The sequence below is a fragment of the Aegilops tauschii genome, chromosome 5 (assembly GCF_002575655.3).
Source record: "Aegilops tauschii subsp. strangulata cultivar AL8/78 chromosome 5, Aet v6.0, whole genome shotgun sequence".
Taxonomy (NCBI): domain Eukaryota; kingdom Viridiplantae; phylum Streptophyta; class Magnoliopsida; order Poales; family Poaceae; genus Aegilops; species Aegilops tauschii.
Window position 1 is genome coordinate 422938822 of NC_053039.3, and position 72089 is coordinate 423010910.

Sequence of the window (72089 nt, forward strand, 5' to 3'; positions counted from 1 at the left end):
TCGAGAAAATTCCTTAATCCACTAGGTGCTAAGGATAAGTTCGACCGCTGTCATGAGATCCTTTCCCGGATCACCATTGTACCCTCTTGACCAACTCATGGCAAGGCACACTACATGTGCGGTACACAGCATAGCATACTATAGAGCCTATGTCTAAAGCATAGGGGACGACCTTCGTCCTTTCTCTATCTTCTGCTGTGGTCAGGTCTTGAGTCTCACTCAATACTCACACCTTGTAACATAGCCAAGAACTCCTTCTTTGCTGATCTATTTTGAACTCTTTCAAAATCATGTCAAGGTGTGCTGTCTTTTGAAAGTATCATCAGGCGTCTTGATCTATCTCTATGGATCTTGATGCCCAATATGTAAGTAGCTTTATCCAGGTCTTCCTTTGAAAAACTCCTTTCAAACAACCCTTTATGCTTTCTAGAAATTTTACATCATTTCGGATCATCAATATGTCACTCACATATACTTATCAGAAATGTTGTAGCGCTCCCACTCACTTTATTGTAAATACAAGTTTCTAACAAACTTTGTATAAACCCAAAAACTTTGATCACCCCATCAAAGCGTATATTCTGTCTCCGAGATGCTTGCTCTGATCCATGGAAGGATCGCTGGAGCTAGCATACCTTTTAGCATCCTTAGGATCGACAAAACCTTTCTGATTGTATCACATACAACCTTTCCTTACGAAAACTGGTAAGGAAACTTGTTTTGACATCCATCTGCCAGATTTCATAAATGTAGCTAATGCTAACATGATTCCGACGGACCTAAGAATCGCTACGGATGAGAAAAACTCATCGTAGTCAACTCCTTGAACTTGTGAAAATACTCTTTGCCACAAGTCGAGCTTCATAGACGGTAACATTACCGTCCATGTCCGTCTTCTTCTTAAAGATCCATTTATCTCAATGGCTTGCCGATCATCGGGCAAGTTCACCAAAGTCCATGCTTTGTTCTGATACATGAATTCTATCTCAGATTTCATGGCCTCGAGCCATTCATCGGAATATGGGCCTACCATCGCTTCTCCATAGCTCGTAGGTTCATTGTTGTCTAGCAACATGACTTCCAAGACAGGATCACGCATTACTCTGAAGTAGTGCGCATCCTTGTCGTCCTACGAGGTTTGGTAGTGACTTGATCCGAAGTTTCATGATCACTATCATAAGCTTCCACTTCAATTGGTGTAGGTGCCACAGGAACAACTTCCTGTGCCCTGCTACACACTAGTTGAAGCGACGGTTCAATAACCTTATCAAGTCTCCACCATCCTCCCACTCAATTCTTTCGAGAGAAACTTTTCCTTGAGAAAGGACTCGTTTCTAGAAGCAATTACTTTTGCTTCCAGATAGGAGGTATACCCAATTGTTTTTGGGTATTCTATGAAGATGCATTTATCCGCTTTGAGTTCGAGCTTATCAGCCTGAAACTTTTTCACATAAGCATCGCAGCCCCAAACGACAACTTAGGTTTCTATAAACGGTGTCATCTCAACGGAATTACGTGGTGCCCCTTTTAAAGTGAATGCGGTTGTCTCTAATGCCTAACCCATAAATGATAGTGGTAATTTGATAAGAAACATCATGGCATGCACCATATCCAATAGGGTGCAGTTATGATGTTCGGACACACCATCACACTATGGTGTTCCAGGCGGTATTAATTGTGAAACACTTTCCACAATGTCTCAATTGTGTGCCAAACTCGTATCTCAGATACTCATCTCTATGATCATATCACAGACATTTTATCCTTTTGTCACGACGATCTTCAACTTCACTCTGAAATTGCTTGAACTTTTCAATAATTCAGACTTGTGTTTCATCAAGTAAATACACTCAGCATCTACTCAGATCATCTGTGAAGTAAGAACACAACGATATCCAATGCATGTCTCAGCACTCATTGGACTGCATACATCAAAATGTATTACTTCCAATAAGTTGCTCTCTTGTTCCATCTTACTGAAAACGAGGCCTTTCAGTCATCTTGCCCATGTGGTATGATTTGCATGTCTCAAGTGATTCAAAATCGAGTGAGTCCAAACGATCCATTTGCATGGAGTTTCTTCATGCATATATACCAATAGACATGGTTCGCATGTCTCAATCTTTTCAAAAATGAGTGAGTCCAAAGATCCATCTACATGGAGCTTCTTCATGCGTTCTATACCAATATGACTCAAGTTGCAGTGCCACAAGTATGTGGTACTATCATTACTATCTTATATCTTTTGGCACGAACATGTGTATCATGGCGATCGAGATTCATTTCAGGTGCAAGACCATTGAAGGTATTATTCAAATAAACAGAGTAACCATTATTCTCCTTAAATGAATAACCGTATTGCGATAAACATAATCCAATCATGTTTATGCTCAACACCAAATAACAATTATTTAGGTTTAACACCAATCTCGATGGTAGAGGGAGCATGCGATGCTTGATCACATCAACCTTGGAAACACTTCCAACACATATCGTCATCTCACCTTTAGCTAGTCTCCGTTTATTCCGCAGCATTTATTTCGAGTTACTAACACTTAGCAACCGAACCAGTATCTAATACCCTGGTGCTGCTGGGAGTACTAGTAAAGTACACATTCATATAACGTATATCCAATATACTTCTGTCGACCTTGCCTGCCTTCTCATCTACCAAGTATCTAGGGTAGTACTGCTTCAGTGACCGTTCCTCTCATTACAGAAGCACTTAGTCTCGGGTTTGGGTTCAACCTTGGGATTCTTCACTAGAGCAGCAAACGACTTGTTGTTTCATGAAGTATCCCTTTTTCCCTTGCCCTTCTTAAACTAGTGGTTGTACTAACCATCAACAATTGATGTTCCTTCTTGATTTCTACTCTCGCGGTGTCAAACATCGCGAATAGCTCAAGGATCATCATAACTATCCTTGATATGTTATAGTTCATCACGAAGCTCTACTAGCTTGGTGGCAGTGACTATGGAGAACTATCACTATCTCATCTGGGAGATTAACTCCCACTCGATTCAAGCGATTGTGGCACTCGGACAATCTGAGCACACGCTCAACGATTGAGCTTTTCTCCCTTAGTTTGCAGGCTTAAGAAACTTGTCAGAGGTCTCATACCTCTTGACGTGGGCACTAGTCTGAAATCCCAATTTCAGTCTTCGGAACATCTCACATGTTCTGCGACGTTTCAAGAACGTCTTTGGTGCCACAATTCTAAACCACACCGAACTATCACGTAGTCATCAAAACGTGTATGTCAGATGTTTCGTAACATCTACAGACGACGCTGAGGTTCAGCACACCGAGCGGTGCATTAAGGACATAAGCCTTCTGTGCAGCAATGAGGACAATCCTCAGTTTACGGACCCAGTCCGCATAATTGCTACTACCAACTTTCAACTAAATTTTCTCTAGGAACATATCTTAACCAGTAGAACTAAAGCGCAAGCTATGACATAATTTGCAAATACCTATTTGACTATGTTCATGATAATCAAGTTCATCTGATTATGAACTCCCACTCAGATAGACATCCCTCTAGTCATCTAAGTGAAACATGATCCGAGTTTAACTAGGCTGTGTCCGATCATCACGTGAGACGGACTAGTCAAGATCGGTGAACATCTCCATGTTGATCGTATCTTCTATACGACTCATGCTCGACCTTTCAGTCCTCCGTGTTCCGAGGCCATGTCTGTACATGCTAGGCTCGTCAAGTCAACCTAAGTGTATTGCATGTGTTCCGAGGCCATGTCTGTACATGCTAGGCTCGTCAACACCCGTTGTATTCGAACGTAAGAATCTATCACACCCGATCATCACGTGGAGCTTCGAAACGACGAACCTTCGCAACGGTGCACAGTTAGGGTGAACACTTTCTTGAAATTATTATAAGGGATCATCCTACTTGCTACCGTCGTTCTAAGCAAATAAGATGCTAAAACATGATAAACATCACATGCAATCAAATAGTGACATGATATGGCCAATATCATCATGCTCCTTTAATCTCCATCTTCGGGGCACCATGATCATCTTTGTCACCGGCATGACACCATGATCTCCATCATCATGATCTCCATCATTGTGTCTTCATGAAGTTTTCACGCCAACGATTACTTCTACTTCTATGGCCAACTCGTTTAGCAACAAAGTAAAGTAATTTACATGGCGTTATTCAATGACTCGCAGGTCATGCAAAATAATAAAGACAACTCCTATGGCTCCTGCCGGTTGTCATACTCATCGACATGCAAGTCGTGATTCCTATTACAAGTATATGATCAATCTCATACATCACATATATCATTCATCACATCTTCTGGCCATATCACATCACATAGCACTTGCTGCAAAAACAAGTTAGACGTCCTCTAATTGTTGTTGCAAGTTTTTACGTGGTTTGTAGGTTTCTAGCAAGAACGTTTCTTACCTACGTATGACCACAACGTGATTTGCCAATTTCTATTTACCCTTCATAAGGACCCTTTTCATCGAATCCGTTCCGACTAAAGTAGGAGAGACAGACACCCGCTAGCCACCTTATGCATCTAGTGCATGTCAGTCGGTGGAACCTGTCTCACGTAAGAGTACGTGTAAGGTCGGTTCGGGCCGCTTCATCCTACAATGCCGCCGAAACAAGAAAAGACTAGTAGCGGCAAGAAGAATTGGCAAACTCAACGCCCACAACTACTTTGTGTTCTACTCGTGCATAGTAACTACGCATAGACCTGGCTCATGATGCCACTGTTGGGAATCGTAGCATAATTTAAAATTTTCCTACGCTCACCAAGATGCATCTATGGAGTCTACTAGCAACGAGGGGAAAGGAGTGGATCTACATACCCTTGTAGATCGCGAGCGGAAGCGTTCCAATGAACGTGGATGACGGAGTCGTACTCGCCGTGATCCAAATCACCGATGACCGAGTGCCGAACGTATGGCACCTCCGCGTTCAACACACGTACGGTGCAGCGACGTCTCCTCCTTCTTGATCCAGCAAGGGGGGAGGAGAGGTTGATGGATATCCAACAACACGACGGCGTGGTGATGGATGTAGCGGGTCTCCGGCAGGGCTTCGCCGAGCTTCTGCAAGAGAGAGAGAGAGAGGTGTTGCAGGGGAGGAGGGAGGCGCCCAAGGCTTAGATGTTGCTGCCCTCCCTTCCCCCCACTATATATAGGGCCAAGGGAGAGGGGGGGCGCAGCCTTGCCCCTTCCTCCAAGGAAGGGTGCGGCCAGGGGGGAGTCCTTCCCCCCCAAGGCACCTCGGAGGTGCCTTCCCCCTTTAGGACTCTCCCTTTTTTTTCTTATCTCTTGCGCATGGGCCTCTTGGGGCTGGTGCCCTTGGCCCATATAGGCCAAGGCGCACCCCTTACAGCCCATGTGGCCCCCCGGGGCTGGTGGACCCCCGGACCCCTTTCGGCACTCCCGGTACAATACCGATAAAGCGCGAAACTTTTCCGGTGACCAAAATAAGACTTCCCATATATAAATCTTTACCTCCGGACCATTTCGGAACCTCTCGTGACGTCCGGGATCTCATCCGGGACTCCAAACAACTTTCGGGTTTCCGCATACATATATCTCTACAACCCTAGCGTCACCGGACCTTAAGTGTGTAGACCCTACGGGTTCGGGAGACATGCAGACATGACCGAGACGCCTCTCCGGTCAATAACCAACAGCGGGATCTGGATACCCATGTTGGCTCCCACATGTTCCACGTTGATATCATCGGATGAACCACGGTGTCGAGGATTCAATCAATCCGTATGCAATTCCCTTTGTCAATCGGTATGTTACTTGCCCGAGATTCGATCGTCGGTATCCCAATACCTTGTTCAATCTCGTTACCGGCAAGTCTCTTTACTCGTACCGCAATGCATGATCCCGTGACTAACGCCTTAGTCACATTGAGCTCATTATGATGATGCATTACCGAGTGGGCCCAGAGATACCTCTCCGTCACACGGAGTGACAAATCCCAGTCTCGATCCGTGCCAACCCAACAGACACTTTCGGAGATACCCGTAATGCACCTTTATAGTCACCCAGTTACGTTGTGACGTTTGGCACACCCAAAGCACTCCTACGGTATCCGGGAGTTGCACGATCTCATGTTCTAAGGAAAAGGTACTTGACATTGGAAAAGCTCTAGCAAACGAAACTACACGATCTTTTATGCTATGCTTAAGTTGGGTCTTGTCCATCACATCATTCTCCTAATGATGTGATCCCGTTATCAATGACATCCAATGTCCACAGTCAGGAAACCATGACTATCTGTTGATCAACGAGCTAGTCAACTAGAGGCTTACTAGGGACAGGTTGTGGTCTATGTATTCACACATGTATTACGATTTCCGGACAATACAATTATAGCATGAATAATAGACAATTACCATGAACAAAGAAATATAATAATAACCATTTATTATTGCCTCTAGGGCATATTTCCAACACGTCTCTCATCCACGGCGCTGGACCAGGATCCTTTCATCGCCTCCTCTCGCTTCATCGGCGCCGTCGTCCACCTTTCGTTGCCGCTCCTACGACCGCCTCGTCCACGGCAACAGGATTTATCCCCCGACCCGGTCGTCTGTCGTCTAAAGTCTTCTTCCCCGCCGCCGACAGCCATCGCACCCACAGCACCCTCAACATACCAGCATAGGCCTACACGGCGTCGCAAGAGAGGTGGTACTCTTCCATATGTGCTTAAGTTATTGATCTCACCCGGAAAATAGATCGTAATTTGTTTACTGTACTTTTCTTGTCCCTACCAAATCGTAGTGGCTAGTTGAAAGCAAACATTGGTTGCGAAGTAGCTTTGTCCGGTTTGCACCTTCAGATCCGCCATGGCACGGGCACTATACTCGTAAAGCTTATGGTTTCCCCCCTTTATATTCATTACCATCATCGTAGTTGCTTCGTGTCGTGCTAGCACTGCTCCTCAAGACCTCAACCCAAAGCTTACGTGTTGAAATACGAATCTGATATGATGCTCATATCACTAAAACAAAGAACGTTTAATTGGTCACCTAATGTTCCTATATTCGTTTCAAAAAGCATGTGCGCCACCCACTGGTCCAGCTAGTTCCACTTTCCTGTTTTTTCTCTTGATGCTTAGGGTTTTCCCCTTTTTTCTACTCTACTATGATCTGCGTAGGTGCTTTCTGTCGTACTAGCATTACTCCACCCTTCAAGCTAAACAACACAACACTCAGAATTCGAAAGCTTAGTTGTTCAAATATGATTGTGATATGATACTGATATTAGTTAACCGACACATTTAATTGGTTAGCTAAAGGTCCCACTTGAGTTTCCAAATGCATGTCGCGACATATAGAGAGATAGCATAATTGCATTTCTTTGTCACTTGTTGACCGTACTTTCTTGTCCATACCAAATCTTAGTTGTTATTTCAAAGCAAACATCGGTTGCTAACTACCCTTTGCGCGGTTTGCAGCTTCAGATCTGCCATCCCACTGCCACGGTCAACACTGTACTCATCATGCTTATGGTTTCCCCATTTTATGATGACCACAATCAGCCTATGTGGTTCGTGTCGTAATAGCACTGCTCCACCCATCGAGCTAAACAAGCTTAGTTGTACAAATTCATATCTGATATTATTGCTGATATAAGTAAAACTGAGAGATGTTTAATTGGTTAGCTAAATGTTCCTACTTTAGTTTCGAAATGCATGTGAGCCACATATGGAGAGACCAGAAAGAATAGTATTTCTCTGTGCGCTCTGGTTCATCATGGGTGGCCAACCGACATTGTATTGAAAGACTTGTAATATATTCAATCTGCTTGCTCTTCTGCTCTTCTTTAAGATGATCCTCTTCTCTTGCGGTCGACTGGTCAGGTCGAGTTGTTCTCCCTTAGTATATTTTGAACCTGTCAGGTCAGGTCGACTTGTTCTTCTTTACTATATGTTGAAGCTGTCATCTACGAAGTGCCATCACTTCTAGAGCTCTCATATTTTGAGTAGTAGGCCACATTATATTAATGCACACACCAAATTACAGCATGCATGGCATCTCTTAAAAGAATTGCAGAGATAGCACAAAGGGGTTTACAGGGAGGCAGTATTGGATTAGAATCACTTCCGCATTACAAAGAAAATCTCACTTGTTTTTATGTTTTCATGCATGTCAAATATTGAACATTATCAAAATGAATATGAGAATGGGCGCACGAGAGGAATATGGTGGAACAATCCACTGGCTAACAAACTTGGCATGGTGGAGGATGGCCTATCTTATTCACCCATCAAGGTGCTTGCTCTAACTTTGCAAAGTTGTATTGGTCGCACATATTTTGCATCTGACCTCTTGCATTACTTCTACTTTGTTACACCATCTGCTTAGTTTAAGCATCATATATGAGTATATGCCATACCTATCCATTTTCGGTACCTATTCCATGTGTCGTCACACTATGTTTTTTCAGTCAAATGTTGTTCTTTCGTAATAGATGTCCAAAAGGAAGAGGGTGAGTGTAGATCCTCAAGGAGTACAAACTAGGTATTTGGAAAAGGTAGTGATACCTGTTAAATCAGATAGATCAGCAGCCACAGAAAACACAGGCCCAACTGTACCACACTTTACCCCTACTCCAGTGGCCAAACCCCTATTAGAACTGCTGAGAGCCCAGCGTCAGGTACTGTCTATGATATCAATTCAAAATTTGAACTCCTAAATTTCTGCATGTGCCTTACCTTCACTCTTGTATGAAAACTAATTTTCAGATGAATCTCCTTTCTCAAAGGATCATACGATCTCACAACAATACTGGGCTCTGCATTGCTCTTGTCAGTACCTCTCTCCCTTTTGCCTTGTAACGCTGTACTTAATCAATTGCTATTTGATTATGTATCATCAGTCTGCACCTGAGCTTCATTATCCTCTGTTTCTTCCAACATTATTTGATCTATATTTACTCTTTGCAAAATGTAGAATAATGGTAACGCTTATAAAGAATTTTCTTTGGGGAATTTATTGAATTATCCTTCCATCAACATGGAGAAGGGCTTTGTCCAGCCCGTGTTAACATGTAATGTAAGTTCATCCTTATCAAGCCTTCAAACTTTGTTCTAGTATAGATTTGGATAGGCATCATTTCCACCACTGTTGTTTGCTTTGCTGTTTACATCTGATTGGATGTTTGCAACAACTACCAGTTTCAAATTGTAGTTGTAAAAACATGTTCCTTATGCAGAACATATCCATTTATTTGCTTATATAATTGTGAAACCTGTTACGTGTCTCCTTGTTTCTCTTTCAGAGTCGTATCTCTTACGCCAGGCAGAACTTTAGGGAAGATAGTGAGCCAAACCATCTTGAGGACAGCGAGATGACCCCAAGGTCCTATCTTGATGAAGACAGTGAGTTGAAGCTACTCACCAGCAGGTGTGAGACAACCTATGTGCAGTCGCTGCCTCAATCAGTTCGACTTCTTCAGTCTCAACTTAAAGCGGAAAGGCTTGCTTCAGCTCAGCTCCGACTTGAAGTCAAAGATGCAATGAAGATGTCAGAGGACTGCCGTGCGCACCATCATGCCATACATCTACTGTTGATGCATATATCATTGACACAACTGAGGTCTACTCAGCTTCTTCGGCTATTTGGGGGGCCCGACCTGGCCAGGCCTGGTGCCTTCTGAAGTGCTCTCAGTTTTGTATATTCTTTTGTCGGCGCGTTTATTTGCACTAGTGGCGAACTTTGATGCCTAGTGGATGTAATATGTGTGATAGCCGTGATAGCCTAGCGTAAGTTGCTTGCTTATTTATTTTCTTCTTGTCTTGTTTATTTGTTTGCTTGTAGTCATTGCAGTTCTTTTTCCGCGGTTTGCTAGTGGCTGCAATAACCTATTTTTTAAAACTAGGCCACAATAACCATGGGCTAATATTTACTGTAGTCACACTGGGCCTCCTACGGGCCGTAGAAACAGTGGGCCTTCTATGGGCCGTAGAAACAATGGGCCTTCTACGGGCCGTAGAAACAATGGGCCTTCTACGGGTCGTATCATCAATGGGTCTTATACGGGCCGTATGATCGATTGGCCAAACATGGGCCAATAACAGACCACATTATGGCCATAAACGGGCTAGAGTTGGAATCGCCCGTTCATGGGCCGACCATAATAGGCCATCGTTAATAGGTCGTATTTGATGACGCTATGAAAACTGCCCAACGTATTATCGGACCACAAACGGGCCGACTGTAACCACGGGCTGAATTTGGCCCACAAGCACACTACAAGAAATATGTCAACTAGTGACCTTCTGTCAGTGACCCTGGAAGAATTGGTCATAGATCTATGACCATTTCAGACCAATTGGTCAAAAACTGTTCGGGGGGCTCCAAACCCTAAACTATAACGACCATTTTGGTCAGAAAGGTCGTAATTTCCTTACACGAAATGGTCATAAAGCAGATAGCACTGGTCCGCTGCCTTATTTCTAGCTGATCATGACCAATATAGATGGTCATAACCTTGTAAATTGTGGTGGGTTGCTATGACTAGGCGCCACCTCATCAGTTTTGCCTATGTGTCATGTCCATGTGGCAGTTTTTGCCCTAGGTTGTGAAGCAACCTATATTTCTGTCATTCCCAAAATTCCCAAAAAAATCTCATAAATTCTTTGGGTCATATCTTCGTCAAATATGTAAAAAACCTTCCTTGCCTAGTTCAAAAATATTCATTTTCCTATTCTGTTCAGAAAAACTTTTTGTGAAGGAAGTACCACTTTGGCATGTCCAAATGGTATCCATTTTCTATAGTGCTTTCCTATGCCCAAATAACCATCCTCCACCAAATGCCAGCTCAATCCATTCATTATTTTGAGCCCAGCTTCAACATTCGTATTTATGTCCAGTGTGGTACTTTGCAAAGCAAGTACCACCTAGGCTCCTCCTTTTGAGCTAAAAATTTGTGAAGATGGTCTTCTTAGTAACTGATCATCCTCAGCAAAAACGACGGCCATTAGCCATGTGCATTTCCCGTACCACTAATCAAACACTTGGCTGCTTATTCATGTTTGAGCATCGATCGGTCTCCTCGTGAGAATCTTATGTTGTGATTTTCTTCCTAGCACCTACCTGGGGAGTGCCCAACCCACTAGACATGCCTAGGCCGCCCAGAACACATGGCAACGCCACGGTCACGCGGTGACCACGCGGCGGGCATGCGAGTTTACACGCTCTAGAGTGGGGGCCCTCGGCCACTATCCAAACCTCGACGTATCGCCACCAAACCATGTATTTATGATTAAATAGGTACTTATGTAACTAGAAATGATTTTTGGAAAAAATAAATAGCAAACTATGAGGCAGCTGCAGTTCAAATTTGACCCGCTTCCTACTGAATCAGCGGGAATTTGTCTTTTTCACCAGAGGTGGATCAAAACTTTTGACACCCAACCATTTTTCCAATTGTGTGTTAAATATGGCCTAGTATTTTAGAAAATTGATTTGGTCCAATTTTGCAACAAATATATGGTAGGTCCTTCACAAAAAAAAACTCATTTCAAACACTCGGAAAATGGAAAATGATTTTTCCGTGCAAAGAAAATGAAAACTCCCTTAGGCAACATTGTTTGGAATTCCAAGATGCACCCTTGTGCACAATATGAGATCATTTGAACAAACTATGCCATGAATGTGGCCATAAGATTGATCATTTGGCTTGAAAGTCGTGAATCTTCACGCATGATAGCTCATTTCTAAGAACACTTTTTTAAAATAATTGCCGTATTACAAGTTTATTATTTTTCCTGGAAACTTGGTCACATATAATGACACAATGCGAAGGTTTTCCAATTTTTTGATTTTTTTAATTTTTTATGCCCGTTTCAAAATGCGGTCAAAACGGCGGGCTTGACCGTTCCTAGCTAGTGGTTGAATCTTGAAATTTTTTTGGTGTTTCTCTGATAAAATAGATACTTATGTACCTAGAAATGATTTTTGGAAAAAATAAAGAGCAAACTACGAGGTAGCTACAGTTAAAATTTGACCCGCTTCCAACTAAATCGGCGGAAATTTGTCTTTTCACGAGAGGTGGATCAAAACTTTTTACACCCAACCATTTGGTCAATTGTGCATTAAATATGTCCTAGTATTTTATAAAATTGACTTGGTACAACTTTGCAACAAATATATGGTAGGTCCTTCACAAAAAAAATCATTTCAGGCACTCGGAAAATGGAAAATGATTTTTCCGTGCAAGGAAAATGAAAAATCCCTTAGGCAACATTTGGAATTCCAAGATGCACCCTTGTGCACAATATGAGATCATTTGAACAAAATATGCCATGAATGTGGCCATAAGATTGATCATTTGGCTTGAAAGTCATGAATCTTCACGCATGATAGCTCATTTCTGAGAACACTTTTTTAAAATAATTGCCGTATTACAAGTTTATTATTTTTCACTTGGTCACATATAATGACACAATGCGAAGGTTTTCCAATTTTTTGATTTTCTTTTAAAAATTTTATGCCCGTTTCAAAATGCGGTCAAACCGGCGGGCTTGACCGTTCCTAGCTAGTGGTTGAATTTTTTAAAAAAATTGGTGTTTCTCTGATAAAATAGATACTTATGTACCTAGAAATGATTTTTGAAAAAAATAAAGAGCAAACTACGAGGTAGCTACAGTTCAAATTTGACCCGCTTCCAACTAAATCGGTGGAAATTTGTCTTTTTCATGAGAGGTGGATCAAAACTTTTTACACCCAACCATTTGGTCAATTGTGCATTAAATATGTCCTAGTATTTTAGAAAATTGACTTGGTACAATTTTGCAACAAATATATGGTAGGTCCTTCACAAAAAAACTCATTTTGGGCACTCAAAAAATGGAAAATGAATTTTTCGTCCAAAGAAAATGAAAACTTCCGTAAGCAACATTGTTTTTCATTCCAATATGCACCCTTGTGCACAATATGAGATCATTTGAACAAACTATGCCATGAATGTGGCCATAAGATTGATCATTTGCCTTGAAATCCATGAATCTTCACACGTGATAGCTCATTTCTGAGAACACTTTTTAAAAATAATTACCGTATTACAAGTTTATTATTTTTCTGGCAACTTGGTCACATGTAATGACACAATGCGGAGGTTTTCCAATTTTTAGATTTTTTTTAATTTTTCATGCCCGTTTCAAAATGTGGTCAAAACCACGGGCATGACCGTTCCTAGCTACTAGTTGAATCTTGGAATTTTTTTTGTGTTTCTCTGATTAAATAGATACTTATGTACCTAGAAATAATTTTTGGAAAAAATAAAGAGTAAACTATGAGGCAGCTGCAGTTCAAATTTGACCCGCTTCCTACTAAATCGGTGGAAACTTATCTTTTTCATGATAGGTGGATAAAATCTTTTGACACCCAACCATTTGGTCAATTGTACATTAAATATGGCCTAATATTTTAGAAAATTAATTTGGTTCAATTTTGCAACAAATATACAATAGGTCCTTCACAAAAAAACTAATTTTGGGCACTCGAAAAATGGAAAATTGATTTTTCGTCCAAAGAAAATGAAAACTCCCCATATCAACATTGTTTGTCATCACAAGATACACACATGTGCACAATATTCATTCATTTTAACAAACTATACATGGTTAATATGTTGAATGTTTGCCCTAAATAAGAGGATAAAAACTATAAGAGAAACATAAGCTGAATTCTGATTGGTGGAATCCGTTGTGGCATGGATCGATGACGTGGCAAACATCCGTCCATCCGTCCATCCATACATCCATCCATCCGTCCATCCAACCCGCTGCAGCCGCTCTCTCTCACACGCGCGTGAACCCTAGCCGATCCAGATCCCTCCCCGCCCCCACTCCTCTCCCCCGATCCAGATCCCTCCGCCGCCGCCCCGTCCTCCCCTTCCTTCTGCCGCCCACCTCTCCCCTCGCCTCCGCCACCCACCTCTCCCCTCGCCGCCGGTCTGCAGCTGTCTGCACCCTCCCCTCCCCACCACTCATCACAAGACAAGAGAGAAGAAAGGAAGGGAGCTCTATCGCCGGCGGCCATGGCGCGCCTCTTCCCCGTCCCAGATCAGATCCAGCACGCCCCCAACCGCATCCACAACCCACGTCGCCGCGGCTCCCAATCCCTCCCATGCAGCCGCCACCGATGCCTCCTAGACCTCCACCTCGAAGGGACGACAACGGCGACTAGGACGTCTTCCTCCCCCAGCGACGGCGACGTTCTTCGCCACCGCCGTGGTCGGGCTGCGGCGACCAGCAGAGGAACTCCTCCGGTAGAGGGGGAGCCCTCACTTGCTTCCTTGTCCACCACGAAGCACACACAGGCAGGGGAGGAGCCGCGCCGTCCAACCTCCACTGCCGCCCGAAGCCGGCAAATCATCTGACGCGTGAGTGCCTTCTCTCCTTCTCCCTCCTCTGCTTCTTCCTTCTTCCCCCGAACTGATGCGTGATGTGCACGCAGAGGCAGTTGAAGGGGCCAGGCCATGGAGAGGCTGCAGGGCCATGGACATGCCGGAGAGGAGGACATTCTTGGCCGATGTAGAAGCTGCGGGAGAGGAGAGCAGTTTCAGTCATGCAGCCCTCCTCCCCTCCCCTTATCTTCTTCTTCTGGATTTGTTCTGATCCGTGCGTTTGGTTTGTGCAGGCCATCACCAAGCTGCTGCCGGTGTGCCACCAAGGTGCCTGATTTGGGCAGCTCGACAGCGGTAAGCAACCCCAGCCCGCTCCACCGAGCGCACCAAGGTGCCTGATTTGGCACCTCGACGACGACGAGCAGTCCCACCCTGCTCCACCGAGCCCACCAAGGTGCCTGATTTGGCAGCTATGGAGGTTCAGCACTATGCCTTTGTTCATCCATCTTCCCCTTGTCTTCTAATTCTGTAGTATTTGTTCATGGAGGTGCGGTTTGTGCAGGCCATCACTAAGGTCCTGCGAGTTTGAAGGAGCAGAAGGTCCAAGGGCCTGCCCACCAAGGCCGCCAAGGTGGTGACTCCCCTCTCTCCCACTCTGTTGGTCCATTTCCATCAAGTATTGCATTAGATGTTACAGATTTATTATGTCAAAGTGAATGTGATTTGGTCAAAAAATAAATAATAATCATGTCACACTGAATGTTGCTCTATGTGCACTCTGAAAACACCATGTGCCAACGGATACAAAACCACAATTAGCCTCTCTTTATGCATAGTTCTGATGTTGAGCGTGTTCTGGGTAAAAAAAGTATAGCATCAGACAAGTATTGCATTGCTTGTACTTGCATGTTTGCAGCCACGTATCAAAATACATGAGAGTTTTGGATTGTTTTTTAGGAACAGGAACAAGTTCTGTCTTCTGCTATCTTCTTAACCGATAGAGAGTATAAGGCCGTGTGCAATACTATTAATTCTTCCTCTTCGGGTAAATAAATAGATTACATCAGCGAGAGGATGAAGAGAGATGCAGACTAACAATAGCAGCAGCACCATCTGTTGAAATTTGAGTTGAAAACTAAATGGGCGAGTGTGAGATTGCACTTGCTGACCTGTCCCGTCCTCTCCACTTTTGGATGACGGCAAAGTTCAAAACTCATGTTCACTTTGCAGGAATGGGATCTATGTTATATTGTACCCACTTCTTTTAATTGTTATGACGATGAATGGTTCAGTCCATGAACTATGTGACAAATGCCTGATTCCATATTGCTCTCCATGCCCTCTATTTTTTTTGCGTTTCATGCAAGGCTGAATTCTTCTTGTAAACTACTACCTATGCAGCCCAACTAAAGAGAGGAAGCTCACCAGCGAGTTGATTTTGAATGTCGGCCACTACAACTGAGTGATAGGAGGAGGTCCAGCAGCTGCAGCAGCCGCAGCTCAGGTTCCTCCCTCTCTTGAGGAGGTCCAGCAGTAGCAACAACTCACTCCGGTGGCCTGGCTTCGCAGGCCCTCCTCCCGCACGTAAATCAGCGTTGTCCCGTGTCCGACCTCATAGCCTCTGAGTCCATGCTCGCCGTCACCAACTACCCAGAGCCCACCCTCCTCTCAAGGTGAGGTCAGCCAGATCACCTCCTCCTCTCTTCAAATCTCAGCTCTTCTGTTGTGTGTGATTTTGGGATGTCGTTGATGCCGAGATGCTCTCAGCTATATTGTTCATCACCGAGTCTTGATGTGTCATGTAAATTTTGCCCATTGTGCCGTCTTTCCCCGAACTCTGCAGAATTTGCCATGTCCCTCCATACTTAGTTATTGTGCTATGCCGAGCTGTTTGCAACCATCAAAACAGGAAACAATTGAAGTTCTGTTGTGCTCAAAATTTATTTGTTTTTATTACTTATGTGGTTGAACAGTGTAAAAACGAAATTATCTAACAAAAGGATGTGATTTAAGTTCAGGGATGTCGTAGACTTCACACTAGTTAACACATGAAAGAAGCCCAAAGTAAGTTTATTTCCACCGCAGTCCAATCAATAAGCTTGTTTCTGGAGATGCTTAAGCTCAAAAGAAGTAATCATTGATGTCTTTGTCTTCAGTGGAGGTTATGTTTCTTTAAATGTTTGCTAGCCATTCATTCTTGAGTCCATGGACTATGTAGGCTTGTGTTTTAGCTACTGGCACTTTGAGCTGCTGTAGGCTTGTAGTTATCAATTGCAGCTGGGCTTATATATTGTATGGGTTTAATTCGGGTTTGAGGACAGTTACTAGTTTGTAGGATGTTATAGGAATGGGCAGTTTCATGTAAGGGTAATTGATTTGTAAGAGTTCATTCTGTATGTATGAGAGTCCTTGTATAACAACTGGATAGCACAAACCTTGTCTATTTTTACGTCTAGTCCTTTCATGCATGCTCTCTCTCACATCTGTTGAAATGTACTTAATGGCTCACCACACCCCCTGATTACATGGTGCTTTTTATGGCAGCAACAATGCAGGGGTGATGGCTACACCTTTCTCCCTCAAAGGATGGCAAGATTGCAACCAACCATGTCGGTATGGCTACAAACTCACATCTACCTTTTACTAGCTGATGATGAACCATTTACATACACTGATTACATCTCTTCCACAGGGAGATAGATAAACCCTTCACTTGTTATTGTGTCATTTGCTGATTACTTCTTCTATTAATCGCCTAGTGCTCTTGTTAGTGAGATTCATCTAGTATTTTTTTTGCAAAGCATGAAATGGTTTTGAGTAGTTGATCATTACCTGATGGAACATTCATGTCGTTAGCTTGCACTACAGTAACCAGATGCAATCCATTTTTATTAAATGCATTCTGGTTAGGATTTTGTCGCGGCTGTTCTGTTTCCTATAGATCTAGATCTGGTCACTACTGAAATTTCATTCTAGGACTTCATCATGTGATTATTAGTTATTTTTAACTAATGCTAGTCCTAGCATGTGTACACTCTAATCTCTAATGATGTTTGTCTTTGTGTTCAGGAGCTCGAGGTCTACAAAATTTGAAGTTCGAAACCATATAGCTCTACTCAGCAAAGAGTCGTCTCTTCTGTTTTATTGTAATAGAATGTAAATATTGTAATATTGTAATAGTAGGCATATCTGGGTTGTAATAACTATGTACAGATTGTAGTAGACTTAGTTAGTGTTATTTGACGTACTACATCTGTACTGTTCCGTTTGAAATATTGATTATGTATGTGATTTGAAAACGTGTGGAATGGAAACCTGACTTGTGGGATCCACTTATGAAAATAATTTGAGCATTTTTGAATTTTCTGTCAAGTGGGCTCAATGTGTGAGAAGATGACAAGTGGGACCAGCTCCAAAATATAATGGCCCAAACAATGTTAGAAGGCCCCGGCCCAGAAATAAATAAAAGGCTGAAATGGGCTTGGCCTGTGTAACTTTCAGGAAAAATATATATTAAAAAGGCTGAATTAATGGGCTCGGCCCATCTAAAGCACTGAAATGGACCGGGCTGATTCTAAGTAACGACCTTTTGAATTGGTCGCAATTTTGCCACGTCAGCTTGCCACGTCAGATCCGACGTGGCCTGGGCAGACAGCTAGTGACCAAAACAAAACAGTAGGCATATTTTGGTTGTAAACGTCTATGACCTTCTCACAGAGAAGGTCGTTAATTTTAGTTTACGACTGCCAGCTTTTGACCTTCTGTTTTTGGTCACAAAAAGGTCGCAAATGAAAAACAATGACCTTTCAGTGACCAATAGTCAAAGTCACAAGTTGACATATTTCTTGTAGTGGCAGAAAATGATAGTAACGGGCCGTAAGTAAACGAATGCTGGAAATGAGCCCAAGAATTAATGGGCTCTGAGAAGGCCGAAAGATAACATGGGCTGGAAACGGCCCAACGGAATAATGGGCCGTTAATGGGTATAAAGTGATACACTGTTCATTACGGGCCGGTTTCACCACGGGCCGTTAATGGGTGTAAAGTTATACACTGTTCATTACGGGCCAGTTTCACCATGGGCCGTTAATGGGCCAAGATTTACAAAGGGCCTCATATGGGCTGAAAGACATCATGGGCCACACATGGGCCAGAAGTGAAAACGGGCTGGAATCATATTGGATGGCCCAAATGACTCTACTGGGCCTAATTCGGATAGGGCTTAACAGGCCTTGGGTTAGCGGGCTGTAAATGGGCTATATGCGAACAGGCCGTTAACAGGCTTTCCATGGGCCGGCCCGCCACCTTTTGACCAAGTCAAATGGCCCGGCCTTTTCACAGGAATGGGCCTCTGTTGGGCCGTGCCACGTGTCGACGTATCATAGGCGCCTTCTGTCCAATGAGTGGATGACATTTGTCCCAACGATGAGCCGACACATGTTTCCTCCAGCTAATGATGATTTTACACGTGGAAAATCCCCAATGTTCGGGGTTGTTAACGGGTTATCGGATGCAAAACCCGAACCGATAGCTTAACGGCGTTCCGTTACGGTGGATGCCACGTGTCGGTCACCCTTGACGAAAGCACTTCTGTGACGCGCGATTTATCATAATGGAAGTGGACACTTCCGTGATGATAATTTTGGTAATGTCATGGAACACTTCTACGACAGCACAGGTATGACTATCTTGATTCTGTCATAAAATCGTCATGGATGTACATGCATGACAAAAAAACGCGACCTACTGTGACAAACACGTATCATCACGGAAGTGTATTTTTTTGTAGTGGTGTCGGAGAGGTATCTCTGGGCCCTCTCGGTAATGCACATCACTATAAGCCTTGCAAGCAATATAACTAATGAGTTAGTTACGGGATGATGCATTACAGAACGAGTAAAGAGACTTGTCGGTAATGAGATTGAACTAGGTATTGAGATACCGACGATCGAATCTCGGGCAAGTAACATACCGATGACAAAGGGAACAACGTATGTTGTTATGCGGTTTGACCGATAAAGATCTTCGTAGAATATGTGGGAGCCAATATGAACATCTAGGTTCCGCTATTGGTTATTGACCGGAGATGAGTCTCGGTCATCTCTACATAGTTCTCGAACCCGTAAGGTCCGCACGCTTAACGTTCGATGACGATCGGTATTATGAGTTTATGTGTTTTGATGTACCGAAGGTTGTTCGGAGTCCCGAATGTGATCACAGACATGACGAGGAGTCTCGAAATGGTCGATACATAAAGATCGATATATTGGAAATCTATGTTTGGACACCGGAATGGTTCCGGATGAGTTCGGGCATTTTCCGGAGTATCGGGAGGTTACCGGAACCCCCCGGGGAGTCAATGGGCCTTATTGGGCCGTAGTGGAAGAGAGGAGGAGGCGGCCAGGTGGAGGGCGCCCCCCCAAGCCCAATCCGAATTGGGGTGGGGGCCGGCCCCCCTTTCCTTCTCTCCCTCTCCCTCTTCCTTCTTCTCCTACTCCAACTAGGGAAGGGGGGAAACCTACTCCTACCAGGAGTAGCAATCCCCCTTGGGGCGCACCATAGAGAGGGTCGGCCCTCCCCTCCTCCACTCCTTTATATACGGGGGAGGGGGCACCCCATAGACACACAAGTTGATCTTAGCTGTGTGCGGTGCCCCCTCCACAGATTTCCACCTCGGTCATATCATTGTAGTGCTTAGGCGAAGCCCTGCGTCGGTAACTTCATCATCACCGTCATCACGCCATCGTGCTGACGAAACTCTCTCTTGGCCTCAACTGGATCAAGAGTACGAGGGACGTCACCGAGCTGAACGTGTGCAGATCGCGGAGGTGTCGTGCGTTCGGTACTTGACCGGTTGGATCGCGAAGACGTTCGACTACATCAACCGGTTTACTTAACGCTTCCGCTTTCGATCTACGAGGGTACATGGACACACTCTCTCGCTCGTTGCTATGCATCACATAGATAGGTCTTGCGTGATCGTAGGTAAATTTTTTGAAATACTGCGTTCCCCAACAGGGAGAAGGCCGGGGTAATCGGCTGTAATGGCTACTTCCGTGCCGTCATAGCTTGCCTGATAAAAAACTCCCTCCTTAAGCTCTATAAATATGTCCGGATCTTCTTCATATTCGGGATCTAAGTCCCGAATATGGTCCTCTGGCTGTGGAGCGGGGCTGTAGATCCCCTCGACGATCTTTCTCCATTCCTGTCAAAAAGCAGCCGGATTAAATTCGACTAGCATAGACTCTGGAGAAAGGTTGAGTAAAGTCAATAATTTAAAAACTCACCCAGGAGATGGGGTTGTACATGGAAAATCCTTCCCGTCACGTTAAATGAGCGAAGTCTTCCTTCTCCCCTTTGTACAGATCGGCTAAGATGGCGACCAGGGCGGCAAAATTATCTGGACCTTTGCGCAGACAACGGGACGCATCGTCCTCCCCATTATAATTCCACATGGGGAGACCTCTAGATTGGAGCGGCTAAACGCATCGCATTATGGAAATTGCCATTACCTCAATTATAGACAGCCCGGAGTTGGCAAGTACTCTGATCTTGTTTGCTAGCCTCGCAACCTCTGCACTATCTTCTTCTTTGAAGCTCCGGGGACGCCAGTTGGCGTGCTTCTTTAAAGGAGCGCTGGAGAATTCGGGAAGACCGCGCCGGATTGGGTCCGGAAGAATGACGTCTTCAATATAAAACCACTCCGAGGGCCACTCTTCGGATGCCTTCTTCGGAGTGCCGAACAGGTATCCAGTCCTGGCTATGCGCCATACTTCGGCGCCGCCCACCTCGAATATAGATCCCTTTTGGGAGTGGAGGACGAGGCAGAAGAATTTCCGCCATAGCTCGAAATGGGCCTCGCAGCCCAGGAACAGCTCACAAAGAGCAACAAAGCCCGCGATATGCAGGATGGAGCCCAGCATTAGATTGTGCAGTTGAAGGCCGTAATACTCCAGTAGACCTCTGAGGAAAGGATGAATAGGAAATCTTACGCCTCTCAAGAGGAAGGAAACAAAGCACACCCGCTCCTCTTTAGAAGGATTGGGGAAATTCTCCGCCAAGGCTTCACCGTCGATGGAAGTTAATCCAGCCCGAACGGAGACTAGATCCATGGGAGGAAGGTACCCTTGCGTCTGAAGTTTGCTCAGATGGGCATGGGATACCGAACAACTTTCCCAGTCGCCTTTTTGAGGGCCGTTGGGGCGCGAGGAGGAGCTAGGAGTGCTAGCCATGTTTGGGCGATTTCCTATGGCAAAGTTCTAAGGATTTCCGCGTGGTGTGGAATGATTTCTGAGATCCAGTGTCTTTATATAGGCGCCTTTCCCACCTGGTCGAGGGGTTGTTTGTAAAAACACCGAGACTGTTCACATTCATTTAACACGTGGAAGCCAAGGCGACGACAGTGAAGAAACGGTATTTAATGGGCAGCCGAACTATCGTCAATCCGAAGTACAATGGAGAACCCGCCTTGCAAAGCCGAAGACATAAAGCCGGATACTACATCGTCATTGAAGGCAAGTTCGGGGGCTACTGAGGGAGTCCTGGATTAAGGGGTCCTCGGAGTTCATTGGGCCGGACTAATGGGCCGTGAAAGTACAAGATAGAAGGCCTTTCCCCGTGTCCGGATGGGGCTCTCCTTGGCGTGGATAGCAAGCTTGGCGGCTAGTCGTATAGTTTCCTTTCTCTGTAAACCGACTTTGTACAACCCTAGCCCTCTCCGGTGTCTATATAAACCGGAGGGTTTACTCCGTAGAGGCGATCACAATCATACAGGCTAGGCATCTAGGGTTTAGCCATTACGATCTCGAGGTAGATCAACTCTTGTAACCCCTATACTCATCAAAGTCAATCAAGCAGGAAGTAGGGTATTACCTCCATTAAGAGAGCCCGAACCTGGGTAAACATTGTGTCCCCTGCCTCCTGTTACCTTTGATCCACAGACGCACAGTTCGGGACCCCCTACCCGAGATCGGCCGGTTTTGACGCCGACAATGAGCACGAAAGTGTTGGAGTTCGTGTATGCATTTGGTAGGGCTCAGCACAAGATATGCCATGCTGTGGTTTTTTAGATCAAACTTGGTTGATGTGGTGGATTTTGGATAAATTATATGCATGTTTTAGTTCGAATTGTTCAACTGGATTAGCTATATGTATGTTATGATTGAATTTTTGCGTATGTTGAATCTGAATCATTCAAATGATTGATGAAATACCATCAGTTGCTTGAAATATATGTGCCAAAGGGATAGAATAATTAGTCAACAAATATTTAGGGAGTTAAATATGGGGATTCAGTTAGGTTTGGCCACTATTTAACTCCTCAAAGTTTAGGGAGTTAAGTTGGAGGATGCTTTAAGGAGTTAAAGTATAGGGGATCAGCGAGAGATGCTGTAAGGATTGGATTCGCTTGAAGTCTTGATGCATCTCTTTGGGTGGCAAAGCCTTCCATCGAGCAACTTGATCGACATGTCAAACGATAATAAAGCAAACTGAAGTGACATAGCTTCTACCATCAATGTTATTTGTTGGATCATTTCAAATGAGATAAATGCCTAGATGTTCAATAACAAACATGCGCCGCATACCCCCTCTACTCCACATCGTCAATAATTTTTTTAACTCTTGTGAAACTGTGATTATTTCCAAGAAATAGTCATCTTACAAGTCATGCATTCTTAATGCCAAGGTATTTCCTTTGATCGAGAAATGTTTCCTTTGATGATACTTCTCAGTTTAATTTTGTTGCTCTTCACGTGATATTCATACATTACGATGGTATTTTGTTCCCATGAGTGCGATTTTCAAATTACTTTGCATTCAAGCATAGCCTAAGAGTCCCCGCAAAAAAATGCATAGCCTACGAGGTTTTTACATCACCCTTTCCTACTATCGAAATAAAAAATAACAATATTAGGTCAATAAGATCATGCCTTTCATTCATTATCTTGACAACTTTGGCGCAAAGAGGGTTGAACATCACACAGTTACACCCCGCTTGAGTGACAAATAATATACCGTTTCTATTAGTCCATGGGCTAAATCTTATGCAATTTTGGTGCTTGTTTGCCATGTCGATGTAATTGACCTTGGTTTTCCAGGCTATAACTCCCAATGCCGTGCTATCAAGGTTTAAAATGCATCAACGTTCACCTTCACCATGTCACCGGGTGGAATATCTCATTCATCTCGTTTGATCTAGAGCGGTGTTGGGTGCCTTCTGATAGTTCGCAGTAGACCGATCTAGACGGGTTTCACACATGCCAACATCGACATGTTGGCGTCTTTCCCACTAAATGAAGTACAAATCAAGGCTACCTGAAGTTTCGTAGACAGCCCCTACAAGCATCATATGATTATTGATTATGAGTTTATGATGACCCCTTCTAGCTCTTTTTTTTATAGAAATTCTAGCTCTGCTATGTGGACCGTGCAAGACCAGTTACTGAATCAGGCCGGGAAATGGTCCACGAAGGCCCAACCAAAGCCATCTCCCACCCGACCTGTTGCGCCGGCCGCCGGGAGGAGGAGAGACCCGCCGCCGTCTCGCCTCTTTCCCCTCCCGCAAGCCGCACCGCAGCCGAGCGATCGAGAGTCGGAGGCGGAGGAGGAAGATGTCGAAGTCGTGCAAGGGGCTAGCCATGGAGCTCGTCAAGTGCCTCAGCGAGACCGACTGCGTCAAGGTCAGCCGCGGCTCCCCCTCCCTCTCACCCTCTCTCGCCCCCTTTCTCCTCCCCGGGCCTCCCCGTGCCGCCGCCGCCGCCGCCGCCCTCTTGGTTCGATTCGATTTGGCGTGGTTTAGTTTATATGAATAATCAGGAAGCGATCTCGGATGCTCTGTGCGAGATGGCGCAGTGCTTAACCCATCTGCTCTTCCCTGATGCAGGTTCAGAAGAGGCCGTACAAGGAGTGCGCGGGGGAGAAGGCGCCCAACATCACCAGCGAGTGCGTCGGCCTGCGGGAGACCTACTTCAACTGCAAAAGGGGCCAGGCATGTCTCGAATTGCTCGCTGTGAATCAGCCACACCAGTTGTGATCCATGTTTCGTTGTGCATCACTTCCCCTTTTGATGATTTTGCTTGCAATCGTTGTTCTGTTGCGCTGTTAGATATTGATATTATGTGTGGATGTGAGTAGCTTGCTGAATCTATAGGCGATGAGCTTCTCTGCGATTTATTGCGAATCTGGCGTCCAGCACTTGTTAGGTACTTGAGATGGTACTTGGTCCACTCCCTTGTGGGCGCAACTTTGTTAACTGATGTATTGTTATGAACTGGCTTCTGGTGGTGCAGTTCATATAGCTGGCCGATGACCCCCAATTGAACACGTTTGGGGCCTGCCACAATGCCTGTATTAATGCTATCACAACCAACGTCCAGGGATGCGCTACTGCCATTTACTCTGTTCATATGCTACAGATCGATACAACAATGCCCGAGGCAAATATCTCTAGCGTATGATAGGTTAGGTTTTATTTGTGTCTCTTCTGTATGTCCAAGATTTCAGAGTGAAGGCGAATTTTACATGTCGATAGGTATGCTTTGTTGATTTTACTTTGAATCAAGATATGAGATTCTTTAACCAGATATGCAGGGTCGAGCAAGCTAATAATACCTACAAAAGTTAGATCACTAGAAGCTCCTTCCTTTGAACTGTAATGTACAAGCATTTAAGTAATGGGCCCTTTTCATGTTTGATGCAATAGTTTTAGTATCTATGCATCATACAGCTTATAAGAGACTATATTTTAGGTCGACAAACAGGTTGTTCACAAAAGATAGTAGGCAATGTGAGGAAATAATTGCAACTATAAGCAGCAATCAAAATGTTTTGTCCTTTTCACCTTGCTTGTACAGTCTGAAAAGTAGATCTTGGACTCGCGGTCAGAATTATAATCTCTCTGTAACTACTCTTTAAACCACATATCTTCTAAATATCCTTTAAATACCTGTTATCGTAGATTAAAGGACCAGATTTAGTTAGAAATGCCTGTAGCACCTGGTCCTTTCTTGTTTGATGTATATTTTTTGTAGTATCTATGCATCTTATACAAGTTATAAGAGACTAGTATTTCTTTGCCCTAGAACAAGCTGTGCACAAAAGACGCGTGAGAGGAAAAAAATTACAATTCTATGGACAGTTAAAGGCAAAAAAACCTTTTTTCCCTTTCACCTTGCTTGTACAATAAGAAGAGCAGGGGCATGTTTGGTTGAATACCAGAACACGCCACGCGGATGGTGCGGCCGCGCCGCAGGTGAGCCGAACGAAATCAGTGCCTGACTTTTGGCATGATGTGGCGTACAAAATGAACTAGTGATGCCTAAGCAAGGCGCGGAACACCACAACTCTGGTTATAGCAAACACCGGCAAAGGTTATGTGTCAGGGGGTGTGGCGAGCTGTGGCATGTTGTGGTAACGCACCAAACAGGCGCTAAGATCTGTGATTGGTGGTCAGAATTGGAATCTCTCTGTAACTACTCCTGTACGCTACATCTTGAAATATCCATCATTGTAGATTAAAGGAGCAGATTTAGCTACAAAAGGCTGTAGTATGATAACTTGAGTACATGAAGTCAATAGATGATACATGCATCATGTATTTGTTTTCCTTAATCCATAGTAGTTTGATGCTTTCTTTCAAATTCCATTTCTATATAGTGCTTCAAATCTTTCATCATTGATTCATATCGAGCTTCTGTGTGAATCGTGGATAATAGTAACACCTCTCGTTAACAGCTCATTTCATTTCTTCATATATAGATATAAGCATATATTCAATAGCCCCACATTTATGGTAACCCATTGTCCTTTGGTGTATAAGTTATGAATGCGACATACAGCTACTTTAAGAATATTTTGCGGGTTTGGCCCATTACTATTGCATTAGATATGAATGCTTGTCGCTCTATCCCTCCTTTTTAGAAGGCTATCAATTCCATTGTTCCATATGCTTAACTTCCTTTGGTTGTTTCTTGATTTGCTATAAATTTGATCGTTGTTCTGTTTAGGCCTTTTGTACTCCTTTTTGTTACTCAAGTTTGCAAGTGGAAAATTGCTAATTTTGTTACTCGCTGCAACAGGTTGACATGCGAGCCCGGATACGTGGGAACAAGGGGTATTGATGGTGTGCATGTGAACTCCCTTATCCAGCTGAAACTTGTAGCCGAATTATCACTACAAGACATCTTGCATTCTATATATGCTTTTGATCTCCAATAGAATCGTATGTATTCCCCCCCCCCCCCCCCCCCCCCCTCGCGATAGCATAGAAGAACCAACTCAGCACACGAGTAGATTCAGTCGATGAGAGGGTGCATCGTCTTGTGGAGAAAAGAAATGTTTGATCATAATGCAGTTTGTCTGCAATTTTCTGATATGGAACAGCGGAACTATCAACAAGCATGCGAGTAGTTTTCCCTGTGATGTGAGGTGTATCCCTATGTTACCATCTGACTACTTTTGTTCTGAAACTCCCCAGAAAGAAGAATGGTTTAAAATGTTGGGCAGCTAAGCTGCTTCTTTTCTTAACTGGGAAGCAAGTTGGCTACTAGCTTGAGATAGAAATTTCACTTATAGTGAGTGCGTCCCTTGCTAGAATAGACCATGATCGTCTTTACACGATGGAGCCACTCTGCCGTCGCTCTGTTGAAATGACCTTCTTTGGAAGCAGGTTGCATTTTCCAAGTGATGTATGGCTCGCTGTATTGTACAGTATCCCCAGCCTACTGATGCCGACTGTAGCAGTATCGTATTGCGTTATCGCGTGGCCTATGCTGGTCGTTGATTCGTAGGATTGAATCTGATAGGAATGTTTCTTTTTGGCAGAATTCGTTTGTAAGTATTACATACCATGTGAATGTTAACGTCCCCTCAAACCACTTGCAAAGAATCCTTTGTTCTTTTTCTATGACGCAAGCAAGCAAACAAAAATCCCGTAGAATTTAGGTGAAGGTGACATTGCAATCCTATGTTTTTTTTAATTCCGGCCGTTTTGAAATCCTACTAATCAAAGAAACCACAGTGTAGATTAATTTACTGGCTGGTAAGTTTTAGCATCGCTGTCTGCTTTGGAGGATGGTGGTCTCTTTTGCTGGAGTCGTTTTCAGTTCCGCATGTCTGGGTTTGTTTTGGCTACCGTTTATGCCGACTAGCCAAAGTCACGACGATTATATGGTTGTATTTCTCTGTCCTTTATAGAAAGTTTTTCCTCCAGGTTTTTTTACAGCATTTGGTGCTCCTTTTTGTGGTCGAGGAAGCCCTTTCTTACCTGAAAGCCAGATCCGTGAGTCTTAAGATAGGGGCTTCCTTTTCCATTCACCATCACATCGATGCGATCACCCTAATGGGAGTAGCGCACTCTCATTTTTCCTCTTCCCGATTTCCGTGATGGAAGCCTGTGCCCCCTGCCCGGGGAGAAGGAAAGAAAGGAGCTGGCCAGTACTGCTCGGGATCGAGGCTAATGAGGCAGCTATGATTAAGACCGGATCGGACGTCGATCCCGACGGATGCCGATCGAGTCCTCTGACCTTTTGCGCCGATGCGATGCGTGGCGTCCCAATGCCGCAAAGTGGATTCTGACGTTTCAGGCGCAAGCCACCGGCGGATCTCCCTCGTGTCCGTCACAAGGGATCGGATAGCCTAGGGATCTCTTAATCCCCCTCAGTGGATCCTAATATATTTTCACCGTAAAAAATGTAGTACTCTAGTAACTATTTTTATGAGTTGGTGCTAGTCAAATACTCCCTCTGTCCCATAATATAAGAGTATTTTTGACAATAGTGTAATGTCTCTTATATTATGGACGGATGTAGTATTTAGGGATTTATAACTATACATAGGATCCTTTGATTCAAGGCATTTTCAGGATTAGAATCCTTAAGGATTTTTTGATTTAGATGACTGAATCTTGTACAACTAGTAATTTTCCCTAAATATTCCTCAGTACTACATTTCATAGGTATCCATTCCTCACGAAACTAGACGTGATGGTAGAATGGGCACCCACGCTTGATATCCCAAAATTTCGGATTCTTTTCTAAATTTCCTGGTATTTTTTAATACTGTATTTATATAGGGGTGTGTGGCACCCGAGAGCTCCATGCATTTCCCGTAATTCGCCGTCTTATGTTTCCGCATTATTAGATATATATAATTTTCATGGGGGAGTTCACCGCTACAAATTGCACATGAAGTTGTCTTCACGGGCAGTGAGAAACGGTATTCACAACAACAAAAGAAGTGAGAAACGGACGGGTGTTACATAACCTCATTGTTTGCGATGCACGAGTAGAGGACAGTGGCCAGGACTATCAATGACCATGAGAGCAATCAGAACCAGAGCGCTTGTGTTCTTCTTCAAGACCACCATTTTAAGTACCCCACAAAAATAAAAGTACTCGAAAAAAAAACATTTTGAGAGGCCTGCTGGTACTTCCTTTATGCTTTCCTCTTCTTATATACGTATTTTTTTGTGCATTGCATTGCTCATCTCTCTTGGCGTTATATAGATTAGATGCGTATGGAGGCATTTTTTATTTCATGCTTCTAGTGGCGAATAAACAATATCATCTCCTCCCTCCGTATCAGTTGTGCCTACAAAAACGTCTCATATTTTGGTACAGAGGTAGTATGTGAGTATTTTGGTCGTCAAATAAATCTTTGGTTGACAAACACTCTAATCTTTTGTGTGAACAGCACCTATGGCCGATTTAATGCATTAGTTGTGAAAATTAATATGATAACTTTTATGGTGAAATAAGCAAACGTGTTAATTTTGATAAACGAATACCGTATATTGTGTACGAATATCTTCTAATATAGAATTATTGGAGGTACTAAGAGCATCTACAGTCAGACTCCTCATATTGACCGGGCGGGCACGGGGAGCACTGACCGAACAGGAGAGAGAAAGAAAAAGTTGACCCAACCGGATCCCTCATAGCATCCTTAAATGTCCGGGCTGTCCGGCACTCCTTATATTGCACTCATATATAGGATGAGTTTGAGGTGCGCCCGGGCGTGTCTGATCTATGGTCCTGCATCCGTCACCTGGAATTTGGCCCACCTTTTCTCTTTGTTTATCTCCACCAATCACATGCATGTGACCGGACGTATAGAAAGAAAATGAGAGACATGGTTGTGAAAGTGAAAATTTGCGAGATGCCCGGTCAGTGTCCGCGGACGCGCCCAGTCACGTCCGCGGGCGTTTGAGGCGCCAGATTTGCAAGTTGCGGCTGAAAATGCTCCAAGCGTGGTTATTCGGTACTACGTACTATGTAAAGACATTTTTGGATGGAATGCAGTATGACCAGTGGATAACCGTGATCGGATCGAGTAGCATATACTCCCTCCGTCCCGTAATGTAAGACGTTTTTTGACATTACGCTAGTGTCAAAAAACATCTTACATTACGGAGGGAGTACTGAATAAAACGGAGCTTAAACCCGAGGGGCAGCTAGCTGCTCGGGTAGACGAGAGACCCGATCAATGGAGCTAATTATGCTGCTACTCAGTACTCAGCAGCCACTGAGTGTCCGGCGTTGTAGCTCCGTGCTTGCTGGTGCAGCTGCAGCGAGCGAGCAGTGCGCGCGGCTCGCTCGCCTGACAGCTCGGTTCGAACCGACGCGCCCACCTACCGACACACCCGGTAGCCACTTAACTCTACTTAATCATGACAGGCCCTCACTGACTTAGTAGCTCACTCTGCCGTCACCCTTCCTTGACACTCGCACTACTACTTTGAAGGTAAAGCTTGACTACTAGGCACGCATGCTTGAGCCCTAAGTCACACATGCTTCAAGGTAAGGCTCTCTCTAATGTTGACAATTTGATAAACGTGATGGTTGTGATGTCACGTATGTTGATGACCATGTTCGGACGAAAATTCAGATAGGAACTGGCAAACTGGAGTGCACACCGCAAGGGAAGGACGCCGTGTGTTTTTTTTTTCTAGAGGAGAAGGGCGCCGTACTTGACCACCAACTGCCTGCTTCCTTCGAGACTCTGAAATCCAGATGTTTTTTTTCTACATAATATGCCTGGTCATGCATGCGTAACTGTGCATACATATTCTGCACATGTCACTGGCGAATTTTTGACCCGGAGTCCAAAAAGGACACGATCCATTTAATTAAGAAAATGAGAATTGTTTGGTTAATTATGGAAAATCAAAAAAAGGACCCCATAAATCCCGAACGTTCGGATTTTAAGCATGTCATCCCGAACATTCTTTCATGACACTTTTAGTTGACGCGAGGTGGCAACTTTAGTTGTTAAAACATGGCAACTTTGTCTCAATTTTTTTTGCCCGAAAATTGCCTTTTTTGCCAACCTCGCGTGAACTGAAGTTGTCACGAAAAAAGTATGAGTTGCCATGCTTAAAATCCGAACGTTCGGGATTTATCATTTCCAAAAAAAATGAAACAATACGCCCAAACAGGGCACCACTGGCCGACCTGGCTTCCCTGTCATACGGAGGAGCCAAAGTCCGCTGAAGCAAAAGCCAGCGGAGTGAGTAATTCCCGCCAAAGCAACCAATGCAGAGGAGCACCGCTGAGTGTCGGCACAGGGCATCAAAAATTCACAGCATTAGATTCCCGCCCGTGAAAATCATCGTCGTCCGCGCATGGGAATCAGCGCCGTCTGCAACAGGGACGCTGTCACGCGCGTGCAGCAGCTATAGTGGTGCCGCCTCCTGCAATGGCGGCCTGGCCCACGCCTCGGCCCGCGCGCAGTAGGAGCTGTCGGCTCGGGAGCGGCAGCCGCAGCGCTGGCCGCCTCGTACGGTGGCGGCAGGGCCCACCTGGCTTGGCCCGTTCCGTCCCAGCTCCCGGCTCTGTAGAACTCCCGTTTTACCTGGGCGGCCGCCTCCTGGCGTGGCGGCAGGGTCCGCCGCCTCCAGCCGTGGCGGCAGGTGCCACATGTCGCCTGCCGCGCCTGCCGCCACGGCCGAGGGGGTCCTTTTTGTCTATTTCATCCGGAGGGGGTCTTTTTTGGCAATTCCAGTAGGCAGGGGGTCTCTTTTTCGACAAAAAATCGGCTGCCCACAAACAATACTCGCACACATCACCGAAAAAAAACTATATCAAGGTTATCATCACTTTTATTCGAGCAAGCGACTCCAATTTTAGTGCACTCAACCATCAATGACGTCTCGCCACGACAAACACACAAGACCTGGGCCATGCCAAACGATCGGCCACAAGCGTCGGCGACAAGGCAACTCCAAGTCCGAAGGCAAGCTAAGGGAAGAAATATGCAAGGTTGGCGCCGTGAAGGATCGACGAGCCGGACCACCCGCCGTAGGTCATCGTCACAACTTGGGCCTCGCCATTGCAACTTTGGCTCCTCCGTATGCAGACCCCAATGACGCCACAAACATGCCGAAGAGCTGACTACCACAACCTTGTCGCGACCTCGACCTCGCTCATCCCCATCGATATTGTCACACGAGCCACCGACGACCACTACCTCGAACCATGAGTCCCTCTGACCGGATACGTCTCCAGAGCTATGCCCCCAAGAGGGAACACAACGCCTAGCAAAGCTCATAGCATTACACCATCCGATCCAGGAGACCCAGTTCTAGAGTTTTCCCTGGAGAATCTCGGGCACAAAGGCGAGAATTGCACACCAGGCGCTTCCAACAAGGTAACAAGACCCATAGACGCCGCGTCAACGGCTCCGGCCACAACCGAAGCACGGCTTTCACCGGTAGCCTCGCACGCCCAAGGCCACGACCGGTCAGGCCACCAAGTCACATATGAATTCATGATGCACTGCAACAACAGATCCACACTGAGCAAAAATACTAACCCCAAGAGGGCTTGTGGTCTGGCGCCACAAACCGGTGACCCAAAGATGCACCTTACCAATCGTACCGTGGTTAATTTGTGTACACCCTCCCCAAGAAAGATGATTCCTAGTCGACAAGGGCTTCCTGCCTCCTGTTGGCGTTGTCGTCCGTCTACCTCATCTCCCATGGTCTTAGGGCCATGGAGGCACGGTAGACTCCGACTCTTGCTTGGGGCAGGGGGCTCCTGATCAGTTTCAGGTGTTTCTTTTGGGTTGATTAGGGTTTGTGTCCGTCTTAAGAAGGCGAGGCGGCAACGGCAACCTAAAGATGGAATAAGGTCCTACCGCCATAGCCCCGTCCCGACGGTGCATCTAGCGTCACTGGAGGGCGTGTGGAGTTGTGTCTCCGGCGGAACTCGTGGGGCTCTGCCGGTGTTGGTCTTTGGTGGACTTTATGGATCCAGTCTATGTTCGTATGTCTACAGGTTGGATCCTTTCGATCTATGCTTCTCTTCATCAGCGACGGTTGCTATTTTGGTGCGCTAGTCCTGTCAGGCCTTAGCACAACGACTACCCGACTGTCTGCTACAACAAGGTTTGACCAGCTCCGGTAAGGGAGGGGTGATAATGGCGGCGCGTCTTCGGCCCGCTCCAGTGATTATAGTCATTGCTAGGTAGTCTAAGGATCTAAATATAATTTCTTACTTCTGATGAATAGTTTGGAAGTGTTTTGCAAAAGAGAAAAAGAAAAGTTGCACCTTCGCTGGGCAGTGAGGTACTGAGGTTAATGAAGAAGTACATTCAGATGGGCTAGTTGCACCTTCACTGAGGCAGGACGTGGGCAGTGAAGTGAACCAGATTCCCCAGGGACCAGGGCAGAGTCAGTGAGTGCCAGAGTATCCACACTGACATTCTCTTTTCCTGCCACAGAAAGGCCTCTGCCATGCATTCTCCCGCGCATGCACGAAACTCCACTACCTGATGCTCCTAAACTAACCGTGATCAGATTCACCACCCACAGCTCACCAACCCGTCCAAGCAGAGCGGAGCAGAGCAGTCACCCCTCACCAACACACAGAAAAGATCAAAACTTTCTCCCCATCTTCTCCTCTCGTTTCGTTCGTGCATATCATATCTGATCTCATCTCTCTTCCCCCGAAACAAGGGGAGCACACTTTGTCAAGCTAACGGCCCCTCGGCTCCCGCTATCTATCCATCTATAAGTGCGACATCCCGAACCAACCTCCAGGATCCTGATCTCCCACGGAATAGAAAGTTGAGATTTTCCCGGTTCAGAATACGAGCCTACAGCAGGAAGGTGCGTGCATGATCATGAGGCCGCGTGGGCTTCCGGCGGCGGCGGCCAGGCTCCGGCCGCACCTCCCGCGCGTCACCGCCTTCCTCATCGTCTTCTCCGTCGGGTACTCGCTCGGCATCGTCTCGTCGTCCGCCCGCCCGTCCACGCCCAAGCCGTCGCAGACCGTCATACGGCCGCACGCCGCGCACCTCACCGCGGCCTCCTCGGCCGGCGTCACGGCCTCGTCGAACGGCACGGGCGCGGGCGCGAGCGCGAGCTACCCGCGGTCGCCGCCGCACGACCTGTTCCGGTTCGGGGACAAGTGCGGGGAGCCGGTGCCGGCCGAGGACGTGGTGAAGACGCTTCTTGACAAGCTGTTCGACGGCGAGAGCCCGTACGCGAGCTTCCCGCCGGCGCACACGGCCGCGCTGCTCCACCCGGCGGCGGCGCGGCCGCGCGGGTGGGGGTCGACGGGGGCGGTGTTCGCGGACCTCATCGAGGAGGTGCGCCCCGACGTGATCGTGGAGCTGGGCGCCTTCCTGGGCGCCTCGGCGCTCCACATGGCGGCCGTGGCCCGGAACCTGTCGCTGTCCCCGGCCATCCTCTGCGTGGACGACTTCCGCGGCTGGCCGGCCTTCCGCGGCCGCTTCCGCCGCGACGTCCCGCAGCAGCGGCACGGCGACGCGCTGCTGCTGCCGCAGTTCATGGCCAACGTGCTGGCGGCGGGGCCCGAGGCCGCGGCGGCGGTGCTGCCGCTGCCCTTCTCCACGGCGTCCACGCTCGGGGCGCTGTGCCGGTGGGGCGTGTACGCGGACCTCATCGAGGTGGACGCGGGCCACGACTTCCACTCGGCGTGGGCGGACATCAACCTGGCGTGGGCCGTGCTGCGCCCCGGCGGCGTCATGTTCGGCCACGACTACTTCACGGCCGCCGACGACCGCGGCGTCCGGCGCGCCGTGACGCTGTTCGCCAGGGTGAAGGGCCTCACCGTGCGGCCCCACGGCCAGCACTGGATCCTCTCCCCGAAGCCGCGCGGCGACGGCCGGTGACGCGCGCGTGCTCTCGGTCGGTCTCTCCGGTGTGCGTGCCCGTGCTTGTCGCCGTCACCGGCGGGGCCTGCCACGCACTCTCGCGAGGCATCCAGCGGAACGGAAACCCACCATACGTGTCCACGTCCCAGAGCAGGGCAGGACGAAAAGCTTACGTACGCGCCTTGTCCCCGGTCTCTCTGAACTTGCGATCGAGGTGTTCGTTCGTTTGGGCCGCCATTTTTCTTTTCTCCACCAAACAACACATTCTTCTTACACGGCGAGGAATCAACAAGCACGATTGTGCACGCACGTCCATTGTACATCAAAGGTAGATGAAAAGCTGTTGTCATGTTTGGTAACTTATTACTTATCGACCAAGATGAGATTGATTGTTTATCTTCTGGTAAAGAAAAGCAGCGGGGTTTTTCCAGTACGGAGATGGTGATAGGTGATGGATGGACTTGTGCACAGTACGTAGTGGAGGATGATGTGGTTCGCGCACCAGCCGGCTGCCGGAGGGAGGAAGCTTTAGCTAGAGCCAGAGCTAGAAGAAGGTGACGGTGCGACCGAAAGCGCTGAGGACGACGTACGTACTGGATGCTTAGCGTGGGAGTGGCAATGGTGGGAAAGGGAGAGAGTAGTGGCCAAACTGGTTAGGTGGTTCGTTAATAAATTTGCCTGTTGGTTCGATCATCATCTTCGAGTGATTTACAAGTCAATCTCTCCTGTGACCGGTCGAGCCCACGGAGCACGTAGTATTAGCTAGGCTTCTTCGCACGTACCCCGCTTGGATTAATCTGCTGGACGGATGCAGGTTCTTTGGATTTTTCGATCTGGGAGTGCGTGGAGGAGACGCACCACGCGCGCTGAACCTCACGCAAGAAAGTCAGGAACCCTGGACTGAAATCCATTTGATACTTCCGTTTTTGCTTGGCTGTTCCGCAGCAGCCGTCGCTACCCGACTATGTCAGCATTACACTGGCGTGCCCGTGATATCCGACTCGGTCAATGCATACATACGTTGATGTATCTTTTGATGCATCTGTTGTCACTGTGCGCCTTCTTAACGAAAGCATAAACATAGTTACATGTCTCACAACTATGCTGTCTCATCAGATTAGAGTGTCCCACCAAACGTGTGGGTCTTGTCGGTTACACCACTACAAGGCTTTCTCGGACGTTGACGGGAAACAAGTGGTATGGCGCGCGGCTGGCGTCACGTATTTTATGTTCACAGTTATGTAAAAAAGCTGTCAACCAACGACGCAAGTGGCCCGTAACACTAACCTGAAGCTTTTACAGTTTTACTTTCTCTCTTTCGCAATAGCTAAATGTTAGTCGACTGACGTTTTTTATTTGGGCCACTTAATTTCGAGAAGGAAGAAGAAAGCGTTGGAAATGAAGGAGACGGCAAGGTCGCCGGTGCCGGGGAGGAACAACCCTACTATCTATCTTAGCTAGGGTGGCAGGTGGCGGGTTGGGTGCTGCTTCGCCGGAGAATTTTTCATGCGCGGTGGAAGCAAGCGGCGACGCGACGGTTCGAAGGAAGAAGAAGAACAACCGGAGTTTGAAGAAGGATATCTCGCCATTTATTTCGCACCAGACGGCTGAAAACAGGAACTGGCCTAATTTTTTTTCACGCAACTGACATGCATATAACCACGCGCTTTTGTTTTTACGGAACTAACCTCAAGCTCATTTAGAAAGCAGAGAGTACGTACGGCTACGTAGGGATGAGTCTAGTCTACGGTGGCGACTGAACTGCTCTTGCTGGGTTCCGTTCAAATATATGGAGATCGGTGTGCCCCAAAATCCACATTCGCCGGTCTAGAATCGCCGTCAAACTTTCGAGCGCGCAACAAAACATTGACCAGATTAATTTGTTTAAGGAATACATGTCAGATTTGCCTGAAAAAAGAAGAAGGAAGATCACAGATGCTAGTAGATCAGATGAGTAAGCCCTTCGTCACGATGACCAGCGTGTCCGTGGCTGGTTGGAAAGGACCCGATCGGGAATGGCGGCGGCGCACGGGCCGTGGATGTGGACCTACGGCGGCCGGCTCGGCTGGGGTACGTGCATCCGGTGGGCGCGCGATCGAGCTAGCTGCTGGTTTCATTTTGTCTTTTTTAGGGTATGGTTGCATTTCGTCCCTCCACGAATCGCCAGAGCGTACAAACATTATATAACAGGCCGATCGATCGAGCTTGGGTGTACGTGTGCGGGTCGGCCTTGAACGATTCTGATCGTGTCGCTGTGTGTATTCCACATCTCGTTTCCGCGACAGGTTGTTGAAATGGTATTGTATGTTTTTTTTTAGGGAAATGGTATTGTATTATTATTTCTTTGAAACGGATGAAAAACTTTGCCTCAAGAAGTTTAGACAAGGTTTCATGCTTACAGGACCACACAGGTCCAATGAAAACAGAAGGGATCACTCTTTCGAAACTAAATTGCCCGGAGATCTAGCCTCGGCTATCACCCATGTCTTGGCCTCCTCCTTGATTATTGCCACCACTCTCGTGGGCAGAGATTCCTTGTTGCGAAAGCCCCGAGCATTTCTCTCGTTCCTGATTTCCCAGCAGACAAGCATTTGCGGGGAGATTCCCGCCTTTCTAGAATAGCTAGGTCGTCCCACGTTAGCGGACCACCATTGCTTGACCGTCTATATATCACTCCATAAGTGCGTTGTGGACTACATTCCCAGTCAATCATAAATCATGTTCCAGAGACTCTAAAGGTATAGCGGCATTTGAACAGCCGCACAATCACTCTCCAAGATCACGGGCTTATAGTTATGAATATTTTCTTTGAGCCAATTATAACTATGAATCAATATGTCTGGCGGCTACATGCCTCCCTAAATGGGCAGGCCCAGTACAGGAACGAGCGCCTTGCTTGGTGCTTTCTTGGTAGGGCACGCGTTCTCTTCTGCCACGCATCCGAAAGGAGTCTTACATAGATTGGATTATTTCCGATCAAGATTTTTTGGCAAAGAGATAGCGAGAGAAAGAAATATCGACTGGCCAAATGGAATGTGGTTTGCCGTCCCAAAGACCAAGGCGGGTTGGGCATTCATGACCTTGAGGTTAAGAATAGGGCCCTCCTCGGCAAATGATTGTTTAAATTACTGACGAAAGATGGTGTATGGCAAACCCTTCTAAGGAGGAAATATGTGGGTTTCAAGGCGGTATCCCAAGTATACTGAAAGCCTGGGGATTCTTATTTTTGGGCGGGTCTAATGGCTACGAAGAAATATTTCTTTTGCTATGGATCCTTCTCCATTAAGGATGGCTCGGAAATTAGATTCTGGGAGGACAACTGGCTAGGAGATGCCACACTCCGGGAACAATATCCGGCTCTATACAATATTGTGTGTCACAAGGGTGATACTATCACTATGGTAATGGAATCATTTCCGCCAAATGTGACGTTCAGAAGAGATTTAATTGGACCCAGACTCCAATCTTGGAACACCTTGCTGCAGCGGTTGTCCACGGTGCAATTGTCACATGGATCTGATGTCTTCCGATGGAACCTCCATGGGAATGAACAATTCTCAGTGGAGTCAATGTATAGAGCGTTAATCCAGTCTGATGTGCCAGTTGATAATAATAAAAAGATCTGGAAGATGAAAATACCTCTTAAGAATAAAATCTTTGCATGGTATCTTCGTCGCGGAGTCATTCTTACTAAAGATAACCTTATTAAGAGGAATTGGCATGGAAATACGCAATGTGTCTTTTGTCACCATGATGAGACAATAAAACATTTATTCTTTCAATGCAAATTGGCTCGTTCTATATGGTCAATCATCCAAATAGCTTCTGGCTTGTATCCATCCCACAGTGTTGCTAATGTATTTGGCAAATGGTTACATGGGATTGATCACATGTTTAGAACTCTTCTCAGGGTGGGAGCGCTTTCCGTTATTTGGTCGCTTTGGCTATGTAGAAATGATAAGGTTCTTAATGATAAAAGTACTTCTCTGATGCATGTTATCTATAGATGTTCCGGGACTCTTCGTTTATGGTCCTCTTTACAACGCTTGAAGAATCGAAACCTGTTTACGGAGGTGCGTACACAGTTGGAGGCTACGACGGGGGATACTTTTACACAATATGGGTGGCAGCATGATCTTAGGATTGCCCCCCCCCCCCCCCCCCCCCGCTTTAGGCGTTATACAGACTCTACATGTCTCTTTGTATTTCACATTTTTTATTTTTTGTTTGTGTGAGAAGACTTTATTTGGTTGTGTGCATCTTAGTTATGCAGAGGCCGGGTGTAATACTTAAATCTTTTAAGTAATAAAAAGTGCCCTTTTCGAAAAAAATCCACTACACATGCATGTCCCATTCTGGAGTTTTTTCTTGTTTTCTTATTACTTTATTTATATTTCTGAAATTTTTACTATATGAAAAAATAGTTTCAGTGTTCTTGAAATGTTACTACACACTAAAAATGACCATGAAATGTAAAAATTTGTCCACGCAATAAAGAAAAATTACACACCATTCAGAAGAAAAGGTTCGTAACGTTTAAAAAATATTGATATGCACGGAAATATTATTCATGACATTTTTCGGAAATTTCAATGTAATGTAAAATTTTATTCACGCAGTTTTTAAATTATGTCATAATTTTATTTATAAAATTTTAGCACATTTAGAAAAATGTTCATGACATAATTTTATTTTATGTTTTAATGTAAAAACGTTATGGAATACAAAAAATGTTTGTATCATTTAAAAGATTGTTCATAATACTTAAAAATGCTGACATGTTTAAAAATCATGAGAAAAGTAAAACAAAAATGTTTAAAATGTATTCATAAAATGTTCCATGTGTATTGTGAAAAATATGTCAAAGTTTATTTGAAAATATTTAGAAAAAGAAGTTTAGCTGGTACTTCAAAATTTATCGATGTGTATATAAGAATGTTCATACATTAAAAATTATTCATCAAAATATATAACTTTTTATAACTTTCTTCACACAATTTTGCAAAAAAATGTTAATGTATATAAAAATAATATGCCTACACAAAAATTCTGTTAACTACAAATTTCATGAATTTGAAAATCAAAACTAAGAAAAAAAGAATTGGAGAGGAAAACGAAAGGTAAAAACAGCACGTCGTAAAAAGAAATGTCGACGTGTATTTAAAAATGTTCATACTTTTATAAAAGATGTTCTTGAAAACATAAACCATTGTTTTGCATAATTTTGGAAAACATGTTCATGACATATGGAAAAACGTTTCTACATAAAACATAAAACCAAAAAAAAAACAAAAACCAAAAAATTTCCTTTTGAGAACTTCTACAAAGGTAATCGTGTATTTTCCAAGTTAGTCAACATGCATTTTAGAAAAGTGTTTCATCACATATTTAGAAAATGGTCACCATGTAGTTTACATACATACATTGTGTATTTCAAATAACATTCTTTGCGAATTAAAAAAACTTCATCATGTCATGTTTCAGACTGGTTCGACTGGTACTTTAAGAAAATCCTTAATTTTATAAAACGTGCATCGTTTTTAAGAAAACATTTGTGAGCACTTTTTATTTAGACGGATACTTTTCTAAATACGGACCACTTTTCAAAACACCTCACCATTTTTGAAAATGCACAAACCTTTATTTATGTGAACAATAAAAATGCATGAAAACTTGATGAGTATATTATCCAAATATGTTTTATAGAACATTTCTAAAAATACATAAGTCATACTAAAAAATGTAAACAAAGGAAAAAGAACTCTGCGCTAAACTAGATTTTTTTAGGGCTAAAAGCTGCTTTATTCATAAACGATAATCATAGGAATACAAATAATATATGGGGTTCTTGTGAGCCAAAGATGGCGTCCATAGGCTAAACTAGTCGCAGCTTTCGCGAGCATATGTGCTTCAAGATTAAATTCGCGGTTCTCGTGGACTAGCTCCGAGAATGTGAACATCTGCATCTTTGCCTTAATCTCCTCCAGAAGCAGTTTGCTTGGGACTACATATGGTTCTTCAATGTGCTTGAGTGTAGCAACACAATCTGGACCTTCTGAAGATTTAAATCGAGCGCCAAAGATATAGTTTTGCTACATGCCATTGCTTCAAGCGTCTCTGGATTAGTTAGATCATCAATTACCACAGTTGAAGCACCGAGGAGAAGTCCTGTGTAATCACGGCATACCACAACAATTGCTCCTCTATCATGTTGACGAGCTAGCATCGCGTCAACATTCACCTGTGCCCAGCTGGTGGTGCCCTCCACTTCTTCCTGCGCTGCATGATGGGATCCCTCCTAGGTGGGTGCACTAACTTTTGCTTCACCGGAACAAGCTCCAAGTCAGAAATATAATTGTTGATGAAACACAAGGTCGAATGCCGCGATTGATATTGTTGTTTGTGTATGGCCTTTTTTCGAACCCACCATATTGACCAGAGTGTTACTATGGCTTTGATGAACTGTTCTTCATTGGCTGATCCATGTAGTTCAACCAACCAAAGACGAGCATCATCAATTCTGATTGTTACCATATGCTGGACTAGCTCTTCATCCACCATGTCCCGAACACACTTCGCCATGTGATAATCTATAAGGATGTGTTTCCAAGTGTCCACAACCTCATTGCAGTTGCAGATCATACTTACATTTGTTTCTGAGCGCGCCTAGCTTGTACACTGGAACGAGCGCGCCTTGCGCTACTGGACTTTGCCCATAGTGGGGCGCATATATGTAGACGAACCGTGTAAAACCTCATCCCCCATGGCCCGGCAAAAAGGAAAATCGAACATATAACCGAAATTAGTGTTAATGGGTGCCTTTGCAAAGGTCACTTCCACCATCTCTGGTGCTGACAAGGAAACACTGCATGTCCGTCAGTTGTCACAACCCGAGAGTTTTTCTCTTCTTTTTTTCCGTAGATTCATTTTTTTCAAAATGTTTTATCTCTTGAACCACCCGTACAATTTACGAACCATTTTCATCGTTGGATTTCTCGTGCTGAGATCTTTGAAATTAGATCTCGTGATAATAGGTTTGGACAAACCTTCTTCATGGAAAAACCAGAAATAAAAAAACAAAAACCCAAAAATACGAAACCAAAAAAATTGGAACCTGAAAGCATGGTTGTGTTCTTTTTTCTTTTTTCGAGAAGCACAGTTTTGCTTCTCGTGAAAGGACATGTTGCGCTTCTCGCAGAAGCATAGCTGTGTGCTTTTCCCTTTTTTGGGAAGCACAACTGTGCTTCTCGCGAAAAAGCGCTCCTTTGCGAACAAATTCAGCAAAACCTAGGTAAAATCAGTCAAAAACCACAACCCCCTCCCAAAAAATAAATAAAGTAAATGCACATAAACACGAAAACGCATGCAGAAAAAAATAAAATCCTGAAGGTGCACCCAGGGCGTGACATATGGCAGTGTCTGGGTGAACAACTTGGCACGTTCTAGAGGCGAGAAAAGTTACCGCTACGATTGCCCCGAAAGGGGTATCCGTCAGCTTTTTTTAGGGGTAAAACCAAACTTTATTCAGGAAAATCCACAGACAGTGGGATACATGTTTGGCCATGGGGTTGAACCGCAACATGTGGCGACCCCTAAAACCCGAGCCCACACAAGGTGTCTGCCAGGCCGACCGAGTGCATTGTCCTTGTAATTTGTAAAACATGCTCATATCATTTCCAAAAAAAAATTTGTTCATCCCATTTAAAATTTGTTCATGTAGTGTAAAAAATTGTTTGTGTGAAATTTTACAAAATGTTTGTACTACATATTAAAAATATGTTCAACATGTATACAAAAAATGTACAAGTGTATTTACTTAAAAATTTCAACGTGTATTTAAAAAAATGTTCATCATATATTTAAAAACAATGTCAAGGTGTATCTAAAAAAATGTTTGACATGCACTAAAAAATTCAGCAATTATTTAAAAAATGTTCAACATATATCAGAAATTTTCAGCATGTATAAGAAAAAAGTATAATGTGTATTTGAAAAATGTTCAACGTCTATTTGAGAAAATTTGCATCATGTATTTTAAAAATGTTCAAGGTATATCTAAAAAATGTTTCAGATGTACTAAATAAAATTCAACATGTATTTAAAAATGTTTAACAATTTTTTTTGAAACATCTATTTAATATTAAACGCGTACTAAAAATAAATCAGCATGTATACGTAAAATGTACAAGGTGTATTATAAAAACTCCGTAATTAACAATGAATAAAAAAATAAAGGCAAAAAAGGAAGAAAAAAAACGAAAGCTGAAAAAGAATACCATATGAAAAATTTACTGAAAAAGCCCAAAATAAAACTCATTAAAACCGATAGAAAAACAAAAAACGCTTTCCAAAATTATTTCACACGGATCGATAGAACCTTTCCAAAAACTGTGCAATCGGGCAGGGCCACTAAGGAAAACCCTTTGTGGCCAGGCTATCTTCCACTTTGTAGTAGGCAAGATAGAACTTTTGTGACCTTATAACATTTGTATAGGAATGATCTGCTCAACAAAAAAAATGTATATAAATGTTTTTTTAAACGCAATACAGACCCAGATACACACAAATATGCTTATTTCTACGAACGCATTTACACACCACGAGCACCTTACGAGAATGAGTCGGCAGTGATGAAGTCACTACATGCACTTTGTTATTGATGGGAACGTCACCTCCCCACTGATGAATATCTCGTATATAAATGCTTGCACCCTGAAAATAACCTGACAGTGGACACATATCTTTACCTAATAATAAAACACGCATTGCTTTTGTCGGTTCACCGTCGCAGTCTTTTTATAAAAAAATGCATTTATGTTTTTTCTTTATTGAACTTGCAGTCCCTATTATAGTCTGATCTGGCACGTTTCTTAAAAAAAAAACTGACCATCGGAGCGCCGCTACTCTACTCTACATCGTCTCACTAGGCCTTGGCACGCACTTCAGTTGGGCCTGCTCGTCAGCGCGTCAAATCTCAAAAAATGAGGGTGTTCGTATTGAATGTGTTCGTATTGAATTGAACCCCCGATGTTGTACTTCGAGCTCGCAGGCTGCGACCAACCGGGCTAGCGCATCAATGTGCGAAATTCAAGGTTTTCTCATTATTAAATAGTTACCACCTTGTTTCTTTACATGGTGCTCTACCAATTTATATAGGTCTATGATTTACAATCAACAAGCAGCCTTAAGAATCAATAACTAATGGTAATGGGTGCCGTTTGTGAGATTAATTCGGCTGTGTAAACCGAGGCATGAGCCATAGCTGGACATGGACATGGCGATCATATGTGCTGGCTGGATGTAATATTTAAACGGGTGGATAATTAAACTAGGGAAGGATGGCTCAATGTGAGCCACCGCGAGAGTAAGTGCAGGAAGGTTAAAAATACCACGGGAGAATCCGACTGGTGGCTCTGTTTCCCACCCCCACGAGAGATCAATTGAACTGCCTCGCGACACCCAACTCCTTATCTCGTCTTGTTCTTGTTGTGCACCTCTCTACGCCATTGACACTCCTTATCTTGTTTTGTGCTGTTGCATTTTTGTGTTCTTCTCCCTATACTGACCTTGTGTTGCTCTGCCTGCTTTGTGGGGTTGCTTGCAGGTGCCTTGAGAGATGGTTGTCTTCAAGGAGGCCGTAACCAAAGAACTGTTCCAAATCACCATGCTCTAGGCCGACATTATCGTGCTTAGTGGCCGAAGCAGGGAATTTTGCTAATGGGTATGAACTAACTATTGTAAGCAGTGGTGGAGTTTGCTAAAAACAATCCAATCTAAGCTCGCCCAAAATAATTCCTTGTCAATGCCCCCCCCCCCCCCACCCACCCACCCCCCGAGATGTGCATAACTATATCTCTGATTGTTTGTAGAATCTCATACTATCTCATCTTTACCTAATAATGAAGCCATTAGTGCTTTATTTAAAAAAAAACATTAGTGCTTTTGTTCGTCCGTCATTAAAATTACCCTCGAAGTAGTCGTAAATTACCCATTATGCCATCCATAAGTGAAGAAAATGATTCGATTATTTCTAAAATCACCGTCAGGTTTGGCTCTTATATGTTGATACACTCATACACAATGTTCATTCAAGCAGCTCAATGGCTAAGGTCATAATCTTCCACGCGATAGACTAGGTTCGATCCTTGGTTCGATCCACTTTTTGCCTCTTTTCTCTCTTATATAGCAAGCGCGCCTCCTCCCGCACGCCGTAATGGGCCGGCCCATATGTCGCTTGTTGACGACCCATGTTTTTCTATTTCATTTTTTCTTTTTCCTTTCTCTATTTTCCTTTTGCTTTTCCTTCTTTAAATTAATTTGGGACTAAAAAACAAGTTTCAAAAAGTTGTGAGTTTTAATATGTCGAGAAATCATACAATGTTTGTGAATTCCGAAAACAATCAAGAAATCGTAAAATGTTGTGATTTCAAAAAATTGTTCGCGTATTAAAAAAATTTGTGATTTCAAAATAATGTTCGTGAAATAGAAAATGCTCATGATTTAAAAAATAATTGTGTATTCAAAACACATTCGGAAATTTGAAAACAACGCCCTTGAAATTTTAGAAAATGTTCACAGAAATTAAAACAGATTCAAAAAGTAGCGACTTCTGAAAAATAATATTAAGAACTAAAAAATAATTGTGAATTCAAGAAAACCGTGAAATCGTAAAATGTTCGTGATTTCAAAAACTGTTTGCATATTATAAAATTTTGCGATGTCAAAAATTTGTATGTGAAATAAGAAATGTTCATGTATTCGAAACATTTTCGGGAATTTCAAAACAATGTCCAAGAAATTATAGAAAATATTCACAGAAACTAAAACAGATTCGTAAATAACAAACAAAACGAACCGTCGCTTAGGTAGAGGTTTTATTAGGGTATATGTAGAGGTTATTTTATGATTTTGTTTAGTCCCTCGTGCATCTGGTAAAAAGAAGGTTTATGTGTTCTGTACAGTGCTCAGCCCCAATACAAATTGACACAACTTTCTACATGTTAGTTCTTGCAAGTTATATAAAAATAAGTAAATGTCTTTTTTTAATTATTTGGATTGTTTACCACATACGTCACGTGGTTAATTAAATGTCTTTTGGTTTCATACACAACTATGTTTACTTTGATACCACGGTATCTGGTTATGGAAAACACCGCTCCGCTGGGTCAAGGCAAGACACATAATTCATCGGTCTAGCTCAAGCAGGGTCCATTAATGTAGTTTGCTCAGTCAATTTTTTGTTTTTGTGCTGCCTTACGAAGTTAAGTCGTGATGAGATACATTTTCAGTTTTTGAAATGAATTTTTAAAAGTCCCTTATCTCATCATGACATCACTCAGACATAGTTTGCAAAATAACATTTTAAAAGTCTTTATCTCATCCCGGCATTTGATTCAGACTTTTTTAGGGCATGTACAATGATGGCATATGGATACAGATGCCCCATAATAAAAAGTAGTTTGAGGCATCTACATTTATTTATTTTCTCCCCAATGCAAGCTACCACTAGTAGGCCTCATTAAAAAAAAAAGAAATAAAGACTCTAGTACACATGCATCTCTACTTTCACTCCAACCTTTCCAGCTTTTGACACCGGACCATATTTTTTCTCTCCAAGCACCCGCCTCCTGGAGAAGATCCCGCTTCCCTATCCGAGCCTACTTTACCTGATATCCGATCCTACATGGCATGCGAGGCATCACCCTGAGGCTATGCATGTACATGCTCTTATCTCTACCACATCTGCATAATCTGATTAATTTTCACCCGGTGCAACGCACGGGCATATTTGCTCTAATAATAAAGCAAAGAGTGCTTATGGCGCCCCGGTCACGCAATTTTGCAGAAAAACATACATTTTCTATAAATTATCCCGCTGTACACACTTAATTCACAACCAAACCGTTATTTTACATTTTTTTGGAAACCCCATGACTTTTCAGACAATTCACCCGCGGATCATATTTAAGTCCAGCAACTGCATTTCTAAATTATCCATATCTTTTAAACCTTAACTTCAATTTTAACATGTTATATATGAAATTTGATTATAAAAATATGCAGAATTTGAATATGATGTTATTTTACCTTTTAAATATTATTTTGGAAGATATTCAAGTCAAACAAATGCTTTTCTAAATTATTCATATCTTTTAAATTATAACTCCTATTTTAACATGTTATATCTGAAACTTGATTAGAAAGATGTGTAGAATATGAATAGGATGTTATTTTTACCTGCTAAATATTTTTTAAATATTATTTTGGAAGCAAACTTATAATCTATAGCGCAAGGTCCATTTTTCTTTCGTACCGGCGGTGATCTGGATTGCAAATAAACACCCACTAAAACCATAAAGAGACAAAATAAAATAGTCTATGACCACACATACACAACCCTGAAAAACCACGCGGGGTAAAAACAACAAATTTTTATCATCATATTCAAACACGCTTTGATTTGTGTGGACACTGAGGCCACCATCAAGGGTGAGAAGGAGAATAAGTGGCAACACAAATGTGATGTCTCGTTGAAATAATGGACGTGGACCTATTATGGTCTTAAGTGATGGTTATTGAATTAAGAGTGTGTGTTATTTTTTCTCCTGTTACAACGCACTGGCTCTTTTGTTAGTATATACTCACTCTATTCCTAAATATAAGTCTTTTTGGACATTTCAAATGAAATACAACATACAGATGTATGTAGACATATTTTAGAATGTAAATTCACTCATTTTACTCCGTATGTAGTCACTTGGAATCTCTAGAAAGACTTATATTTAAGAACGGAGGGAGTATTACGTTTACATAGATACCTTATGCGCTACGATGTCAAACTTGTCAGCATCGGTCGACCACCAGAAAGTTCACGTACTTACCCTCGCTGGACGCCGTCGACGTCCATCACACGTTGCGGACCTGCGATCGCACGTTGTGTGCCATCCATGCTCGACTCCGTGTACGCCCATGTGCCGACGTGTGTACACCGGGACTGGTGGCCTGTTCTACGGCCGGCGGCTGCAGGGCCTCCGTTTCCAGGCTTCGCGGCTCACCATAATCATGGTCGATCACCACGTACGGTGCTTGCATTTATGAGGGAGTGTCTTTTCAACCGTTTGTTAGGGCATCTTCAAGGCGGATTCGTAAACTTTGCCCTATCATCCGGACTGTACTGTCCAGATCGCGGAAGCAACCCAATGTTGACTTGTATCAGTCCGCGGACGGACCTGATTTTTCCCGTAAATTGAAGACAAAGGTGTGGAAGGTTTGCGGGAGTCCGGACACCCGAAACATAGGACTCCGACGCCCCCGGCCCATCCAATCTCCCCTCCCGGTCCTATTTCCTTTCACTCCGTCCCTTCTTCCCCTTGCTTTGCATCCGCACCCTTCATCTTCGTCGCCGTTGTTGTTCGTCTCCGACCGCCACAGAGGCATTGCCGGACGTCCGCAACCAGCACCGATGCGCCCGCTCACCGTTCTGACGAAGCTTTCAACCCTGGAGCCGTTTGTACCTAGGTACACCCCGCCCCCTGTCGACGACCTTCATGGCGGACACCATGCCCGACAGGTGTTTGGTCAAATGCCATTGAGCTTATTTTTAAATGCTATGTCGTTTTTTAGAGTACGAAGGATGGTGATCTACTCGATCATGGAGGATGAGTTGTTGTGCGATGCGTACCTAGCTGTAACCGCAGATTTCATAGGCAGGACCAGAGGGCAGCCCTTCTGCGAGCAAGTGCATGAAAAGTTTCACGCAGGAAAGCACATTGCACCCTACGACGTGTACATCATGCGACCACACAATGTGAGGCCGTTGTCGTATCGCTGCCACACTATCCAGGTCAGCCTCATCAAGTTCTGCAACTTGGTTAGTCAGCTCGAAGCAAGCTGGCCATTGCACGTGGACAAGGAGAAGATGATAAGTTTTACTTCCTCTTGCTCAACTTGTTAATTGATTCATTCACTCAATGTTGATCTACACATTATATGTAGCTTGCACGCGCTGCCGTGCTGTATCACAGGTCAGAGGGACAGCCATTTACGTGCACACGCTGCTGGATGAAGCTGAATGGGAAGTATGTGTGGAAGGACATGATCCGTTCATGAAAAATTTGTTGGACATCCGGGATCTAGTCGAATTTAAGACCTTGTTGTACTAGACTTAATTTGCATGCTATGTGTGGATGATTTGTGCTATTTTCTATCCGAATTTTGATGAATATCGGTCGGTTTGTATGAATTTAGTTAAAATGCGATTTGAAATGTATGCGGCTAGCGTTGGATGACTGCCTCCCACACCCGTGTCCGTGGACTGGTCCCCCTTGTCCGCAGCGGATGCCGGAGATCTTTTGCGAGTTGCCGTTGGAGATGCCCTTAAACCATCTCTAATATGCTCACGGACGCCTTAAACCATCTCTAATATGCTCACGGACGCGTCCGGTCAATGACCGGTCAGGCGAGAGAAGGGAAACCGTGACTCAACCGAAACCCTCATATCATTCCTATGCGTCTGTCCGCGAACCCTCATATTGAGGACAAATATAAGAAGGATATGAGGGCGTCCGGACCATCTTTTCTCTTTCTTTATTCATTCTTTGTTTTCTTTTTCTTCATCTCCACGTGCTTGGACATATGAGAAAGAAAATGAGGAGTGTGGCTGTGCGCGGACAGACAAATAAGGGTTCAAAACGGACACGCTTGATCACTGACCGGGCATGTCCACGGACATTTGTGAGGTCGAATTAGAGGGACGCGACTGTAGATGCTCTTAGTTTCGTTAGATTATTTCCTCTAGGATCTCTTGATGCTCAAAACTACTATTTTCATCCATCTCAAAACAAATTTGAACAAACCGAACGAATTACATACAAACCAAATGATTTTCATCTAAACCGGAGCATATTCATTACATTTTTGACGTATTTCATTAAAAAGAGTGACCGGATTTAAACCTACCCTAAATCTATGACAGCGCCCGACCTCCAAGTGCTTATTCCCCTCCAGTGTTGGCCGTGTCCGTGTCCAGGGGAGATGAGACCCTTGAAGTGAAGGAGTGGTCGCCGGTGAGGAAGAGTAGGACATGAGACACGGACCAGCCCAGTTGGCACTCGAAGCCCCGCCGACTCCCATGCACTAATCCTCCTCGTCGGAGTCCGCGATCTGTTTGTTGCCTGTAGATGTGAGGTCGACGATGGACGTGGATGGCCGGCATACTTGTCGTGCCACCGGCGCCAACGAAGCGTTGTTGGTGGCCCGAATGACGCACAACTGCCGGTGTTCTCGTCCGCGATCTGCAGCGCCGCCTCCGCGTCGGGCTGCGCCACGACCGTGTTGGAAGTGGCATGAGCGCGCTGAAGGAAATATGCCCTAAAGGCAATAATAAAGTATTATTTATTTCCTTGTATCATGATAAATGTTTATTATTCATGCTAGAATTGTATTAACCGGAAACATAATACATGTGTGAATATATAGACAAACAGAGTGTCACTAGTATGCCTCTACTTGACTAGCTCGTTAATCAAAGATGGTTATGTTTCCTAGCCATAGACATAAGTTGTCATTTGATTAACGAGATCACCTCATTAGGAGAATGACGTGATTGACTTGACCCATTCCGTTAGCTTAGCACTCGATCGTTTAGTATTTTGCTATTGCTTTCTTCATGACTTATACATGTTCCTATGACTATGAGATTATGCAACTCCCGTTTACCGGAGGAACACTTTGTGTGCTACCAAACGTCACAACGTAAATGGGTGATTATAAAGGTGCTCTACAGGTGTCTCCAAAGGTACTTGTTGGGTTGGCGTATTTCGAGATTAGGATTTGTCACTCCGATTGTCGGAGAGGTATCTCTGGGCCCACTCGGTAATGCACATCACTATAAGCCTTGCAAGCATTGTGACTAAATGAGTTAGTTGCGGGATGATGTGTTACGGAACGAGTAAAGAGACTTGCCGGTAACGAGATTGAACTAGGTATCGAGATACCGATGATCAAATCTCGGGCAAGTAACATACCGGTGACAAAGGGAACAACGTATGTTGTTATGCGGTCTGACCGATAAAGATCTTCGTAGAATATGTGGGAGCCAATATGGGCATCCAGGTCCCTCTATTGGTTATTGACCGGAGACGTGTCTCGGTCATGTCTACATAGTTCTCGAACCCGTAGGGTCCGCACGCTTAAAGTTACGATGACAGTTTTATTATGAGTTTATGTATGTTGATGTACCGAAGGAGTTCGGAGTCCCGGATGAGATCGGGGACATGACGAGGAGTCTCGAAATGGTCGAGACGTAAAGATCGATATATTGGACGACTATATTCGGACTTCGGAAAGGTTCCGAGTGATTCGGGTATTTTTCGGAGTACCGGAGAGTTACGGGAATACGTATTGGGCCTTATTGGGCCATACGGGAAAGAAGGAAAAGGGCCTCAAGGGTGGCCGCACCCCTCCCCTTGGTCTGGTCCGAATTGGACTAGGGAAGGGAGTCGCCCCCTTCCTTCCTTCTCTTTTTCCCTTCCTCTTTTCCTATTCCATATGGGAGGTGGAATCCTACTAGGACTAGGGAGTCCTAGTAGGACTCCACACTTGGTGCGCCCCCTCCTAGGGCCGGCCTCCTCCTCTCTTGCTCCTTTATATACGGGGGCAGGGGGCACCCCATGGACACAACAATTGATCCTTGAGATCTCTTAGCCGTGTGTGGTGCCCCCTCCACCAGATTACACCTCGATAATACCGTTGCGGAGCTTAGGCGAAGCCCTGCGTCGGTGGAACATCATCATCGTGACCACGCCGTCGTGCTGACGAAACTCTCCCTCAACACTCGGCTGGATCGGAGTTCGAGGGACGTCATCGAGCTGAACGTGTGTAGAACTCGGAGGTGCCGTGCGTTCGGTACTTGATCGGTCGGATCGTGAAGACGTACGACTACATCAACCGCGTTGTGATAACGCTTCCGCTTTCGGTCTACGAGGGTACGTAGACAACACTCTCCCCTCTCGTTGCTATGCATCACCATGATCTTGCGTGTGCATAGAAATTTTTTTGAAATTACTACGTTCCCCAACACGCGCGTGGCCTCGTAGAGCGCCTGCTGCTCGGTGGCGAAGTTGGGGTTCTCGCTCACGCGCTTGCAGTAGATTTGTCCCTTTGTAGGAGGGAGAAGTTGTACCGCTGCTCCTCCCGCGTCTGCCGGAACGCCAACAACGGTGGCAGCGTCGCCCGCTCTTCTGCCATGGCGTCGTAGAAGTGCGTATGCGCATGCTCCACGATCAAGGCGACATGTACCGGCGCGAGCAAGTGTGCCGAGTCATCGTCGGAGCCTGTATCCATCGTCGGGTCGTCGTTGGAGACCTCCGGGGAGCCGTGCAGCATGCCAACCTCTATCTTCCTGGCACGACGGCCTTGCCAGCCGGGGGCAAGGGTGGCCACCTCATGCTTCTGCTCCATCGGGAGGCTCTCCCACAACGCATTGCCGCTCGCAGTCATGGTGGATGTGGTCCACGGGTGGAGGATAAGGGGTGAACGTGTTGTGGTGCCGTTTGTGTTGGGAGTGGCCTCGTTTAAATACTGGATGCCGACGAGGACAAGCGGCGGGGTGTGCCAGTGCGGGCGCCGGAGTTAGTTTCTCGGCCGGCGTGCGTGTTTAATGATGGCAGGCGGGCGGATGGGCAAACCATTTGAATGTGGTAGATATCTGTCCCGTCCTGTCTAGTAACGCCTCTTCGGCATTAAACAGGCACGGATACCGAAGACACGGCGCAGGCGGCACTCTTGGCTGGCAAGTCGCTTCAATGCCGACACCAGTGGGAGGTCACGTCCCCTCTGGGCCGGCATCAATGCGGAGTGCCGCTCTAGAGCGGCATGAATGTGAGGCAACCACTTCGGGCAGGAAAGGGTGCGAGCGAGGGGGAGGGTTTTGGGTGGGTCCAAGGAGTCGGACGCGTGCGTGGCAACGCTTCGGACGCCCGCAAAGCCCCCTGGTTGCTTCCGGTTTTGCAGAAATCTGACGCGCCGACCGATCTGCCGACGTATGGGGTATCGTGTTGGATGGCATATAACATTAGGACAACGCGACCGGACGAATGCAGGCAGTTTGAGGGTCCGCATTTGAGATGCCTTAAGAAAGTCAGGAGCGAACTGCTGCTCAGAATCAGTGTGCATGCACGCACAGAGAAGAGTAGAGTGGTTATCAGACCTTATTACCTGTTTTTTTTCCGATAAAGACCTTATTACCCGTTGAATAACAGAAAAACGTAAAGCTTAAATCTAGCTCACCAATTTCTGATAGAACTGATCACTGGCCACAGTTGAACGTGAGTGGTGAAGAGAGTTTCAGAGATTGATGATCTCCAAGCAATTTGTCTCCATAAAATTGCGATGGACTAAAGTATATACATACGAAAACTCGCAGGGGCACACAGGTGCCTCGTGACCTGCAAAGTCGTTGAATCCCGCGGGAGAGCACAAGGTTTACACCATAGTTGATTAAGCGTACGATTTTGTCGGTAGGTTTTGAAACTTACAATTTTGTTGGTCGCTTGTACCAAGTTTCAGAAGTTGAAACTTGATGAAGTTTTCAAAAAAATCATCAAAACATATTCAAAATGATATCATTTGAAAGCGCATGTCATCGAAAACATGTATATGCAAATGAAACTTAATTTAGACTTTTGGTTCAAAAGATATGGAAGAATAAAAATCAAAAACCAAAAGAAAAAAGAGGGTTGCGTGCCCCCGCACCTACGCTACAAATCTCTCCTTATATAATATGGAATTTTGGTTGAAGAATATGACTACCCGCCATGTACACAGAAGACTTAAATGATTATTATCTTCTGCAGAGATTACAAATGACTGTATTGTATAATGAAAATCATCGGTTATATACTTAGACCACTAGCTACTTGAATTGTTTTTTTAACTTCTACCGCAAGTCCTTGCCACCGTACTGTGCACCAATTATTTTATACAGTCTTCTATTATTGCAAAAATTTCATAATTCAAAACATCTCAGACATATGTGCAGTGCAGAAGGCAAAAAGGACTAGATAACCCAAATGGTAATAATATTACATGACGCCTTGTGCTTCAGTAATTCTATAATGACCACCATCCATATCGTTTGAACATAGCCCCTAGCTATTGTTTCCCATTGGTTACACCCAGAGTCCAGAGTCCATGAACTTCCAACCCTCTGCTAGCTGTAGATAAGACCACATACTGATCCAGCTGGAAGCCATGAAAATAACCTTTAAAAATTGCAATTTTTCATGCTAATAAAAGCAGTATCAGTACAACAATTTCATCTCACCCAAATTAAGATCGCATATAACCCCATAGATTTGAGCCTTAAACATAGGGTGAATTCCCACCCACTAATTTCCGAACGTACTCGTAGTATTTGTATATGGTAATAAGATATATGCTACATGAACAATACACCATGAAATGGTAGCAAACGGTAATATAGAAACAAATGCTCGTTATCATCACATATTTTTTGTACAACCTTGCCATATATGTTTTCTACGGTTGGAGACACCAACCAGGACTAATAGGCATCGCACCCTTTAGTCCCGGTTGGTGTCTCCAACCGGGACTAAAGGTCCCATTTGAACCGGGACTGATGCCTGACCGACGCCCTAGCCGCTCGAACCGGGACTAATGCTCACACAACCGAGACTAATGTGTAGATCGAGCTTGGACCAAAGCTCTGTTTTCTACTAATGCTCCGACCTGGCTACGCTGCTACTTAGAGAGTTGTTTTCACTAAAGATAGCCCAAGAAAACATATATGGCAAGGTTGTACAAAAAATATGTGATGATAATGGCAAGTTTCTTTTGCCACTTTAATAGAACGTGACTCTGGCTTGGTTAACCTCAGTTGTGACTCTGGCTAGGACGGTGCTAGCAGATGTAGTCGACGGTAGGATTGGATGGACACCATCCCGGACTAAAGAAGTTCTACAATTTTCAAACTCAACCCCCCTCCTATCGCCATTTCAGTTTTGAAAAAAAAAACAAAAGAAAATGATAAAAACTTCAAAAATTAAAATCCTTCAAGATGTAATTATATTACTACATCTACTAGTTAGGAAAATTAAAAAATTATAAATTTCGACATGTTTTGCAAAAAAGTGTTATGAAAAAGTAAAACGACTATAACTTTTGCATACGATGTCGAAAAAACCGTATAATATATCAAAATGTTCAGCACGAGAAGACGGTTCTGATTTCGACGACCTTAGGTCATTTTGAAATTTTTTGGAATTCTCAAATTCTGAAAGGAAAAAAAGTTATCCCCAAATTTATATTTTTTGAATTTTTGGTCAAACTTTGGTCAAACTATGGTCAAACTACTTATTCAATAAATATTAATGTTACCAGCTAATTATTGGTTTTTAGAATAATAGTTTGAAACTCAAACGATGAAACGTATGACTTCATGCTCAAGTTCAACTCCTAAAATCAAATAACAACAATTGCTGCAACTGGACAGATATTGTATATAGTGATTCAGGGATTCACCATTTTATACCTAAGCTAGTACCATATCAGCAAATTATAACCATTTTATCAATGAATCCAGACCAGGCACTTGTGCTTAGCCAAACATAGAAAGCTCATTAGTTCTCATCCAGTTCACATCAATAACAAGCAATTGATTCCAGCATATGAGAAATAATTTTAAAAATTAATGATGTCATATTTGGATTCCTCACATTTTTTTGATAATAATGGACATATTATTTGTCGAATTTCGATATACAGATTTAAAGATATAATTAAGCCATATTAAATGAATAAATGGCAAAAAATAATGAATAAAATAATATTATTACTTATTTTATTTTAGTATTTTTTTGGAATTCAAAAAATTAAATCATGTGACATCAAGACCTAAGGGTTAATAGGATTGATAGCTTACTATTGTTAGGAAAACAACAAGTGCACACTTGGAAACTAGGGGAAATAAAACTCGGAAATTAAGCATGCTTAGGCTAGAGTAATGAGAGGATGGGTGACCGGCCGAGAAGTTAGACGATTTGGAATGAGTGCTCCACACTGGATCAGTGATGAGGGGTGTATTAAATTGTCAAATAATTCAGAATTTTGAAAATCAGAAAAAAATTCAAAATAAAATCCTTTAGTCTCGGTTGGTGAACCGGGACTAAATGTCCTCCAACCCCGCTTTAGACAGCGGCCACATGGAGCCCCTTTAGTCCCGGTTTGTAAGCCAACCGTGACTAAAAGTAATGGGCATTAGTCCCGATCGTTTTGTCCCAGTTGCAGAACCGGGACTAAAGACCCTCTCGAACCAGGATTCATGCCCTGTTTTCTACTAGTGGAGGTATGCCCTGGGCCAACCTCAGAGCTACAGTGCCAATCAGTGCTATTGTAGCGTGCCATCATGTCCGCCCTGACCCCGATTTCCTCCCTGGGCCAACCTCGGAGCTATAGTGCCAATCAGTGCTATTGTAGCGTGCCATCATGTCCGCCCTGAACCCGATTTCCTTCCTGGGCCAACCTCGGAGCTATAGTGCCAATCAGTGCTATTGTAGCGTGCCATCATGTCCTCCCTGAACCCGATTTCCTCGGGTCTGGATGGAGAGGCCATGGTAACAAAGCTTCAATCTTTTATTAGAAACTAGTAAATGCTCGTACGGGCGATGCACATTAATATTAAGAAGGAAAATTAATTGCATGTTGATATTAGACTGGATATTATTTACACGTTAATTATGTGATTAGCACACACATTGATAATTGGTATGATATTAATTAATTGCACGCTAAACATGTTGAGTCCTCACTATTAAAGTAATTTAGATCGTTAGATTGACATGTTTTGGTGGCTGAGATTACTGCTCCCGTCTTTTTATATTGCTATAGATAGACATAAACTCTAACTAACCTCACACTACAAATAGCTCGATACACCTTGTTGGTTACAATTTCAAACATTTATTTACAAACGAGCCTAGGCCCTTTAGCCCGACCCGGAAAACTTTATAACTTCCCGGTACAATTGTTGGAACTTGGATATCAAGGTCTATCTCAGTCGACTCAACTGAACAGTCGCCTATAACTAGTGAGGCACATAGGTGTCAACAATTGATATGCATCACACGTCGTCCAGGAGAGCACATCAACATTTCTCTTTTGCAGGCTTGTTTCTGCCACCTACCCCTAAGGCCTTGTACAATGAGAGATGCTTAGGGAGGTGCTTAGAAAAATAAACCGGATTTATCTGAAGTACCGGTACCTATTTCTATACGAGAGACGCTTAGTTAAGCGTCTACCCTGTACAAATAAGCACCGGTGCTTAAGAAAACCCTGGTTTATTTCTTTAAGCATCTCTTCTAAGCACCTCCCATTGTATAAAGCCTAATAGTACGTGCATGCGCTTGTACGGTGGACGCCCATACATGGCTAGAGGTAAGGGTCCACACTAGCTTGCCCATGGGCTCTCTGTCTATACAAGATCCTTCAAATTTGTCATTTTCTCCCTGTCTTACCTTGTTGTTCACTATTAATGGATGCAAGTACAAATGTTGTTGAAGACACAAATGCCGAACGTACTAGATTAATTATCACCCTACCATAATGCGCATCCTCGTGCATTATATATTCTGCTCTCCCGCACCCCTCAACCATAATTAGTACATGCTATTACAGTCCAGAAACAATGGATGGCATATTGGCATATCTGCCAACTACAAAGAGTTTATGGCAATTTTGTCAATCTCCATATCTGTCATCTTAGTCTCTCGAACATGCTCTTAGCAGCAGGATGCGTATGAATGCATTCATAAGGGTAATGTACATGCGACATGCGTGTTCGTGAGGGTCTGCTTCTATAATGCTTTTCTCAAAAAAGAAAAAGAAAAGTGGAGCATCCACTAGCAAGTTGCTCCAATTCCATCAACAAGAATACATTGAAAGATTCAAAGCTGATGTTGTTAGCAAATATATCGAGTAACATCTGTTAAAAAAATCAAGTAATGCAGCGCGTGAGTGCCCGCATTGTCGGGTAATACAATGGGGCAGTGGCGCAAAGACATGGCGTCTGCTTTTGACTAGGTTCTGTAAACCTATGAGATCAAAGAGTGAAATCATAGACAATGTTTCGAATAGTTTAGCTGGCAGGATGTGAGTCACTATGTAAAGCCTTGCCGTTGTGTGTCCCAGATCTTCCATAAGATAACGAGGAGGATGGTAGACCAAATCTCTTGGTTGAAGTTCCACAGAAGGAGCACAGAGTCTACAACCAGGAACCACATCTGCCGCCAAACAAACCATGGACCGAGGGCATAGAATGAACATGTGCAAGGTGTCTTTGACCAGGGCGTTGCAAGTAGGGCATGCACTGTTTGGGCCCATGTGCTCATGATATATGTTAATTTTGGAACTTCCGTCCGAAACACTCTCATTATAGTATATTTCTTTGTAGTTGATTGATGTTTTGGTTAATGAAAATTAGTTTTGACTTTGGACCGGCGCTAGCTTTGCCCCCCTCCCCCCATCGAGAGGAGCATCCGATCATGCGGGCAAGTATTGTTTTTTTTCGAGAATACGCCACGGCGTACCATATTTTTATAGAAGGCAGAAGACAATTACAAGACTCTACTTCTCGTTGCGAACAACAAGAGTAGCACACACCGGACTAATCCGAAGATTAACCCCGCACACATTACAACACAACGCACGGAGCCTGCCCTAAGCAAAAACATCTAAGCCGCGTCTCTACCGATGACGGTCACCTCGAAGAGCAACAGCTGAACCCGGATCTCCCTTGTCGACGCACCAACCACCTTTGAATGCCTAAAAGGAGATGGCGAGTGGGTGGCGGGACTCGATTGATCCCGACAAAGCCATCGTCTTTGACTCTCCATCGACGACGTACATAGCGCCGAAGAAGATGTACTTGGACCAGCGGTGAGCACCGAAGAACCGCAACATGAAACCTCCCAGCCATGTCTCCCCACACGATGTGACGCCCGGATAATTAGGCTACAGTAATCACACCCTAATGGTGCCATGTCATCGCAATTATTTTTCTAAACCTCATTTTGTTCCAAACCGAATTCAAATTCAAATTAATAAAGTCAAGATATTATTTGTTCAAACGGTAAAACAAAAATGTTCGCTGGGTTGCAAAAATTCACTAACTAATTTTCATGAATAATCCAACATTATTTGAAATATTAAATTGCCTCTAACCTATTTAAAACAGTAGCAAAACATTCCCAAATTAAATCATTCCTATTTAAACAAATTTTAAATGGATTCAAATAATCCTCAAACTTTTTGTGGCAGTGCAGTTTATTGCATAGTATTTATGTGGCTTAGTTCCACTTTTAACAAAAAGCAAGTGAGGCCAAATAAATTGCAAAACATTGGAGAAATACAAAAACAGGAAATAAAACAATAGGAAATGTTAAGACAGAAGAAGGAAGGCCCAAGTGTGGACTAGGCAAGGCCCATCCCACACAACCCCCCGCACTCATCCCCAACCTCCTGCTACAGAGAGGCGGGGGGATCGTGGCGGGCATCCACGCCATGGCCGCGCCCCTGGGCGACGTGTCGGCGATCCCACGGCTTCCTGGGACGATAAGGCGTCGCCCCGTGCCCCTCCTCGAACCCTAGCTTCTTCTCCCCCTTTCCCCGCTCTCGCTCTCCCGTTACAGAAGCCGCCCGCCGCCACCTCGTCGATCCGGTGGCCACCGACCTCCCCGGCACCTAAGGAGACATCCAGCAGCCTCCTCGCGGTCGTCTCCTTCCTCTCCACCGAGGAACCCGAGTCGGGACGCTCCGTACGCTCGCCATCGCCGTCGTCTTCGCCCACGGCCGCCACATCTCGTCGACGGTTGCCGCTGCTCCGATCCGTCCCCGCGGCAACCGAGGTGTCCACAAGCCCCGGGAAGAGCTCCTCGACCGATTCCCCTCGTTTTCCCCTTCGATCCGTAGCCGTAGCCTTCGCCTTGTGCTCGCTGTAGTCGCCATGGCCGTAGCTTTGCGTCCGCGTACGAGCTCTTTAGCTCATGGCCGCGCCCTTGCCGGCCACCCGCGTCCGCGCCCTTGGTCCTGGGGTGAGCCCACGGCCCCCCTGCCCGCTGTTACTGCTACCTGCTGATGCTCCCTTCTACCGCTCTCTGCTGCTGGCTGCTCATGCGCTGACCTTGGCTGTGGCCATTGCCATGGCCGAGCGCCCCTGTTCTCTATGCGTGTGTGTGTGTGTGTGTTGTGTGCATCCAGCGTGTGTGTGTAAGTGTGTGCGTGGTGGCCGCCGGCTCTCTGGATGAGGCCGGCTTCTTAGTCAGCTAATTAGTGCTCCTACTAGTTAGACTAATTAGTGGTTAGGTTTAGTGCAAATAACATGTGGACCCTCACTAATAGTTAAAAGATAAATTTAGATTTAAAATATCTAAGGTCATGACATGTGGACCCTACCTCACCTTTTTACCAGTCAAAGTGAAATGGTTGACCAGCCCCCCGGGTCCCATTGTCATACACATAGGCTAGAGTAACACTAGGTAACAAAAGGTTTTGCTGTTTTATTTTCGAATTAAACAAATGCCAAAATGTTTAAATCTTAGAAAATTAATATAAAATAATCCGTAACTCGGATGAAAATGTTTTCTACATGAAAGTTGCTCAGAACAACGAGACGAATCCGAATACGCAGCCCGTTCGTCAGCCACACGTCACTAGCATAGCGAACCTGCAACATTTCACCTCCGGTTCATCTGTCCGAAAACACGAAACACCGGGGATACTTTCCCGAATGTTTCCCCCTTTCGCCGGTATCACCTACTACCGCGTTAGGCCACACCTAGCACCGCTCATTGTCATGTCTTGCATCGTCATGTTTATGTTTGCATTATATTTATTGTTTCTTGCCCCTCTTCTCTCGGTAGACTACGAGACCGACGTTGCCGCTGCCCCGTTCGACTACGGAGTTGACGACCCCTCCTTCTTGCCAGAGCAACCAGGCAAGCCCCCCCTTGATCACCAGATATCGCCTATTCTTCTCTATACTGCTTGCATTAGAGTAGTGTAGCATGTTACTGCTTTCGGTTAATCTTATTCTGTTGCATAGCCTCTCATTGTTGCTACAGTTGTTACCCTTACCTGCTATCCTACTTCTTAGTATAGGATGCTAGTGTTCCATTAGTGGCCCTACACTCTTGTCCGTCTGCCATGCTATACTACTGGGCCGTGATTACTTCGGGAGGTGATCACGGGTATATACTATATACTTTATATACATGACACATGTGGTGACTAAAGTCGGGTCAGCTCGTTGAGTACCCGCAAGTGATTCTGATGAGGGGGCTGAAAGGACAGGTGGCTCCATCCCGGTAGAGGTGGGCCTGGGTTCCTGACGGTCCCCGACTGTTACTTTGTGGCGGAGCGACAGGGCAGGTTGGGACCACCTAGGAGAGAGGTGGGCCTGGCCCTGGTCGGCGTTCGCGGATACTTAACACGCTTAACGAGATCTTGGTATTTGATCTGAGTCTGGCCATTTGGTATATACGCACTAACCAACTACGCGGGAATAGTTATGGGCACTCGGCGTCGTGGTATCAGCCGAAGCTCTTTTTGACGTCAGCGACGGAGCGGCGCGCGCCGGATTGGACTGGAATGCCTGCTAGGCTAGGTCTGCTTCCGGCCGCCCTCGCAACGTGCAGGTGTGCAATGGGCGATGGGCCCAGACCCCTGCGCGCATAGGATTTAGACCGGTGTGCTGACCTCTCTGTTGAGCCTAGGTGGGGCTGCGACGTGTTGATCTTCCGAGGCCGGGCATGACCCAGGAAAGTGTGTCCGGCCAAATGGGATCAAGCGTGTTGGGTTATGTGGGGCACCCCTGCAGGGAAGTTTATCTATTCGAATAGCCGTGTCCCTCGGTAAAAGGACGACCCGGAGTTGTACCTTGACCTTATGACAACTAGAACTGGATACTTAATAAAACACACCCTTCCAAGTGACAGATATAACCCGGTGATCGCTCTCTAACAGGGCGACGAGGAGGGGATCGCCGGGTAGGATTATGCTATGCGATGCTACTTGGTGAACTTACCATCTACTCTCTTCTACATGCTGCAAGATGGAGGTGGCCAGAAGCGTAGTCTTCGACAGGATTAGCTATCCCCCTCTTATTCTGGCATTCTGCAGTTCAGTCCACCGATATGGCCCTTTACACATATACCCATGCATATGTAGTGTAGCTCCTTGCTTGCGAGTACTTTGGATGAGTACTCATGGTTGCTTTTCTCCCTCTTTTCCCCTTTCTATACCTGGTTGTCGCAACCAGATGCTGGAGTCCAGGAGCTAGAGATCCCGAGGATGATTCTACATGGAGTTCGGCTTCGAGGAGTAGTTAGGAGGTCCCAGGCAGGAGGCCTTGCCTTTTCGATCGTTGCTACTTTTGTGCTAGCCTTCTTAAGGCAAACTTGTTTAACTTATGTCTGTACTCAGATATTGTTGCTTCCGCTGACTCATCTATGATCGAGCACTTGTATTCGAGCCCTCGAGGCCCCTGGCTTGTATTATGATGCTTGTATGACTTATTTATGTTGTAGAGTTGTGTTGTGATATCTTCCCGTGAGTCCCTGATCTTGATCGTACACATTTGCGTGCATGATTAGTGTACGATTGAATCGGGGGCGTCACACACGATGCTCCAAACAGAGTAACGCCACAAAGACGCCGCCATCGCCGATCCGAGAACGAATCTGGGCTTTCACCCAGAGACAACCACCCAAGTAGGAAAGGGGGGATGCCGACACATCTCCGCGATGCCTCAAGGAGGGTAACGACAGCCACAGGCACCGTCGCCGCTAGCACCGACCAAAGACAGGATGGATTTTCATCCATGTCGTCGCGCACCACCATCCCTGCCCACCTGAATGAGGCCACTGTCCATGTTGAGTCACTCCGCCACCACCGCAACACCTCGCCAATGTGATGAAAATGTCGCGGACCCCCGACACCCCGCACAGTCGAAGACACGCAACCCTTCTTCCTCCTCCCGCACAGCAAGATCCCGCAGCTCCAGATCATCCACCACTGTCGGCATGGCCAAGGACCGCTGCACCACATGCAGCAGCCAAACGCACCCACTCCAGGCAGCATCCGGCAGCAACACAGCGGCCGCGGCCAAGGGCCCGCCCCAGATCTAGAAATGCCACCAGGAGGCCACCAACCACCACGGCTGGGCGCCGCCACCAGGAGGCCGCCGCCGCACACCAGGACGAGCGCTGCCTCCTCCAAGTCGATCTGCACCGCCGCCGCACACCAAGACGAGCGCCGCCTCCACCATGGCCGAACCGCGCCGCCACCACTCTCCTATGCTGGCGCCTCCCGGATGGCAGCACCCTCCTCCGCCTCCTCTGCAAGCTCTGGCCGTGCTCCGCCCGTTGGGGAACGTAGTAATTTCAAAAAAATTCCTACGCACACACAGGATCATGGTGATGCATAGCAGCGAGAGGAAAGAGTGTTGTCCACGTACCCTCGTAGACCAAAAGCGGAAGCGTTAGCACAACGTGGTTGATGTAGTCGTACGTCTTCACGATCCGACCGATCAAGTACCAAACGCACGGCACCTCTAAGTTTAGCACACGTTCAACTCGATGACGTCCCTCGAACTCTGATCTAGCCGAGCTTTGAGGGAGAGTTCCGTCAGCACGACGGCGTGGTGACGATGATGATGTTCTACCGACGTAGGTCTTCGCCTAAGCACCGCTACGATATGATCGAGGTGGAATATGGTGGAGGGGGCACCGCACATGGCTAAGAGATCAAGAGATCAATTGTTGTGTCTATGGGGTGCCTCCCACCTCCGTATATAAAGGGGGGGAGGTGGAGAGGGCCGGCCAAAGGGAGAGGCGCGCCCTAGGGGGGGCAATCCTACTCCAAGTAGGTTTGCCCCCCCCCTTTCCTATTCCAACTAGGAGAAGGGGGAAGGAGGAGGTGGAGAGAAGGAAGGAGAAGGGGGGGCGCCGCCCCCTTCCCTTTTGCAATTCGGATTGGGGCAAGGGGGGCCGCGCGCCACCTCTTGGCCTCACTCTCTCCTTTCCACTAAGGCCCATAAGGCCCAATAGCTTCCGGGGGGGGGGGGGGGGTTCGGTAACCCCCGGTACTCCGATAAATATCCCATAACCCCCGGAACTATTCCGGTGTCCGAATATAGTCGTCCAATATATCAATATTTATGTCTCGACCATTTCGCGACTCCTTGTCATGTCCGTGATCACATCCGGGACTCCGAACAACCTTGGTACATCAAAACACATAAACTCATAATATAACCGTCATCGAACTTTAAGCGTGCGGACCCTACGAGTTCGAGAACTATGTAGACATGACCGAGACACGTCTCCGGTCAATAACCAATAGCGGAACCTGGATGCTCATATTGGCTCCTACATATTCTACGAAGATCTTTATCGGTCAAACCGCATAAGAACATACGTTGTTCCCTTTGTCATCGGTATGTTACTTGCCCGAGATTCGATCGTCGGTATCTATACCTAGTTCAATCTCGTTACCAGAAAGTCTCTTTACTCGTTCCGTAATACATCATCCCGCAACTTAACTCATTAGTTGCAATGCTTGCAAGGCTTAAGTGATGTGCATTACCGAGTGGGCCCAGAGATACCTCTCCGACAACCGGAATGACAAATCCTAATCTCGAAATACGTCAACCCAACAAGTACCTTCGGAGACACCTGTAGAGCACCTTTATAATCACCCAGTTACGTTGTGACGTTTGGTAGCACACAAAGTGTTCCTCCGGTAAACGGGAGTTGCATAATCTCATAGTCATAGGAACATGTATAAGTCATGAAGAAAGCAATAGCAGAATACTAAACGATCGTGTGCTAAGCTAACGGAATGGGTCAAGTAAATCACATCATTCTCCTAATGATGTGATCCCGTTAATCAAATGACAACTCATGTCAATGGCTAGGAAACATAACCATCTTTGATCAACGAGCTAGTCAAGTAGAGGCATACTAGTGACACTCTTTTTGTCTATGTATTCACACAAGTATTATGTTTCCGGTTAATACAATTCTAGCATGAATAATAAACATTTATCATGATATAAGGAAATAAATAATAACTTTATTATTGCCTCTAGGGCATATTTCCTTCAGTCTCCCACTTGCACTAGAGTCAATAATCTAGTTCACATCACCATGTGATTTAACACCAATAGTTCACATCACCATGTGATTAACATCCATAGTTCGCATCGTCATGTGACCAACACCCAAAGGGTTTACTAGAGTCAATAATCTAGTTCACATCGCTATGTGATTAACACCCAAAGAGTACTAAGGTGTGATCATGTTTTGCTTGTGAGAGAAGTTTAGTCAACGGGTCTGCCACATTCAGATCCGCATGTATTTTGCAAATTTCTATGTCAACAATGCTCTGCACGGAGATACTCTAGCTAATTGATCCCACTTTCAATATGTATCCAGATTGAGACTTAGAGTCATCTGGATCAGTGTCAAAACTTGCATCGACGTAACCCTTTACGACGAACCTTTTTGTCACCTCCATAACCGAGAAACATATCCTTATTCCACTAAGGATAATTTTGACCGCTGTCCAGTGATCTACTCCTAGATCACTATTGTACTTCCTTGCCAAAATCAGTGTAGGGTATACAATAGATCTGGTGCACAACATGGCATACTTTATAGAACCTATGGCTGAGGCATAGGGAATGACTTTCATTCTCTTTCTATCTTCTGCCGTGGTCGGGTTTTGAGTCTTACTCAATTTCACACCTTGTAACACACGAAAGAACTCTTTCTTTGACTGTTCCATTTTGAACTACTTCAAAATCTTGTCAAGGTATGTACTCATTGAAAAAACTTATCAAGCGTCTTGATCTATCTCTATAGATCTTGATGCTCAATATGTAAGCAGCTTCACCGAGGTCTTTCTTTGAAAAAATACTTTCAAACACTCTTTTATGCTTTGCAGAATAATTCTACATTATTTCCAATCAACAATATGTCATTCACATATACTTATCAGAAATGCTGTAGTGCCCCCACTCACTTTCTTGTAAATACAGGCTTCACCGCAAGTCTGTATAAAACTATATGCTTTGATCAACTTATCAAAGCGTATATTCCATCTCCGAGATGCTTGCACCAGTCCATAGATGGATTGCTGGAGCTTGCATATTTTGTTAGCTCCCTTTGGATCGACAAAACCTTCCGGTTGCATCATATACAACTCTTCTTCCAGAAATCCATTCAGGAATGCAGTTTTGACATCCATTTGCCAAATTTCATAATCATAAAATGCGGCAATTGCTAACATAATTCGGACAGACTTAAGCATCACTATGGGTGAGAAAGTCTCATCATAGTCAATCCCTTGAACTTCTCGAAAACCTTTTGGAACAAGTCGAGCTTTATAGACAGTAACATTACCGTCAGCGTAAGTCTTCTTCTTGAAGATCTATTTATTCTCAATGGCTTGCCGATCATCGGGCAAGTCAACCAAAGTCCACACTTTGTTCTCATACATGGATCCCATCTCAGATTTCACGGCCTCAAGCCATTTTGCGGAATCTGGGCTCACCATCGCTTCCTCATAGTTCGTAGGTTCGTCATGGTCAAGTAACATGACCTCCAGAACAGGATTACCGTACCACTCTGGTGCGGATCTCACTCTGGTTGACCTACGAGGTTCGGTAGTAACTTGATCTGAAGTTACATGATCATCATCATTAGCTTCCTCACTAATTGGTGTAGGAGTCACAGGAACAAATTTCTGTGATGAACTACTTTCCAATAAGGGAGCAGGTACAGATATCTCATCAAGTTCTACTTTCCTCCCACTCACTTCTTTCGAGAGAAACTCCTTCTCTAGAAAGGATCCAAATTTAGCAACAAAAGTCTTGCCTTCAGATTTGTGATAGAAGGTGTACCCAACAGTTTCCTTTGGGTATCCTATGAAGACACATTTCAATGATTTGGGTTCGAGTTTATCAGGTTGAAGCTTTTTCACATAAGCATCGCAGCCCCAAACTTTAAGAAAACAACAACTTTGGTTTCTTGCCAAAACACAGTTCATAAGGCGTCGTCTCAACGGATTTCGATGGTGCCCTATTAACGTGAATGCAGCCGTCTCTAAAGCATAACCCCAAAATGATAGCGGTAAATCAGTAAGAGACATCATAGATCGCACCATATCTAGTAAAGTACGATTACGACGTTCGGGCACACCATTACGCTATGGTGTTCCGGGTGGCGTGAGTTGCGAAACTATTCCGCATTGTTTCAAATGAAGACCAAACTCGTAACTCAAATATTCTCCTCCACGATCAGATCGTAGAAACTTTATTTTCTTGTTACGATGATTTTCAACTTCACTCTGAAATTCTTTGAACTTTTCAAATGTTTCAGACTTATGTTTTATTAAGTAGATATACCCATATCTGCTTAAATCATCTGTGAAGGTGAGAAAATAACGATACCCGCCGCGAGCCTCAACATTCATCGGACCACATACATCTGTATGTATGATTTCCAACAAATCTGTTGCTCGCTCCATAGTTCCGGAGAACGGAGTCTTTAGTCATCTTGCCCATAAGGCATGGTTCGCAAGCATCAAGTGATTCATAATCAAGTGATTCCAAAATCCCATCAACATGGAGTTTCTTCATGCGCTTTACACCAATATGACCTAAACGGCAGTGCCACAAATGAGTTGCACTATCAGTATTAACTTTGCATCTTTTGGCTTCAATATTATGAATATGTGTATCACTACGACCGAGATCCAACAAACCATTTTCATTCGGTGTATGACCATAGAAGGTTTTATTCATGTAAATAGAACAACAATTATTCTCTAACTTAAATGAATAACCGTATTGCAATAAACATGATCAAATCATATTCATGCTCAACGCAAACACCAAATAACACTTATTTTAGGTTCAACACTAATCCCGAAAGTGTAGGGAGCGTGCGATGATGATCATATCAATCTTGGAACCACTTCCAACACACATCGTCACTTCACCCTTAACTAGTCTCTGTTCATTCTGCAACTCCCGTTTCGAGTTACTACTCTTAGCAACTGAACCAGTATCAAATACCGAGGGGTTGCTACGAACACTAGTAAAATACACATCAATAATCTGTATATCAAATATACCTTTGTTCACTTTGCCATCCTTCTTATCCGCCAAATACTTGGGGCAGTTCCGCTTCCAGTGACCAGGCCCTTTGCAGTAGAAGCACTTAGTCTCAGGCTTAGGTACGGACTTGGGCTTCTTCACTTGAGTAGCAACTTCCTTGCCGTTCTTCTTGAAGTTTCCCTTCTTCCCTTTGCCCTTTTCTTGAAACTAGTGGTCTTGTCAACCATCAACATTTGATGCTTTTCTTGATTTCTACCTTCGTCGATTTCAGCATCACGAAGAGCTTGGGAATCGTTTCCGTTTATCCCTTGCATATTATAGTTCATCACGAAGTTCTAGTAACTTGGTGATAGTGACTAGAGAACTCTGTCAATCACTATATTATCTGGAAGATTAACTCCCACTTGATTCAAGTGATTGTAGTACTCAGACATTCTGAGCACATGCTCACCTGAGCAATTCTCCTCCATCTTATAGGCAAAGTACTGTCAGAGGTGTCATACCTCTCGACACGGGCATGAGTATGAAATACCAATTTCAACTCTTGGAACATCTTATATGCTCAGTGGCGTTCAAAACATTTTTGAAGTCCCGGTTCTAAGCCGTAAAGCATGGTGCACTAAACTATCAAGTAGTTATCATACCGAGCTTTGTCAAACGTTCATAACGTCCGCATCTGCTCCTGCAATAGGTCTGTCACCTAGCGGTGCATCAAGGGCATAATTCTTCTGTGCAGCAATGAGGATAATCCTCAGATCACGGATCCAATCCGCATCATTGCTACTAACATCTTTCAACTTAGTTTTCTCTAGGAACATATCAAAAATAAAATAGAGGAGCTAAACGCGAGCTATTGATCTACAACATAGATATGCTAATACTACCAGGACTAAGTTCATGATAAATTAAAGTTCAATTAATCATATTACTTAAAGAACTCCCACTTAGATAGACATCCCTCTAATGCTCTAAGTGATCATGTGATCCATATCAACTAAACCATGTCCGATCATCACGTGAGATGGAGTAGTTTCAATGGTGAACATCACTATGTTGATCATATCTACTATATGATTCACGCTCGACCTTTCGGTTTCAGTGTTCCGAGGCCATATCTGCATATGCTAGGCTCGTCAAGTTTAACCTGAGTATTCCGCGTGTGCAACTGTTTTGCACCCGTTGTATTTGAACGTAGAGCCTATCACACCTGATCATCATGTGGTGTCTCAGCACGAAGAACTTTCGCAACAGTGCATACTCAAGGAGAACACTTATACCTTGATAATTTAGTGAGAGATCATCTTATAATGCTACCATCAATCAAAGCAAGATAAGATGCATAAAAGATAAACATCACATGCAATCAATATAAGTGATATGATATGGCCATCATCATCTTGTGCTTGTGATCTCCATCTCCGAAGCACCGTCATGATCACCATCGTCACCGGCGCGACACCTTGATCTCCATCGTAGCATTGTTGTCGTCTCGCCAACTTATGCTTCTACGACTATCGCTACCGCTTAGTGATAAAGTAAAGCATTACAGGGCGATTGCATTGCATACAATAAAGCGACAACCATATGGCTCATGCCGGTTGCCGATAACTCGGTTACAAAACATGATCATCTCATACAATAAAATATAGCATCAAGCCTTGACCATATCACATCACAACATGCCCTGCAAAAACAAGTTAGACGTCCTCTACTTTGTTGTTGCAAGTTTTACGTGGCTGCTACGGGCTGAGCAAAAACCGTTCTTACCTACGCATCAAAACCACAACGATAGTTCGTCAAGTTAGTGTTGTTTTAACCTTCTCAAGGACCGGGCGTAGCCACACTCGGTTCAACTAGAGTTGGAGAAACTGACACCCGACAGCCACCTGTGTGCAAAGCACGTCGGTCGAACCAGTCTCGCGTAAGCGTACGCGTAATGTCGGTCCGGGCCGCTTCATCCAACAATACCGCCGAACCAAAGTATGACATGCTGGTAAGCAGTATGACTTGTATCGCCCACAACTCACTTGTGTTCTACTCATGCATATAACATCTACGCATAAAATCTGGCTCGGATGCCACTGTTGGGGAACGTAGTAATTTCAAAAAATTTCCTATGCACACACAGGATCATAGTGATGCATAGCAACGAGAGGGGAGAGTGTTGTCCACGTACCCTCGTAGACCGAAAGCGGAAGCGTTAGCACAACGCGGTTGATGTAGTCGTACGTCTTCACGATCCGACCGATCAAGTACCGAACACACGACACCTTCGAGTTCAACACACGTTCAACTCGATGACGTCCCTCGAACTCTGATCCAGCCGAGCTTTGAGGGAGAGTTCCGTCAGCACGACGGCGTGATAACGATGATGATGTTCTATCGACGCAGGGCTTCGCCTAAGCACCGCTATGATATGATCGAGGTGGAATATGGTGGAGGGGGGCACTGCACACGGCTAAGAGATCAATTGTTGTGTCTATGGGGTGCCCCCTCCTCCGTATATAAAGGAGGGAGGAGGAGAGGGCCGGCCAAAGCGAGAGGCGCGCCCTAGGGGGGCAATCCTACTCCAAGTAGGTTTGCCCCCCCCCTTTCCTATTCCAACTAGGAGAAGGGGGAAGGAGGAGGTGGAGAGAAGGAAGGAGAAGGGGGCCCGCCGCCCCCTTCCCTTTCCCAATTCGGATTGGGGCAAGGGGGGCCGCGCGCCACCTCTTGGCCTCCCTCTCTCCTTTCCACTAAGGCCCATAAGGCCCAATAGCTTCCGGGGGGGGGGGGTTCGGTAACCCCCGGTACTCCGATAAATATCCCATAACCCCCGAAACTATTCCGGTGTCCGAATATAGTCGTCCAATATATCAATCTTTATGTCTCGACCATTTCGAGACTCGTCGTCATGTCCGTGATCACATCCGGGACTCTGAACAACCTTCGATACATCAAAACACATAAACTCGTAATATAACCGTCATCAAACTTTAAGCGTGCGGAGCCTACGGGTTCGAGAACTATGTAGACATGACCGAGACACGTCTCCGGTCAATAACCAATAGCGGAACCTGTATGCTCATATTGGCTCCTACATATTCTACGAAGATCTTTATCGGTCAAACCGCATAACAACATACGTTGTTCCCTTTGTCATCGGTATGTTACTTGCCCGAGATTCGATCGTCGGTATCTCAATACCTAGTTCAATCTCGTTACTGACATGTCTCTTTACTCGTTCCGTAATACATCATCCCGCAACTTAACTCATTAGTTGCAATGCTTGCAAGGCTTAAGTGATGTGCATTACCGAGTGGGCCCAGAGATACCTCTCCGACAACCGGAATGACAAATCCTAATCTCGAAATACGTCAACCCAACAAGTACCTTCGGAGACACCTGTAGAGCACCTTTATAATCATCCAGTTACGTTGTGACGTTTGGTAGCACACAAAGTGTTCCTCCGGTAAACGGGAGTTGCATAATCTCATAGTCATAGGAACATGTATAAGTCATGAAGAAAGCAATAGCAGAATACTAAACGATCATGTGCTAAGCTAACGGAATGGGTCAAGTCAATCACATCATTCTCCTAATGATGTGATCCCGTTAATCAAATGACAACTCATGTCAATGGCTAGGAAACATAACCATCTTTGATCAACGAGCTAGTCAAGTAGAGGCATACTAGTGACACTCTTTTTGTCTATGTATTCACACAAGTATTATGTTTCCGGTTAATACAATTCTAACATGAATAATAAACATTTATCATGATATAAGGAAATAAATAATGACTTTATTATTGCCTCTAGGGCATATTTCCTTCACCGCCCTGCCGCTACGCCCCTCGCCGTGGACCACCGCACCGGAGAGATCCACCCATGCCGCCCACTGACGCCGCTCCCCGCGCAAGGGAGGCCCGTCGGGGCGCGCTTGCCATGCCCACCGCCTTTGACGGCCGGGCGCCGCCACCACCGCCGGCGCCAGCGGCAGCGACGGCTGGGGGATCACGGCGAGGGAGGGTTTCTGGCGCTAGGGTTGGGGGCCTCCGGAGCCGCCCGCGTGTGGCTCGGGAGGGGAAAAAACGTGTGGGGTGCGTGCCAGTATTGTTGAAACCACATGCATATATATGTTCAAGTGACGTTGTTATTCGTAAACTAATGCAAATCGCTTTCCAAGTGGGATATGCACTTACTAATGCAAATTGCTTTCCGATTGTGGCAATGATGTCAGTGCCGTACGTTGTTATACCGGTTAAAAGAGTCCTGACCCCAGCTCCAATATCGTTACTAAAATCAGATCACATGCATTCCACATTACACGGCAGTTCGGCGAAAACCATTCAAATCAAAGAACATATATAAAACTGTAGGCTGACAACGTACTACCACTGATATTGATGCGGTGGATGTTTTTTAG

General features: G+C 44.9%; 2 protein-coding genes and 2 long non-coding RNA genes across 5 annotated transcripts; all 4 read left to right on the forward strand.

Moving 5' to 3' along the window:
• The first annotated feature begins 13843 nt into the window (after nt 1-13843).
• Nucleotides 13844-17561, forward strand: LOC109764302 (uncharacterized). 2 transcript variants are annotated; one of them, XR_005755701.3, is made up of 6 exons: nt 13844-14404; nt 14479-14846; nt 14931-14999; nt 15770-16046; nt 16913-16981; nt 17438-17561. It is a non-coding gene; the product is annotated as an uncharacterized lncRNA (long non-coding RNA). The 2 variants fall into 2 exon arrangements; XR_005755700.3 differs by having other exon boundaries at nt 15770-16041.
• Nucleotides 17562-23823: 6262 nt separating this feature from the next.
• LOC109764305 (uncharacterized) lies at nt 23824-26788 on the forward strand. Its single transcript, XM_020323145.4, has 3 exons — nt 23824-24048; nt 24252-24356; nt 26446-26788. The coding sequence occupies exons 1-3, from the start codon at nt 23980-23982 to the stop codon at nt 26485-26487; spliced, it is 216 nt and encodes a 71-aa protein (XP_020178734.1). The 5' UTR covers nt 23824-23979; the 3' UTR covers nt 26488-26788.
• A 6249-nt stretch (nt 26789-33037) lies between these two features.
• Nucleotides 33038-34882, forward strand: LOC109764295 (uncharacterized). Its single transcript, XM_020323138.4, has one exon. It carries the CDS (start codon nt 33485-33487, stop codon nt 34502-34504), a length of 1020 nt encoding a protein of 339 aa, XP_020178727.1. The 5' UTR covers nt 33038-33484; the 3' UTR covers nt 34505-34882.
• A 23781-nt stretch (nt 34883-58663) lies between these two features.
• Nucleotides 58664-62077, forward strand: LOC141022112 (uncharacterized). The gene is made up of 2 exons (XR_012182975.1): nt 58664-60495; nt 61818-62077. It is a non-coding gene; the product is annotated as an uncharacterized lncRNA (long non-coding RNA).
• The last annotated feature ends 10012 nt before the right edge of the window (nt 62078-72089 follow it).

What these genes read in the sequence shown, in the direction of transcription:
- LOC109764305 (XM_020323145.4), top strand. Translation starts at nt 23,980, where the DNA reads ATGTCGAAGTCGTGCAAGGGGCTAGCCATGGAGCTCGTCAAGTGCCTC. An exon ending in GCGAGACCGACTGCGTCAAG is followed by an intron (nt 24,049 to 24,251) that starts GTCAGCCGCGGC and finishes TCCCTGATGCAG; the next exon opens with GTTCAGAAGAGGCCGTACAA. An exon ending in TCAACTGCAAAAGGGGCCAG is followed by an intron (nt 24,357 to 26,445) that starts GCATGTCTCGAA and finishes TCGCTGCAACAG; the next exon opens with GTTGACATGCGAGCCCGGAT.
- LOC109764295 (XM_020323138.4), top strand. Translation starts at nt 33,485, where the DNA reads ATGATCATGAGGCCGCGTGGGCTTCCGGCGGCGGCGGCCAGGCTCCGG.